This window comes from Embiotoca jacksoni, unplaced genomic scaffold (genome assembly GCF_022577435.1).
Source record: "Embiotoca jacksoni isolate LCO1_2020_lvr unplaced genomic scaffold, fEmbJac1.0.p SCAF_80, whole genome shotgun sequence".
Classification (NCBI taxonomy): Eukaryota; Metazoa; Chordata; class Actinopteri; family Embiotocidae; genus Embiotoca; species Embiotoca jacksoni.
The window spans coordinates 281,696-342,643 of NW_027185437.1; the positions used below are offsets into that span (position 1 = coordinate 281,696).

Consider the following 60,948-nt stretch of genomic DNA (forward strand, 5'->3'; position numbering starts at 1 on the left):
CAATGTGTTCAGTTAAGTCTTTTGGTTTTTGGATCAGTAACTCATAACTGATCCAACTGACATTTTTGTAATTTTGGCTGTAGAAGGAGCTCAAAAAGAGCTTTCATTTAATATTTATATATATTCGGATATATATCAATACGTTCAGTAAGTACAGCTCTAGTTGCATATGAACTCTGAACACCACCCAGACGTACATGGAACAGAAGGAAGATTTAACCCTGATGAATGAGTGTTACAAATTGAATCGCTTGATCATAATTACCAGCCGAGTTATGAATGTTTTTTTGAGCGCTGGTCAGATTAAGAGACAGAAGATCAGATCCAGAGACTCTTTACAGGCAGCGGTACGAAAAGGAACTCCAAAAATCAGTTCTGGCAAACAGGAAGACAACCGGACGCAGGTGGAAACAATCAGGACGTGACAGCAAATCACAGACGCTCAAGGAAGAAAACACAAAAAGAAGTGAAGACACCTGAAACGAGAGGAGAGGTGAGTATCAAAATAAAATAGGAAGTGAAGTGAACTAAGGGATTAAATGAATGGACACAATTAACTTAAAAGACAGGATGAGACGTGACACGTCTGTCTTTATATCATTTTATCTCCTGTTGCTCCCTGGACATCAGACAGCTTTGTTCTTGTTGACATGATATTTATGTCTGAATTGGTCCATTGCTGTTTTGGGGGTTATGATGATGCAGCTGTGTGACGTTGTGGTAAACAGTGATGTTGGTGTGTTTTTGTTGAAATAATAGTATTAAAATAGAGTAAGAATATGATAAGAATAGTAATAAACGGTGGAACTTTGTCGTTGGCGTTCAGCACCTGGTGTGTGTTTCTGACCTTTTTGCTGCACAACATAGTAACAGCTGTTCACCGGCCGCCTGATAAGGCATGAAGGGAGCGCTGTCTCCTTGTGGCCACCTGCGTCACGACCAGATAGTGATATTCACTCCCATCTCTTCCCCTGCAGCTCTAATAAATCCCCCGTCTCTTCTGATTCTCATGGCCATGAGCGAGCTGTTGTTGTCCGTCCTAAAGGGCACACGCTAGACTGAAACATTTTAGACGAGCTCAACAAATCTATGACAAAAGAAAGAAAACAGTAACTTTCCTCTGAAGCATCGTCAGTCTGCAGCTTCAGAAACATCTCGTTTGCGGTGTGTTTCCATCTTTACAACAGTTCCCAGTTCGTCTCATGTACAAATGTACAGTTAGACCGTCATTAAAGGTCAGTACGTCCCAAAGATATCCTTTTCTTTTTGACATATTTGAGCAAAGATTTGACTCTCGTTCACACAGTGTCTGCAGATAAAGATGATATCCTTAAACAACATGAAAAATATATTATTTTCCAACCATTTATTCAACTAACACATCAATAGATGTGTTAGTCCTCTGTAGGAAAAGTTAAAACACCATCGGCTATAATTAGGGCCCGAGCACCGAGCATCGGTACGCGGGCCCTCGTGCGCTGCACGTTGGAGAGATGGCTTCTGGGAGGTGGCGCGCGGGAGTGCGAGGGCCCGTACATCACTGCTTGCAGTTTTAATTGCATTTTGCATTTTGCATTTTGCATCCATCAGTCTGTGACATCAGCTTTCTGATGTTGTTCAGTTTTCTCTTTACAACTAATTCAGTTGCAAAATTTTGGAGCTTTTTTTTCATGTAGTGCCTTTTTCAGATTCTGGTTTCACGTCGTCTGATCCATTGAAATCATATGACTTGTGTTGGTGCTGCCATCGTTGGTCGTAGCGTCAAAGACATGCAGAACAACACGATATCAGGACGACAAGCAGCATGACAGACGCCAGAAAAACATTTTGTAACATGTTTAGTCGACATACATGATGCACTTCAGCATGAATGGAGACTAATACGTAAATCTTCTTCTGACTTTTTGGGCGAGTCAACAAATTGTGCTGTGTCTTTTTTACTTCTGTCATCGTGAGTGTTCTACACTTCAGTGTCACACTAAACTCATCATAAGCCGTCTCATGGACTCTCTGCTTGTCGATTCATTCTGTCACGCATCTTTAGACATTTATTTTTTTACAAATATTGTATCCAAAAACTAGTTATAAGGGTAATCACTAATGAACAGTTCATAGCATGTTCAACAAATAATAATATTCTGTGATATGTATTTAGATCTGCAAATGTTATCCCCTTGTCTCAACACACTGCAGCCTTTATCCAACCACCAACCATGAACGTTATGAATCCTCCAGTTCAGATTCTGTCCGTCACCATCTTTGCTAGTTTGGAGCGGTTTGGAGCAGGAAGTGACCATATTTGGACGAGCTGGGGGAGGAGCCAGCGGTGGATCTGACCGATCTGATTGGAAACCTGACGATACTACGTCCCGCCCACCGATAGCTGTAACCTGACTGCACCACAGGCCTGTCAATCAAACAGACACGCCCCCAAAAACAGGTCTTCTTGAATCTTCTTTTCTAATGAATGAGGGATTATTTTCAGATGGACCTCCAGAAAACTAATAAGAAGGAGTGACTTTAGCTAACAACACCGAGATAACTGATGGACACATTTTATTAGGGTCCGAGCACCAATGGTGCGAAAGCTCTGTTGTTGTTTTTCGTAAAAATTTTCTCGTTCTCGGATGTTCTTCTTCTTACGTAAAGTGATTTTTCTTTTTGGAGGTTTTATCATATTCAAAAACTCATGAAAGTAGAAACACATTTGTCTCCCAGTTAAAAATGTCTTATTCTAGTGGAGTCGTGAGTGGGCGCGGCCAAACGGCTCGAGAGCGCCCCCTACAGCGATGCCCCGGCGGCCACATTTACCTAAATTCACCAAATCCGGTGGACACGTGTATCACACCTGGACGCACAAAAAAGTTACATTGCACCGTTATATCAACTCGACAGGAAGTCCACCATTTTGAATTTAGTCGCTATTTTGGCCGATTCTTACACGTTGTACTTTGTCGAACTCCTCCGAGCGATTTTGTCGGACCGACTTGAATTTAGGTTCTATGGATAGAAAACATGTTTGGGATTAAAAGTTATCAAAATAATTCGTTTTCATTGATGTGTGTGCCCGTGAGAGGCGGCCATTTTGAGCGTCTCGCCATGAAACTACGAGTTGCTTTAAATCTTATGTACATGGACCGACCTTCTCCAAACATCACAGGTATGATAATAGCCCCGCCCTGAAGACCCCTGTGGGGTAATATTCGCTCATAGTCATAGCGCCCCCTGTTGGCCACTGGAAATGACACTTTTCATACTTTCACATTCTACGTCGAGCTGGTTGATCCCATGAACCTAAAGTCGGGTCACAATAACCTAAACATGTAGTTGATGATATATTGAGACATTCGTTCGATTTTGTCAATGGGCGTCGCCGTGACGATGCGGAAAAGTTTGATGTCTCACCGTGACACAGGAAGTTGATGTTTAAGGTCAAAGGATGCTTGAAACCTCACGAAACGTGTCACATACATCCGGCGTGGTGAGACGATGCATCTGATGTGTTTTGCAAGTGGGCGTGACCAAACGGCTCGCCAGCGCCCCCTGCTGGAGACAGGAAACGAGACAAAAATAGCAACTTTAACATACCGGGGATACACGGTCCTTCGCGCGCTGCACGTCGGGGAGACGGCTTCGGGGAGACGGCTTCGGGGAGGCGGCGCGCTGGAGTGCGAGGGCCCGTACATCACTGCTTGCAGTTTTAATTCACTTTGTATTTGATGAGAGAAGTTGAATGGGAATCTATGGAGCCGGAGGCTTTTTGGAGCCGACCTCTAGTGGCACTCGGTGGTATTGCAGCTGAAGACACTTCTGGGTCAGAACCATTTTACAGACCTGAAGCTACGAACTCTTTTATATCCAGTCTGTGACTATATCCCAGTTTTTTAGTCAGTCCCACTGGCATCATCCTACCACAATAACATATCATGATATCGTTATGTGCACAGAGCAGGAGGAAGTTAAACTTTCATTATTAGTAAGTGTTTAAAGCTGCGTCAGTTTATCAAAACCAACACATTCTGAGGCATTTCTCACACAGAAAAACTAAACCGTTATCACCGTACTCATCAGATTCATCTCCCTGTAAAACAGGTGTAACTCAGGTGCTGATGCTGATAAGGCTACAAACCTGGGAGTACTTCCTCATGAAGATTGGAGCTTCTCTCTGCTCTGTCACAGTGTTCAGGCACAACAGGAGCACAAAATCTGAACCTCCTGACCCTGGTAATAGTAAGAGTGGTTGACAGGAGATAACAGAAGATAAGAAGTGTATCTCAGTTTCTGCCTCAAACTTCCAAACAGTGGTTGATGTGGAGATGAGTGGAGGGGTGGGGATGTGGTCCCAGGTTCCCCGGGTGTCCTCTAGGAGTGGGCCCATCAGGCACGATGACTTCTCCCTTCGAGTGGCAGTGAGGAGCCTGAACGAATACACTACAACCCTTTGAGCTCCTCTCTCTCTCAATTTAAATTCCTTTCTCAGTCAGTTTTTCTTTCTTCTTTATATCATCGTTCTTTGTTCTGCATCTTTTTAGCCAGGAAGTTCTGGTTCAAACAGCAAAGCTAAAATACATGCATTTGTCCAACTGAAGTTTCTTCCCTGCTTTCATCACTTTCTTTTGTGTAGTAATTGGAGATGAAAGTCTCACAAACACTGCAGTTTTCCTCTGTGCAGTCCGACCAGCAGCCGGTCCACCTGCCCGTGACTGCAGGAGTCCACCGGGTCGTATCTCTCCGTCAAGGCTGCTGCAGGAGCTCCATGATCTCCCTTCCTGCTGCTCTATCAGCAGCTGCTTTCAAACAACCCGGGTTATCTGCAGCTTTGTAATGTCTGGCCGTGAAATATTCCTCTTCAACACATATTCATGTTCAGCAGTTCATCTTCTGCCATCAAAGAGGACGCAATAATGCAGAGTGGAGATCAACACCTCAACTGGAACATCAGCACATACAGGTGATGATACACACAGTGGAGGTTTTACAGCTTCAATAAGATCTGAACTTTACTATGTAAAGTGTCCCAAGGTCACTGAGGTTCTGGAACAGAGCCTCTCAGCTGTACGTTGTGTAGCTCAATCATGTATTTCGTCAAAGTAATGACAGAGGTGGATGGAGGAAGGCTGTATTTTTGTTTTTTATGCGATACTCTCCTCCCCATTTTTAATAATTACAAGCTGTGGATTGTGTGATTATAAGAAAAACTTAAGGCGTTATGAATCATGGCCTGTAAAGAAGTCAATGAAAATGGAAGAAAAAAACAAAACAGAAAACAGAAAACGTGTTCATGGTGTTTATTTGTTTTCTTCCATCAGACCAACTGGATCATGTTTCTATCTGGTTTCTTCTTTGGAGAGTTTTAACCTGCATTTGTGGACGCAGCGATGTGTGTGTTCACAGACGATAGTTTTCACAAGTGTTCCTGAGCCCATGCAGTGATTTCCACTCCAGAATAGTGTGTTTTTAATGCAGTGCTGCCTGAGGGCCCGAAGATCACCACCATCCAATATTGGTTTCCAGCCTTGTCCCTTGTGTTCAGAGATTTCTCCAGATTCTCTGAATCTTTTAATGATATTATGAACCGTAGACGATGAAATCCACTAATTCTTTGTAGTTTTACGTTGAGGAACATTATTCTTAGATTGTTGAACTATTTTCCAACACAGTCTTTCAGAGTGGTGAACCTCTCCGCATCTTCACTGCTGAGACTCTGTCTCTCTGAAATCATCTTTTTATACCCAATCATGTTACTGATCTGTTGCCACGGTAACCTCATTAGTTGTCAGATGTTCCACCAGCTGTTTTTTATCTTTACACAACTTTTCCATCTTTTGTTGATCCTGTCACAACATTTTAGAGACGTGTTGCTGCCATCAAGTTCAAAATGAGCAGATATTTTTATAAAACAATACAAATTCTCGGTTACACACACACACACAGACACACAGGAACACACACACACACACACACGCACGCACACACACACACACACACACACACACACACATTGCACAGTCAGCATCCAAACACACCGGGTTTGATCTGGTTTCACATGGTGTTCCTCAGTGAGACGACAGTTTACTCAGCGACTCTCTGTCATGTCTGGACTGTTGGACTCAGACTTCTTATCTGCTCTGTTCGTGTCTGATTCAACCAGTGGGAAACTGTCCTCCAACCACCTGCTCATTAAAGCTGCACCGCTGTAAACACGGTGTGTGTGTGGCTGCTGAAGTCGGATCAATGTCAGCCTCGTTTTGGTGCAGTGGACGTTCAGGTCCCTAGAGGGCACTGTTGCTCACAGAATGGAAATGATGTCACGACACCGTTTGACCTTTTATCTCCCGAGTCAGTGATTTCCAACATCTTCTGCCAGACATACGCCCCCCACAGGTCAGTCTGATGAGCTCCAGCACCCCGTCACACCTGTTATCATGTTCTGAATGTGCTCAGCTCAGATTCACTTCAGAACTTATTACTGAAACAGGAGGAGATCCTGGACCTTTCAGCCATGTATTCATCACCAGTAGCTGCCTGTTATTTAACTTTTCTGGACTGGGTTGTCTATCTGTAGCCATTACACATTCTTTGGTGTGCGTGAAAAGAATTATTATTGATATTGTTAATGAGATCAGGATACAGAGCCGTTCTTAGTCACCACCACAGGAGTGATGGCTAATAACCATTCTAACTGGTTTATAAATTATGGAAATTAATTAATGAAATTACTATTTATACAAAGCTTGGTTAGATACTCTGTTTTTGATTTACTAAAAATTTGTGGCTAAACATGTTAAATTCAATAATGAACAATCAGTGTCAATCCATTGCTTTCCATCTTGTATTATTCCTCAGTTGGAACCAAACTTTGACTGAGAGACCAGATCATCTTTGTCTTGTTTGAAACTTTGGGCACCTATGACGAGCTCCATTGTACCCACATATTGTTTGGACTGGTCCCTGCAGAAGTTCATGCACATGTATATGAATGCAGATGTGGTCATCTTTATGTTTATGAACATCATGAAATGTAAATGGTTGTATTACACTGTCCATTTTGTCCCAGAACAGAACAGGTCAAAGTCCTGGAGGCTGCTGATGAGGAAGAGCTGTGTGCCCGGCTCCTTAGAAACAGACAGACTAGATAAGAGATAAGATAAGATAAAATAAGACTTTATTAATGTTGTTGTCACAGCAGCATAGAAATACAGTTAGGAGAAAAAGGTGCACACAATAAGAAAAAAATTACAAAATACGCATACAATCAAAATAATATCGATAAAAATCTTTTTTTTTTGAGAAAACGTAACAATGAATAAATAAACAGACAGAGAGAGATGCACTTCAAGCTAGCACATCTATTTAAATCGACTGATATTTGCAGACATCAAAACTTAGAGCGGAGAAAACACAAGTTTATCTGATTGCTGTTTTAATTATTCACTCCTGTGGTGTTTTTTTTTCTTTTCCTCTTTTAGTGACCAGAAGGAAAGTTTGGAGGACTTTCCTGTTTTGTTTTCTTGGCCTCCCCCTCAAAGAAGAACACAATGAAGAAGAAAAAGGACGTATCACGTTGGTGTGTTAACTGCCTCGGTACACTAATCCAATCAAATCTAATGATGAGTCAAACAAGTTTTATAGCAGGGGTTAAAACATTTAACGTGAGTGTCGGCTGACCTACTCCATGTTAGCTAATTAACTTTAGCTCGCTAAATATCGAGAAACGCAGGATTTATTTTTGTCAGCTGCTGTGGGCTCCATCATATTCTGTCCTGTCTTTTTATCTGTAGTCAAACTTAACTTCAGTACATAAACTTATTACATTATTTTTGTGCTTTACTTGTCAGCGGACCGAAATATGAATCATATAAATTGAAGCTGACTCTTGTCTATTAAACTGGACATGAATCAGTCAGTTGGAGTGTCATGATGCAGCAGCCGATCTCAGAAAATATATAAAAATATAAATAAACGCTCTGGTTAATAACTTCAAATTAATTCTGATTAAATGACAGATAAAGAGAAAACCATTTGCGAGTCCTAATGACTGACAAGTAAATCATTCACTCTCAAAACTCCCGATGGAATTTATTTACTAACACCAGGACATCAGTTTATTTATAAACACCATGACATCAGTTTATTTATTAACACCCCAACATCAGTTTATTTATTAAAACAAAATATCAGTTTAATTATTAACACCTCAACATCAGTTTATTTATTAAAACCATGACATCAGTTTATTTATTAACACCAAAACATCAATTTATTTATTATCACGCAACATTAACACACATCAGTTTATTTATTAACGCAACATCAGTTTATTTATTAACACCCCAACATCAGTTTATTTATTAAAACAAAATATCAGTTTATTTATTAACACCTCAACATCAGTTTATTTATTAAAACAAAATATCGGTTTATTTATTAACACCTCAACATCAGTTTATGTGTTAACACCATGACATCAGTTTATTTATTAACACCAAAACATCAATTTATTTATTATCACGCAACATTAACACATGTCAGTTTATTTATTAACGCAACATCAGTTTATTTATTAACACTACAACATCAGTTTATTTATTAACAGACAACATCAGTTCATTTATTAACACCAAAACATCAGTTAATTTATTAACACCTTAACATCAGTTTAATTATTAACACACATCAGTTGAATTATTAACACACAACACCAGTTTATTTATTAACACAACATCAGTTAATTTATTAACAGACAAAATAAGTTCATTTATTAACACCATGACATCAGTTCATTTATTAAAACAGAATATCAGTTTATTTCATAACACAACATCAGTTTATTTATTAACTCGCATCAGTTTATTTATTAACACAACATCAGTTTATTTATTAGCACACAACATCAGTTTATTTAGTAACACCACAACATCAGTTTATTTATTAACACCACGACATCAGTTTATTTATTAACACCATGACATCAGTTTATTTATTAACACCTCCACATCAGTTTATTTATTAACACCAAAACATCAATTTATTTATTATCACACAACATTAACACACGTCAGTTTATTTGTTAACACAACATAACTTTATTTATTAACACCTCAACATCAGTTTATTTATTAACACACATCAGTTTATTCATTAACAGACAAAATAAGTTCATTTATTAACACCATGACATCAGTTTATTTATTAACACCTCAACATCAATTTATTTATTATCACACAACATTAACACGCGTCAGTTTATTTATTAACGCAGCATCAGTTTATTTATTAACACTACAACATCAGTTTATTTATTAACACAACATAACTTTATTTATTAACACCATGACATCAGTTTATTTATTAACACCAAAACATCAGTTTATTTATTAACAAGATCTGTTTAATTACTAACACCACAACAGCAGTTTATTTATTAACACCACGACAACAGTTTATTTATTAACACCACAACATCAGTTTATTTATTAACAGACAACAACAGTTTATTTATTAACACCATGACATCAGTTTATTTATTAACAAGATCTGTTTAATTACTAACACCACAACAGCAGTTTATTTATTAACACCACGACAACAGTTTATTTATTAACACCACAACATCAGTTTATTTATTAACAGACAACAACAGTTCATTTATTAACACCAAAACATCAGTTTATTTATTAACAACATCTGTTTAATTACTAACACCACAACAGCAGTTTATTTATTAACACCAAAACATCAGTTTATTTATTAACACTCAACATTAACACACATCAGTTCATTTATTAACACCACAACATCAGTTTATTTATTAAAACACGACATCAGTTTATTTATTAACACCACGACATCAGTTTATTTATTAACACCATGACATCAGTTAATTTATTAACACACAACATCAGTTTATTTATCAACACAACATCATTTTATTTATCAACACAACAACATCAGTTTATTTATTAACTCACATCAGTTTATTTATTAACACAACATCAGTTTATTTATTAGCACAAAACATCAGTTTATTTAGTAACACCACAACATCAGTTTATTTATTAACACCACGACATCAGTTTATTTATTAACACCATGACATCAGTTTATTTATTAACACCTCCACATCAGTTTATTTATTAACACCAAAACATGAATTTATTTATTATCACACAACATTAACACACGTCAGTTTATTTGTTAACACAACATAACTTTATTTATTAACACCTCAACATCAGTTTATTTATTAACACACATCAGTTTATTCATTAACAGACAAAATAAGTTCATTTATTAACACCATGACATCAGTTTATTTATTAACACCTCAACATCAATTTATTTATTATCACACAACATTAACACGCGTCAGTTTATTTATTAACGCAGCATCAGTTTATTTATTAACACTACAACATCAGTTTATTTATTAACACAACATAACTTTATTTATTAACACCATGACATCAGTTTATTTATTAACAAGATCTGTTTAATTACTAACACCACAACAGCAGTTTATTTATTAACACCACGACAACAGTTTATTTATTAACACCACAACATCAGTTTATTTATTAACAGACAACAACAGTTCATTTATTAACACCAAAACATCAGTTTATTTATTAACACTCAACATTAACACACATCAGTTCATTTATTAACACCACAACATCAGTTTATTTATTAAAACACGACATCAGTTTATTTATGAACACCACGACATCAGTTTATTTATTAACACCATGACATCAGTTAATTTATTAACACACAACATCAGTTTATTTATCAACACAACATCAGTTTATTTATCAACACAACAACATCAGTTTATTTATTAAAACACGACATCAGTTTATTTATTAACAAGATCTGTTTAATTACTAACACCACAACAGCAGTTTATTTATTAACACCACGACAACAGTTTATTTATTAACACCACAACATCAGTTTATTTATTAACAGACAACAACAGTTCATTTATTAACACCATGACATCAGTTTATTTATTAACACCTCAACATCAATTTATTTATTATCACACAACATTAACACGCGTCAGTTTATTTATTAACGCAGCATCAGTTTATTTATTAACACTACAACATCAGTTTATTTATTAACACAACATAACTTTATTTATTAACACCATGACATCAGTTTATTTATTAACACCAAAACATCAGTTTATTTATTAACAAGATCTGTTTAATTACTAACACCACAACAGCAGTTTATTTATTAACACCACGACAACAGTTTATTTATTAACACCACAACATCAGTTTATTTATTAACAGACAACAACAGTTCATTTATTAACACCAAAACATCAGTTTATTTATTAACAACATCTGTTTAATTACTAACACCACAACAGCAGTTTATTTATTAACACCAAAACATCAGTTTATTTATTAACACTCAACATTAACACACATCAGTTCATTTATTAACACCACAACATCAGTTTATTTATTAAAACACGACATCAGTTTATTTATTAACACCACGACATCAGTTTATTTATTAACACCATGACATCAGTTAATTTATTAACACACAACATCAGTTTATTTATCAACACAACATCATTTTATTTATCAACACAACAACATCAGTTTATTTATTAACTCACATCAGTTTATTTATTAACACAACATCAGTTTATTTATTAGCACACAACATCAGTTTATTTAGTAACACCACAACATCAGTTTATTTATTAACACCACGACATCAGTTTATTTATTAACACCATGACATCAGTTTATTTATTAACACCTCCACATCAGTTTATTTATTAACACCAAAACATCAATTTATTTATTATCACACAACATTAACACACGTCAGTTTATTTGTTAACACAACATAACTTTATTTATTAACACCTCAACATCAGTTTATTTATTAACACACATCAGTTTATTCATTAACAGACAAAATAAGTTCATTTATTAACACCATGACATCAGTTTATTTATTAACACCTCAACATCAATTTATTTATTATCACACAACATTAACACGCGTCAGTTTATTTATTAACGCAGCATCAGTTTATTTATTAACACTACAACATCAGTTTATTTATTAACACAACATAACTTTATTTATTAACACCATGACATCAGTTTATTTATTAACAAGATCTGTTTAATTACTAACACCACAACAGCAGTTTATTTATTAACACCACGACAACAGTTTATTTATTAACACCACAACATCAGTTTATTTATTAACAGACAACAACAGTTCATTTATTAACACCAAAACATCAGTTTATTTATTAACAACATCTGTTTAATTACTAACACCACAACAGCAGTTTATTTATTAACACCAAAACATCAGTTTATTTATTAACACTCAACATTAACACACATCAGTTCATTTATTAACACCACGACATCAGTTTATTTATTAACACCATGACATCAGTTAATTTATTAACACACAACATCAGTTTATTTATCAACACAACATCAGTTTATTTATCAACACAACAACATCAGTTTATTTATTAAAACACGACATCAGTTTATTTATTAACACCACGACATCAGTTTATTTATCAACACCACGACATCAGTTTATTTATTAACACCACGACATCAGTTAATTTATTAACACACATCAGTTTATTTATCAACACAACATCAGTTTATTTATTGATACAATATGAGTTTATTTATTAACAACATCCGTTTAATTGCTAACACCACAACATCAGTTCATTTATTAAAACCACATCAGTTTATGTATTAAAAAACGACATCAGTTTATTTATTAACACCATGACATCAGTTTATTTATTAACACCTCAACATCAGTTTATTTATTAACACACATCAGTTTACTTACGAACACCACACCATCAGTGATGTTTGGAGCACTTTGTACTTCATCAGTGTTGCTAATAAACGAGTTGCATCTGGAGCTTTAGGTGTGAATAATTTACTTCTGTTCACTCCTTAACATGGTTCCAGCTCCTGATTTCATTGTATTGTAGGAGTGTGCTTTTGGACTTCTGGGGTTTCATACAACTGGAGTTACTTGGATTTAGGCAAAGTATATTCTTTAAATAAGCTTCTCTGGTATATTACTATTGTACCTGCTGTCTTAGGTCAACTAGATTGCTAGCTTGTACTGTTTTTTTTCTTACCTTGAATTGTATGAGCTGGGATTTTTTTTTTCACTCAAGTGACTGAGAGTTGAAGAGAACCAGTTAGAGTTAAAGTGCTGGACTTTTATTCCAATTCTATTTAAGACTAAGTTCTATTTCACTTTCTACCTTTGAGGCAAATAGACTTTGTCCATAATCAGTTTTTGGCAATTTAGAAGATTGTGTGAAAGTTTATCTTGTTTTGAACTCTGCTGAGTTTCTTTTTCTGGCCATTTAGCCACCTCGTGCCTGAAGGGCTAATGAGCAGGGGGTGTGGTCAGCACAGCTGTATCCAACCATCGTCAACTCTGGTGTAAAAACCAGGAATTGTTTGAAGCATTAGCTTCAGCGTCTGTGAAGACTCGGAGGATAAAGACAAAGGAGTCTTTTGTTGGAGTCTTCGGGGGACGCTGAGTATAACTACTACTATCTGAATATGTGTGTACTTTCCGTCCCTGTGCGTATATCTACTCATAGATACTACAGGTCTCTCACTCGTTCACACCAACACCGTAACCTTTCCTCTGTTATCTGTCCCACCCGTTCCACTCATACCCAACACCTCGTCACAGGAGGACTCTGGAACTGACAGTCAGCTGAAGACAGACTTCATCTCTGGACTTCCTTGGTCTCACTGAGACCTGGATCACACCGGACAACATCCACTCTGCTGCTCTCTCCTCTGTCTTCTCCTTCAGCCACACCCCCAGACCTCCTGGTGGGGGGAGGAGGGCGGGAGGGGGTTACAGGTCTACTCATCTCCCTAAATGGAGGTTTCCTCTTTACCCACTTCCACTTCCTACCTCACTGTCTCTTGAGTTTCATGCTGTGACAGTTACTCATCCGGTCCAATTAAACATTGTTGTCCTCTACCGTCCTCCAGGTCCTTTGGGAGATTTATTGGACAAATTAGACGTCCTCCTGTCAAACGTCCCAGAAAATGGTCCTCCACTTGTCCTTCTGGGTGACTTTAACATCCAGACTGAGAAGTCATCTGACCATGTGCTCTTCCTGTCTTCCTTTGCTGTCTCCCTCAGTCCTTCCCCTCCTCCTCACAAAGGTTGGAACCACCTGGACTATATTTCACCACAAACTGCTCCACATCTAACCTCACTGTAACTCCACTTCATGTCTCCGACCACTTCTTTATCTCTGACTCTCTCTAACTGACAACCTGACCACATCAACAGACTCTGGACCTGTCCGTCACAACATTCACTCCCTCTCTCCCTCCTCTCTCCCTCCTCCTTTCTCCTCTCCTCTATCTCTGCAACTAAAAGCTCTTTCTACCAAACCATCATCTTCATCTTCATCCCCTTCACTTTCCTCTTTCACCCCCTCCTGTCTCCCAATCAAGTTGTTACCTTGGTAACCTCCCCCCCCTCCCCATCCCATCTCACATTATCCAGTGTATTGCTCCAGACCTTCTTCCTTTTCTCTCCATCTCATCACCACTTCTCTGTCAACGGTCTGTTTCCTGAACTCTCTGAAGGAGAGTGAACCCTCTCCTGAAGAAACCCCCCCTCAACCCATCTGAAGTAAACAACTACAGACCGTCTCTCTTCTTCCCTTTCTTTCTAAAACTCTGGAGCGAGCTATCTTTAACCAACTCTCCTCCTATCTCCACCATAATAACCTTCTTGACCACCAGTCTGGTTTCAACAGACCACTCAACAGAGACGGTCCTCCTTCTGTCTCTGAGCAGCTTCACACTGCTAGAGCAGCCTCTCTGTCCTATGTCCTGATCCTTCTAGACCTTCTGCTGCATTAGACACAGTGAACCACCAGATCCTTCTTTCCTCCTTCAGGACCTCGGTGTCTCAGGCTCTGCTCTCTCCCTGTTCTCATCCTACCTCAACGACCTCACCTACCGGGGAACTTGGAGAGGATCTGTGTCTGAACCTTGTCCTCTCACTACTGGTGTCCCTCAAGGCTCCGTCCCGGGTCCCCTCCTCTTCTCTCTACACCGACTCTCTCGGCTCTGTCCTTCACTCGCATGTCTTTTCCTACCACAGCTATGCTGATGACACCCAACTGATCCTCTCTTTTCCAGATCTGAAACACAGGTAGCAGCATGAATCTCTGCCTGTCTGACTGACATCTCTCAGTGGATGTCCTCACACCACCTGGAAATCAACCTCCACAAGACCGAACTGCTCTTCCTTCCAGGGAAAGACTGTCCCACCCTCGACCTGACTACTACCTTCAACAACTCTGTTATCCCGACCCTGACTGATAAGAACCTCAGAGACACTCGACAGTCAACTCTCTCTTACTGCCAACATCACTGCAACAACACGTTCCTGTAGATACATGCTGCACAACATCAGGAGAATACGTCCTCTTCTCACTCAGAAGGAGGTGCAGGTTCTGGTCCAGGTTCTGGTCCAGGTTCTGGTCATCTCATGTCTAGACTACTGTAGCTCCCTCCTGGCAGGTCTACATGTTAGTACTATCTGACCTCTGCAGCTCATCCAGAATGCAGCAGCTTGACTGGTCTTTAACCTCCTAGATTCACTCACACTCCTCCGCTCCTCCTCTTCCTCCTCCTCCTCCTCCTCCTCCTCCTCCTCCTCTGTCCTGGCTCCTAAATGGTAGAATGAACTCCCCAACGACATCAGGACACCGGAAACTCTGAACATCTTCCACCACAAACTAAAAACACACCTCTTCAGACTTTACCTTGAACAGTAGAACTTTAGTATCTTAAAATAGAACTTACTGATAGAACTTTGTAGTTTGGCTTTCTGGAAGAAATGATATTTTCTTGATTCTTGTTGTTCTGGTTTTGTACCCTCATGTTGAAATGAACTTATTGTAAGTAGCTTTGGATAAAAGCTTCAGATAAATTAAATATAATGTGTTGGCGAGTGTTCTTTTTCCACTTTGATATTTAATTACTGTCCATGTTTATAAGATGCAGGTTTCAGTCTTCTATCATTGAACCTCTTCCTTCATTGGGCAGCGGATCTCATAGTAACAGTGAGGAGTTATTTATAATATTGGTTGCCTTTTCACAGCTGATTTATCATTAACAGCTTCTTCTGTGACTGAAAAATGTATTTCCAGTAGTTATAAAATATTAAGTTTTTCATCTATTTCATCTGCTTATACAGCAAAGGAGGCAGTGATATGAGGAGGAGTGTTAATGGACAGATGGATGAAAATAAAACTGACCTAATAGACTGCTGTTTGTTTCACTGTCCAAACTGGATATTATAATATCAAATATCCCATAAGGTGATGAAAAACAACCTGCAGAAATGAAAAATTATTTAAAAAAAAAAGAACAAGTAACTCTCAATCTGATGTGAGAATTGAAGTTTGACAAGCGTTATGTAAAGGTTTATCTTTGATGTTCTCCATGTTGTGTTTGTGGACCAAAGACATGATGAATCTGTGACGTGTAACAAGGACTTTCTGATTTGTCCTGTCAGATGTCCAGACTGTGTGGCTCTCAGTGACGTCCTGATCCAGTCTGTCCGTTATCACATCTGACAGCAGAGTAACAGACAGGAACACATCAGTCCTCACGGATATCTCACTGGTGATATCATCCTATTTGGATTCCCTCTCTGTGTTTATGACTTAATAACCTATTCTTCTGTGGACATATATATATATATATATACACACTACCTACAGGTAGTGAGGACTGGACAGGTAGTGAACAGGAATTGTGGACTGGACAGGTAGTGGACAGGTAGTGGACAGGTAGTAAACATATAGTAAACAGGTGGTGAACAGGTGGTGAACAGGTGGTGAACAGGTAGTGAACAGGTAGTGAACAGGTGGTGAACAGATAGTGAGGACTGGACAGGTCATGAACAGGTCGTGAACAGGTCGTGAAGACTGGACAGGTAGTGAACAGGAATTGTGGACTGGACAGGTAGTGAACAGGTAGTGGACAGGTAGTAAACATATAGTAAACAGGTGGTGAACAGGTGGTGAACAGGTGGTGAACAGGTAGTGAACAGGTAGTGAACAGGTGGTGAACAGATAGTGAGGACTGGACAGGTCATGAACAGGTCGTGAACAGGTCGTGAGGACTGGACAGGTAGTGAACAGGTAGTGAACAAGTGGTGAACAGGGAGTGAACAGGTCGTGAGGACTGGACAGGTCATGGACAGGTTGTGAACAGGTCGTGAACAGGTGGTGAACAGGTGGTGAACAGGTGGTGAGGACTGGACAGATCATGAACAGGTCGTGAGGACTGGACAGGTAGTGAACAGGTAGTGAACAGATAGTGAAGACTGGACAGGTCATGGACAGGTTGTGAACAGGTCGTGAGGACTGGACGGGTAGTGAACAGGTAGTGAACAGATAGTAAACAGGTGGTGAACAAGTGGTGAACAGGTGGTGAACAGGTAATGAACAGGTGGTGGACAGGTGGTGAACAGGTGGTGAACAGGTAGTGAACATATAGTAAACAGGTGGTGAACAGGTGGTGAACAGGTGGTGAACAAGTAGTGAACAGGTGGTGAACAGGTAGTGAACAGGTGGTGAACAGGTGGTGAACAGATAGTGAGGACTGGAAAGGTCATGAACAGGTCGTGAACAGGTCGTGAGGACTGGACAGGTAGTGAACAGGTAGTGAACAAGTGGTGAACAGGGAGTGAACAGGTCGTGAGGACTGGACAGGTAGTTGAACAGGTAGTGAACAGGTAGTGAACAGGTGGTGAACAGGTGGTGAACAGGTGGTGAACAGGTGGTGAACAGTTGGTGAACAGGTAGTGAGGACTGGACAGGTCATGAACAGGTCGTGAACAGGTGGTGAACAAGTGGTGAACAGGTGGTGAACAGGTAATGAACAGGTGGTGGACAGGTGGTGAACAGGTGGTGAACAGGTAGTAAACATATAGTAAACAGGTGCTGAACAGGTGGTGAACAGGTGGTGAACAGGTAGTGAACAGGTAGTGAACAGGTGGTGAACAGATAGTGAGGACTGGACAGGTCATGAACAGGTCGTGAACAGGTCGTGAGGACTGGACAGGTAGTGAACAGGTAGTGAACAAGTGGTGAACAGGGAGTGAACAGGTCGTGAGGACTGGACAGGTCATGGACAGGTTGTGAACAGGTCGTGAACAGGTGGTGAACAGGTGGTGAACAGGTGGTGAGGACTGGACAGATCATGAACAGGTCGTGAGGACTGGACAGGTAGTGAACAGGTAGTGAACAGATAGTGAAGACTGGACAGGTCATGGACAGGTTGTGAACAGGTCGTGAGGACTGGACAGGTAGTGAACAGGTAGTGAACAGATAGTAAACAGGTGGTGAACAAGTGGTGAACAGGTGGTGAACAGGTAATGAACAGGTGGTGGACAGGTGGTGAACAGGTGGTGAACAGGTAGTGAACATATAGTAAACAGGTGGTGAACAGGTGGTGAACAGGTGGTGAACAAGTAGTGAACAGGTGGTGAACAGGTAGTGAACAGGTGGTGAACAGGTGGTGAACAGATAGTGAGGACTGGAAAGGTCATGAACAGGTCGTGAACAGGTCGTGAGGACTGGACAGGTAGTGAACAGGTAGTGAACAAGTGGTGAACAGGGAGTGAACAGGTCGTGAGGACTGGACAGGTAGTTGAACAGGTAGTGAACAGGTAGTGAACAGGTGGTGAACAGGTGGTGAACAGGTGGTGAACAGGTGGTGAACAGTTGGTGAACAGGTAGTGAGGACTGGACAGGTCATGAACAGGTCGTGAACAGGTGGTGAACAGGTGGTGAACAGGTGGTGAACAGGTGGTGAACAGGTAGTGAGGACTGGACAGGTCATGAACAGGTCGTGAACAGGTGGTGAACAGGTGGTGAACAGGTGGTGAACAGGTGGTGAACAGTTGGTGAACAGGTAGTGAGGACTGGACAGGTCATGAACAGGTCGTGAGGACTGGACAGGTAGTGAACAGGTGGTGAACAGGTGGTGAACAGGTAGTGAACAGATAGTAAACAGGTGGTGAACAGGTGGTGAACAGGTAGTGAACAGATAGTAAACAGGTGGTGAACAGGTCGTGAACAGGTTGTGAGGACTGGACAGGTAGTGAACAGGTAGTGAACAAGTTGTGAACAGGTATTGAACAGGTTGTGAGGACTGGACAGGTGGTGAACAGGTAGTGAACAGATTGTAAACAGGTGGTGAACAGGTGGTGAACATATAGTAAACAGGTGGTGAACAGGTGGTGAACAGGTAGTGAACAGATAGTAAACAGGTGGTGAACAGGTGGTGAACAGGTAGTGAGGACTGGACAGGTCATGAACAGGTCGTGAACAGGTCGTGAGGACTGGACAGGTAGTGAACAGGTGGTGAACAGGTGGTGAACAGGTAGTGAACAGGTAGTGAACAGGTGGTGAACAGGTAGTGAACAGATAGTGAGGACTGGACAGGTAGTGAACAGGTAGTGAACAAGTGGTGAACAGGGAGTGAACAGGTCGTGAGGACTGGACTGGTCGTTGAACAGGTCGTGAACAGGTAGTGAACAAGTCGTGAACAGGTCGTGAGGACTGGACAGGTAATTGAACAGGTCGTGAACAGGTAGTGCGGGCAGCGCTGCTCAGGGCTCTCATGTGTCACCACGCTGAGCCGTATCACTGTCTGTCAGCTCCACACGATGGCTAATGTTTGCAGACCGCAGCCGCTCATGAAGGACCAGAACCACTCAGGTAGGTTCTGCATAACTGTTTCGGCTTTACTGTAGATATGAAATATCAGAGCTGCTGTCACACGGCTTCAAATTACCACAGATTACTGCATTACTATTAGCAGAGCTGCATTGTGTCTGCATCATGTTTAATTCTAGTAGTGTGTGTATCATGTTTTACATTAAATCTTCATGCTGTTGAATATTTCTTCATGTCTTAAAGAGAGTAACTTCAGAGCTGGTTGTAGTTTCATGTAAACTGAATTTGTGTTTTAGTTTTCAGACTCTAGTTATAGAACAAACCTTTCATCAGTTTCTATATGTTCTACTTCTACATCGTCTCTCATCTTTTCTAGTTCAGTGAGCAGGTTGGTAGTTTTTTTTAATTGAATCTGTGTCACTTTAACATTTCTTATCACCCCCGTTTATGTGTTTCTACCAACTGATAGCATCAATAATACATGTGTGCTTCAGCTATCTGTTTCCACTCTACTGTATCTCTGCTCTCTGATTTCAGTCTCCCTCTGACTCTGTCATCACCTTCTGTTTACAGCCAGAGGCGGAGCTCCTCTCTAGCTGCACATCCTCCATCAGGCCTGTTAATGCACTGAGATCCACCTCTGCTGCCCCTCTTCTGTCTCCCACCCCGCCGTTCAACCCTCGGTCCACCATGTCCCTCACTGGGTCACTGTCCAACAACAACCACACTCAGGTGGAGATTCAGCTGGCCTCCAGAGGCAGGGCGACAAACGCTCACTCACAGAGGAGCAGCTCTAGAAGAGGTTAGTTCAACGTGTAAGGTCACAACACAACTACAGTTCTCTGAAAACACAACAACACCTCTGTAACACTTCTTTAATATCTTTATTCCCGCAGACCGGATTAGAAAACATCTATGTTGAACATCATATATTTAAATGCCTGCTTTATTTTTAGAAGAGGTTTTTTTTTTTATGCTCCAGATCACCGGTCTTCAACTTTTTAAAAGTAGCTCTCAGATCTACTTCGACAAAATGAAAGTATCTGAGAGCTCCTCATGTTTAATAACATTTATCCACATAGCTGAGCTCCACCCAAACCAGCTGAATCAGCTTCTTTTGTTTGAACAATAACAAACTGATACTCAACATACACATTTTGTATCAGAGCAGTTTCAATTCAACAGCATGTGCATGTTATTTTCTGTATGCATTTCTTTATGTTTTCTATAAATGAAGCTCACAACTGTCATAATACAATTAGGACAAGTAGAGGAAGTAATAACATTGTTATATTTTCTATCTGTCTACATTTCAACATCACTTCCTTTTGCTCCGTCTGTAGTTCACATGCATGTGTTATCCATTCAGTCTTTTAATTTGAAAAGTTGCTGCATTCAGCCGACCTGTGGTGTAACTTTGATCTCTCACTCACTCAGTGACACACTTTCTTTATAGCTCCGCCCCTCTGTTGCGGTCCAGCTGAAAGTATTGTATTTATGTTAATTACCTCATTTCTGAGCACTGTTTATTTGCAGCTCTGTGTGAGAGTCTCTACTGTGTTGCTGTCCTCTGATCTCTGTGTTTCTCACTTTGGGCGGAGCTCCACCTCTGCTGCACTGACATGGTGCCGAAGACACAGGTGGAGGAAGTGAGGGGAGATCATCCACTCATGAATCCGTGGCATTGTTAGTGTTGGTTTCTCAGACAGGTTAACAAATAAATATATGAAAAATGCTGAAGTGGATCTGAAATATACCTGGACGACCCACCAAAATAAAGTATTTTTGTGGTAAACACTGCATGTTGTTTGACACTTCAGCGAGCTATTCAAAAGCAGATGGTGAGCTACTAGTTGGAGACAAGCAGCAACCATGGACCTGACTGATCTGATTGGAAACCTGACGATACTACGTCCCGCCCACCGATAGCTGTAACCTGACTGCACCACAGGCCTGTCAATCAAACAGACACGCCCCCAAAAACAGGTCTTCTTGAATCTTCTTTTCTAATGAATGAGGGATTATTTTCAGATGGACCTCCAGAAAACTAATAAGAAGGAGTGACTTTAGCTAACAACACCGAGATAACTGATGGACACATTTTATTCACTTTGGATTTGATGAGAGAAGTTGAATGGGAGTCTATGGAGCCGGAGGCTTTTTGGAGCCGACCTCTAGTGACACTGGCTGGTATTGCAGCTGAAGACACTTCTGGATCAGAACCATTTTTCAGACCTGAAGCTACGAATACTTTTATATCCAGTCTGTGATTGCAGCCCTTCAATAACAGAGGTATCCTGTTTAAAACATGATGAGCAGTGTGACACAGTTTCTTCATTCAGCTAAAATTCTTCTCTGTCGGTTCTTTCATGATTTTTTTTACACGTTTCTTTATTGTGATTTCTGTGTCAGATAACGGAGTCAAAGCTGAAGCCTCTTCAGGTCATTCAAACCCCGTCAAAACTACCAGGACTCACAACGAGCTTCACAAGGAGCTGCTGCTAGCTCACAAGAAGTAGGTACAGACCACGATACTCAAATGATTTAAGTATAGACAGACATCATTCCTTTCTTGATAATCTGATTGAATGTATTTTGTCTGAGTGGGTCATTAACATCCACCTGCTGCTGCCGCCGTCCTCTCTCGTTCTACTGAACAGCTCTCATTAAGAATACATGAGAGAGTCTCGTTGTTACTCTCACAGACCTGCAATCAAACACCGTCTCTCCATGCTGCTGCAGTCCTTCAGTCCTTCAGGCCTCTGGAAGCATGCAGCTCTGTAAAGTGATACTGCACTGCATGAAGAGGACTGACCCAGCAGCTTCACTGGCTTGTTGTGATACCTCACATTGTTCTAGTGAAAGCTCTGGCTCTCCGTGTTGTGTCAGTCTGATCACACAGTTTACAACATGCAAACAGGACTTAGTGTTTACCAGAATTTAAACATTATCTAGCATCTCGTGATCTCATCTGAATGTCACTTAATACAAAACACTGGGAATTCCAAGTGTTTTTGTTAGTATCCTCAGCTTAATCGGTTTAGTTTTATAATTTGTCATCACCGTTATCTAGGGTTCATAATATCATTAAAAGATTCAGAGAATCTGGAGAAATCTCTGAACACAAGGGACAAGGCTGGAAACCAATATTGGATGGTGGTGATCTTCGGGCCCTCAGGCAGCACTGCATTAAAAACACACTATTCTGGAGTGGAAATCACTGCATGGGCTCAGGAACACTTGTGAAAGCCATCATCTGTGAACACAGTTCATCGCTGCGTCCACAAATGATGTTAAAACTCTCCAAAGAAGAAACCAGATAGAAACATGATCCAGAAACACCGCCGCCTTCTCTGGACCGAGATCATTGAAGATGGACTGAGGTGAAGTGGAAAACTGTCCTGAGGTCTGATGGATCACAATCTGAGATTCTGTTTGGAAATCATGGACGCTGCATCCTCCAGGTTAAAGAGGAGAGGGACCATCCAGCTTGTTATCAGCTCAGTTCTAAAGCCAGCATCTGTGATAAATGTATCAGTGTATTTTTTTTTTGCTTTGCGTTGTCCTCTGACATCTCCATCATATCGGCTGCTCTTTAAGAGGTCTGGCGCTGAGCAGCAGGTCAGAGCTTCAGCAGGTTCTGGAGAGGAGGAAGAAGGTGCAGAGCGACCGGGACGAGGAAGGACAGGGTCGGAGTCCTCTGCAGGATGTCCTGCTCAGACGGCAGCAAAAACAGTTTCAGGTAATTCATTGAGTTTAAAACTTTTTCTGATGTTCAGCAATGATTTTAATCTCTTTATTCAAATGAGACTTGTTAAATGAACAAAACATGAAAAATATAGCTTCAGTAGCTGTCAGGGTCCACGAGTCACTCTTGCATTTCTGTTTCTGTCAGAGGGAGAAGCAGCAGGACGAGGAGCTCCAAGGAGATGCCCAGCTGATGGAGTTCGTCAGAGTCCGACAGAACCTGAGAAAGATCCACACGGCGATCCAGGACAAGGCTGCACACTCCTGAAGAGATATAAAAAATGATCTGTTTATTCACCATCTGAAGGGAGCATGTATGAAGACTATCAGTATGAATCTTTGTAAAAACTGAGTTTATGGAAACTATTGTTTTATAGTCGTGGTCAGAATTGTAATCTCCTTCTTTGTTTAATTAAAGTATTTGTAAGTATGTTTGCTGTATATTGTTATTGTTAAATTATACAGTGGAAGGTAACATGGTGATTTATGAAGAAAACCTCCGTCACAACCCTGAAAGTCCAGCGTTGAACCGGGAGTTACCTCGTTAAAATACAGTTATTACAACCTGACCCACACATGATGTTCTGACCTATGCCGCAGCTATTAATACACAGGGTGTGATTGGGAAATTTTAAATAGGTGAGGTGGGTGTGGGAGTCAGATGACTGTCATCAGGAGGAGGAGTCTGAGGACACCTGGTGGACGGATGGAGTACGAGAGCAGATGGAGGTGGAAATAACATCAGACTGAAACAGTGAGACAGGTTTACTCTGTAATCTGCAGTTGATTCTCACGTTGACTTTTAGTAAGTAATTATGTCACTGTGTTTTAAATGATTAATGTTTCATCACTACAAACTGTAGCATCGCTGCACCCCACTGTTGGAGCCTGTCATCACTCTGATCCAGTTTTATTTATGACCCACATCAGAAACATGATGTCACATCCTTTTACCTGAGAACAGGTAATATAATGTGAGCAGAACAAGTCTGTACAGAAAGTCCACTTGCTGCTGCTGCTACTTTAATTTTTACATTGTAAAGTTTGATGAAACAAACATTTCCTAATTTATGTGTTCGTTCTAATCTTCAGGTTTACATTTTTTTTGAAAATATAGATTATAATGAAAGCAGTAGACATACAGCTGCAGGAGGACCTGAGGTCAGTTCTGGGAGGAGCTGAGGTCAGTCTGGGAGGAGCTGAGGTCAGTTCTGGGAGGACCTGAGGTCAGTTCTGGGAGGAGCTGAGGTCGTTCTGGGAGGAGCTAAGGTCAGTTCTGGGAGGAGCTAAGGTCAGTTCGACAAGCAGCTGAGGTCAATCTGGAAGGAGCTGAGGTTAGTTCTGGGAGGAGCTGAGGTTGATTCTGGGAGGAGCTGAGGTTAGTTCTGGGAGGAGCTGAAGTCAATCTGGGAGGAGCTGAGGTCAGTTCTGGGAGGAGCTGAGGTTGATTCTGGGAGGAGCTGAGGTTAGTTCTGGGAGGAACTGAGGTCAATCTGGGAGGAGCTGAGGTTGATTCTGGGAGGAGCTGAGGTTAGTTCTGGGAGGAGCTGAAGTCAATCTGGGAGGAGCTGAGGTCAGTTCTGGGAGGAGCTGAGGTTGATTCTGGGAGGAGTTGAGGTTAGTTCTGGGAGGAGCTGAGGTCAATCTGGGAGGAGCTGAGGTTGATTCTGGGAGGAGCTGAGGTTAGTTCTGGGAGGAGCTGAGGTTAGTTCTGGGAGGAGCTGAAGTCAATCTGGGAGGTGCTGAGGTCAGTTCTGGGAGGAGCTGAGGTTGATTCTGGGAGGAGTTGAGGTTAGTTCTGGGAGGAGCTGAGGTCAATCTGGGAGGAGCTGAGGTCAGTTCTGGGAGGAGCTAAGGTTGATTCTGGGAGGAGCTGAGGTTAGTTCTGGGAGGAGCTGAGGTCAGTCTGGGAGGAGCTGAGGTTAGTTCTGGGAGGAGCTGAGGAAAGTTTTTTAAAACCCAGTTGTGTCCTGAACTCCTGAAGGTGTGTCTTGCAGCTGCTGCACATTAGAATGAACGTGCGATCTGTTCATAGTACAGCTCACCACAGAGATTTAACACCGCCCCCCCCCCCCCGCCCCCCACTGATAGAGGATTACTATTTCCAGTCAAGGACACTGATTTAAAATAGCTCTATCTGTCTCTATTGTCAAGTAGACGTCTCTCACTCTGCCCAGTGGACGAGAGTGAAAACTAAGCATTCAGTGTGACTTCAGAGGAAAATATGTTGAGATCCTGTTTTAAATAGAGATTGATTTAAGAAACTCCCTCCGTGACACCAACCAATCAGCTGGCAGGACTCCAACCAATCAGCTGGCAGGACTCTAACACACTGCTCTCCATTCAGACTGATGTTATGGGTAGATAATGCAGATTTATCTGTCAATTTATAATTCATTAAAATTTTTAAACTCTAAATTGTTGACATTAATATGATACATAACCACACGTTTATTCAAAGCTACACACGTGAAGCAGACATGTTGCATCACTTTAATGTAGAAGAAGCACAAGAAGCATCTTGAACTAGTTCATGTTTTTAACCACTTCTGTAACTTTTAGAAACCAGTAATCTTCATGCAGTGATTGGTTGGATGTGTGGAGGTGGGAGGAGCTTACTTTTCATATTACTGTTGACTCAGAAGTTTCAGCTTCTTATGGTTTATGTTCTTTAATGTTCTTGTCATGTTAAACAACAATGAGCCCGTTTTGTAATGTGTGCTTTAGTGATGAGATAGGAGGAATAAGATGTTGAATGTATTGTTAAACTATGAAATATGTCGTCGTTTTTAAGCTACGAAGTGTCTCATTTATACAGAATGATTTCAGTGTTGTAATGTAATGTTTATTTTATGTGAAGCGAATCATCCTGTAATATGTTGACTTAAGTTGTGTAATGTAATTTTATTAACTAAATAATTTATTGTCTTTAATTTACACAAATGTATTCTTTAAAAAAAAAAAAAAACTGTTATGTTATGTCTACACTGTAGACTTTTATCTAATACAGAAACAAGGAGGATTAATGAAGTTTATAATTTAATGTTCTTTAATGTTTGAGGTACATTCGTCTTGACAATTAATTCTGGTTTCATTTAATTTGGATAAAATATGAATCACTTGGAAACTCTGTAGGGTAAAAAACTTAGAAGAAAAGAGTTATATGTAAAAGTAACATCTGGACAAACTGGTGGAGACAGATGTTCTCCACCTCTGGATCTATTAAAGGATTTCCTCCACCTATAGTTAAGGTTCTGTTAACAGATGTTCTCCACCTCTGTTTCTGTTGACATGTTCTCCACCTCTGGAACTGTTAACAGATGTTCTCCACCTCTGTTTCTGTTAACAGCTGTTCTCCACCTCTGTTTCTGTTAACAGCTGTTCTCCACCTCTGGATCTGTTGACATGTTCTCCACCTCTGGAACTGTTAACAGATGTTCTCCACCTCTAGTTATTTTGACAGATTTTCTCCACCTCTGGTTCAGGTTCTGTTAGCAGATGTTCTCCACCTTTGGATCTGTTAACAGATGTTCTCCAGCTGTGGTTCAGGTTCTGTTACCAGATGTTCTCCACCTCTGGATCTGTTAACAGATGTTCTCCACCTCTGGTTCAGGTTCTGTGAAAAGATTTTCTCCACATCTGGATCTGTTAACAGATGTTCTCCCCCTCTGATTCTGTTAACAGATGTTCTCCACCTCTGGTTAAGATTCTGTCAACAGATGTTCTCCACCCCTGGATCTGGTTCTGTTAACAGATGTTCTCCACCTCTGGATCTGTTAATAGATGTTCTCCCCCTCTGGTTAAGGTTCTGTCAACAGATGTTCTCAACCTCTGGATCTGGTTCTGTTAACAGATGTTCTCCACCTCTGGATCTGGTTCTGTTAACAGATGTTCTCCACCTCTGGTTCAGGTTCTGTTAGCAGATGTTCTCCACCTCTGGATCTGTTAACAGATGTTCTCCCCCTCTGGTTCTGTTAACAGATGTTCTCCACCTCTAGTTCTGGTTCTGTCAACAGATGTTCTCCACCTCTGGATCTGTTAATAGATGTTCTCCCCCTCTGGTTAAGGTTCTGTCAACAGATGTTCTCAACCTCTGGATCTGGTTCTGTTAACAGATGTTCTCCACCTCTGGATCTGGTTCTGTTAACAGATGTTCTCCACCTCTGGTTCAGGTTCTGTGAAAAGATTTTCTCCACATCTAGATCTGTTAACAGATGTTCTCCCCCTCTGGTTCTGTTAACAGATGTTCTCCACCTCTAGTTCTGGTTCTGTCAACAGATGTTGTCCACCTCTGGATCTGGTTCTGTCAACAGATGTTCTCCACCTCTGGATCTGTTAACAGATTTTCTCCACATCTGGATCTGTTAACAGATGTTCTCCCCCTTTAGTTCTGTTCACAGATATTCTCCACCTCTGGTTAAGGTTCTGTCAACAGATGTTCTCCACCTCTAGATCTGGTTCAGTTAACAGATGTTCTCCACCTCTGGATCTGTTTACATATGTTCTCCACCTCTGGTTATGGTTCTGTCAACAGATATTCCAGACCTCTGGATCTGGTTCTGTTAACAGATGTTCTCCACCTCTGGTTATTTTAACAGATGTTTTCCACCTATGGATCCGTTAACAGATATTCTCTACCTCTGGTTCAGGTTCTGTTAGCAGATGTTCTCCACCTCTGGATCTGTTAACAGATGTTCTCCAACTCTGGTTCTGTTAACAGATGTTCTCCACCTCTGGTTCTGTTAACAGATGTTCTCCACCTGTGGATCTGTCAACAGATGTTCTCCACCTCTGGTTCAGGTTCTTTGAAAAGATTTTCTCCATATGTGGTTCTGTTGACAGATGTTCTCCACCTTTGGTTCTGTTAACAGAAGTTCCCCACCTCTGGTTCTGTTGACATGTTCTCAACCTCTGGTTCAGGTTATGTTAACAGATGTTCTCCACCTCTGGATCTGGTTCTGTCAACAGATGTTCTCCACCTCTGGTTATGTTAAACGATGTTCTACACTTCTGGATCTTTCAATAGATGTTCTCCACCTCTGGTTCAGGTTATGTGAAAAAAAAATTCTCCATATGTGGATCTGTTAACAGATGTTCTCCACCTGTTGTTCTGATAACAGATTTTCTCCACTTCTGGTTCTGTTAACAGAAGTTCTCCACCTCTGGTTCTGTTGACATGTTCTCAACCTCTGGTTCAGGTTATGTTAACAGATGTTCTACACCTCTGTATCTGGTTCTGTCAACAGATGTTCTCCACTTCTGGTTATGTTAAACGATTTTCTCTACCTCTGGATCTGTTAACAGATGTTCTCCACCTGTGGTTCTGTTGACAGATGTTCTCCACCTCTGGATCTGTTAACATAATTTCTCCACCTCTGGTTCTGTTCACAGATGTTCTCCACCTGTGGATCTGTTAACAGATGTTATCCACCTCTTTTCAGGTTACTTCAAATGATGTTCTCGACCTCCTGTTCAGGGTTACTTCAACACATATTCTCCACCTGTGGTTCTGTTAACAGATGTTCTCTACCTCTGGATCTGGTTCTGTTAACAGATGTTTTCCACCTCTTGTTCTGTTGACATGTTCTCCACCTCTGGTTCAGGTTATGTTAACAGATGTTTTCCACCTCTGGTTCTGTTGACAGATGTTCTCCACCTCTGGATCTGTTAACGGATGTTCTCCACCTCTGGTTCTGTTGACAGATGTTCTCCACCTCTGGATCTGTTAACAGATGTTCTCCACCTCTGGTTCTGTTGACAGATGCTCTCCACCTCTGGATCTATTAACAGATGTTCTCCACCTCTGGATCTATTAACAGATGTTCTCCATCTCCGGTTCTGGTTCTGTTCATGTTGGTTTCTCTCTGTAATATTAGGTAGTTTCAGTATATGAAGATGACTTATTAAATGTTCTTTAAATAGAACTAAACAGTAAATTGTTGGTTTCTTCTGTGTTCTTCTATTTATAGAATCCTGTCCCTCCACCTCTCCGTCACTCCTCCCTCCATCACGTTTGGCAGGACGGGTCAGGAGCTTTTTTAGTGCCTGAGGCAGTTCTTCCTGCAGGAGCTCGTCCTGTGTTTGAGTGCAGCGGCGTGTCAGAGGCAGCAGCCCACCACCACCACCACCATCACCAGAATCACCAGAATCATTAGCACCACCAGCACCACCATCATCAGAACCACCACCAGCACCCCCACCACCACCAGAACCACCATCACCAGAACCACCACCACCACCACCCCCACCAGCAGCAGCAGCCATGGATGACGTGTATAAAGCAGCGGTGAGTAGCGATAAGATGTTTTATTTCTTGGAGGTGTCGGTTTCATCAGAACATTTAGAGACAGCTGTTAACAGGAAGTTTAAAGTCAAGTGCAGCAGCTTCATGGAAAACACAGAATAAACTGCGTCTGAGGTTTTATTTCAACTTCATGGCCTTTTGAGATGTTTTTTACTGCTGTTTTATTGTTTAATATGATGTCAGGACCGAAACCGCATTAATATATGCAGATGGAATACAGAACTAAAACCAGTAAAATAGACTGAAATATATTCTTTTTTCCGGCGCTCTCAGATCATATAAATCTAAAATACTTCCCAGTTCATATCAGAAGGTGTTGTACCGACAGATCCAAGTTAGATTAGAGCGTTTCAGCTGGAAATTAATGACCTGAAACAGGGTTTGAGTTTCTGCTCTGGTTCGGGCCTTCGTTCCCTCTGAGGACACGAGGTCACGTCCTTGGACTTCACAGTCTGCGTTTAAAATCCTCCACATGGTGCTTTCAGGATGGTCCCGGTTCTTTTAGAATAATTACATTTAAATTAAACTTCCTTTAGAAAAAAAATGGACGAATGAATAATTATTTCTTCAGTTACATTTTAATACATTTGTGTGGAGACAACTTTGAAGCTGCATTAATAAAATAAAATAAAATTGAATTGGTAAAATATCCAAATAATGAGAACACTTAAATATATTCTTCTGCGGTCCTGACAGCTGTTTGAATCTGATTCCTGACTTTTTATCTACTTCTTCATGAGAATATAATGTTTTATTTGACAGAACAAACAGTTGAATTCAGCTGAAAGTTTTATCAGCAGACAGAAAAGAGAAGCTGCAGCGATGAGGTCATGAGTCTGTCTGACAATAGAACAAAGAACAGCTGGACAGTTCAGAAGAGAAGGGACAGCTGCCCCCCCCCCCACACACACACACACACACACATCAAACAAGAATAGTAGGTGAGGAAAGTCGTGTCACGTTTCAGTCCGACTGCACAGAGAGCAGCAACAGACTGAAGCTCTGCTCTACAGTCTGGATATAAAAGTGTTTGTAGCTTCAGGTCTGTAAAATGGTTCTGATCCAGAAGTGTCTTCAGCTGCAATACCAGCGAGTGCCACTAGAGGTCGGCTCCAAAAAGCCTCCGGCTCCATAGACTCCCATTCAACTTCTCTCATCAAATCCAAAGTGAATAAAATGTGTCCATCAGTTATCTCGGTGTTGTTAGCTAAAGTCACTCCTTCTTATTAGTTTTCTGGAGGTCCATCTGAAAATAATCCCTCATTCATTAGAAAAGAAGATTCAAGAAGACCTGTTTTTGGGGGCGTGTCTGTTTGATTGACAGGCCTGTGGTGCAGTCAGGTTACAGCTATCGGTGGGCGGGACGTAGTATCGTCAGGTTTCCAATCAGATCACTGATGGTTGAGTCTGATTTTCTTCCCTTCAGGTGGAGAACCTAACGGAGGAACAGAAAAATGGTGAGAAAACTACTGCTGTCCTCATTTATTCTCATCATACCTTCATCTATGTGTATCATTATGTAAATGATAATTCTCTTTAACAAGTACGACTGCTTGTGTTATTTAAGTTTGATTTTTAAATTGTCCTCCTTTTAAAGATCGCTGACAGATTTATCACCAACTGTACATATAGAAAATACCTTTCATGCACCAGGCTGAATATTTTAAATCCTGCATTAGACTGCTGGAAGACGTCCAACAACCTTCTCCAGGAACTAAACCTGGTTTCAGCTGAGAGCCACAGAAGGTCTGAACTGGGCCTCACTGAGGCGGCAGGACGTTTCCTGTCCTGGTTATGGAGGTTAAAATATCTGGTGTGTACGGAGCAGATGAACAGTGGCGCAGTAATTGATTATAGTAAGAACAGGAAACACACACCAGACCATTATTTAAAGAACTAATGTGCAGGTTGAAGGTTCGGTGCAGCAACAGTCCACCAGAATCTTAAAGGATAGGAAGGTCAGCGAGTTTCTTCACATTTATTAAAACTCAAACTGATGAAAGTGGTTTTCATGAAGCGGAAGATCGAAACATTCCGCCGCTGGAGTCATGAAGCACCAGTTAATGTCACCTCAGATAATAACCAACATTAATACTGCCAGGGGTTCAATAGCAGACACATCTGGAGGAGACGGGATCCAGTCCATGAAGACCATCAGAGCTGGAGACCAAGAAGAAGAAAACAACCGTGATCGGACCAGAGAGAAGCTGGACGCACACAAGGCGCATCGAGATCCGATCTGCTCAGACCACATCCAGAGGTGGTCTGAGTGTCTACATCTGTTCAGCAGCGCGTCCTCGATGCGTCCTGGACCTCATTGAACGATCTCCGACTCACCAGACATCCTCGTCCAGAGTGGACGAACGTTTTCACTCCAACAGCTTCATCATAAAAACAAGAACCCAGAGACGAGCTATCAGGAAATCTGCTGCCTTTCCATTTGGGGAGAGAACTCTGTTTAACAGATGCTGGACAACTTCTGCAGAACCAGAGCCAGAGCCAGAGCCAGAACCAGAACCAGAGCCAGAGCCAGAACCAGAACCAGAGCCAGAGCCAGAGCCAGAGCCAGAGCCAGAACCAGAACCAGAGCTAGAACCAGAGCCACCTATGAACACATCTGATGGAGGCTGATGGCTGCGAGGCAGAAAAATAAAAAGCAACCTGAAGAACACATTCAGAAAGGGGCGGTTCTCCCTGTGCAGCCTGGAGGAGGAGGAGGAGCTGTGAGAGTTAGGGGGCGGGGCTTCACTGCTGACACTTGGAGAATTTAAAGCAACACCTCCTGCAGAGACCCAGCAGCCCGTCACATGACCCGACCTCCACCCAGCTCAGATCGTTTAGAGATGAGTTGGACTGTATAGAGTGTGAAAATGCCTTTTTTTTTTTTTTTTTAAAGAAAAAGGTGGAAGTTTGAAGAATTAAAATATGAAATAATTTTGGCTGTGTTAGCATTTTATTTTCTTCCTGCTTAATTCCTTATTTTATTTCACAGTTTGGATGTTTCAGTGGAGAAAACAGTAAAATCTTTGACTGTAATGTTGATGCAGAATAAAATCATGATGACGGATGGGTTCAAGTGGGGCAGTTTTTTATTAAAGTACATATTATCCTATAATTTCAATGATAAGGATACTACAGATCTCTTTAACAAACATGACCAGTTCATTCATGTTGTCCAAGATCCAAAACTGCTTTGTGATGGTTTTGAACTTGTACACCATTTCAAATTATTCTCCATATTTGGTACGTTTTCAACTTTGATTTCCATGTTTGAGAGAAACTTTGACCTCCATCTGAGTAACAGCTGCTGTGTACTTCATGTGTCCTTCATGTGTCTTTCATGTGTCCTTCATGTGTCCTTCATGTGTCTTTCATGTGTCCTCCATTTGTCCTTCATGTGTCTTTCATGTGTCCTTCATTTGTCCTTCATGTGTCCTTCATGTGTCCTTCAGAGTTCAAGGCTGCGTTCGACATCTTCATCCAGGATGCCGAGGACGGCTGCATCAGCACCAAGGAGCTGGGGAAGGTGATGAGGATGCTGGGACAGAACCCGACCCCCGAGGAGCTGCAGGAGATGATCGATGAGGTGGACGAGGACGGTACGGCAGCACAGACACTCCCCCCCCATCCCATCCCCGTCAGGGGCATGTTTGATTGTGGGGAGGATTAAAGTCTCACTGCAGGTTAAACTCGGTGCTGTGTCGACAGGCAGCGGGACGGTGGACTTCGATGAGTTCTTGGTGATGATGGTTCGCTGCATGAAGGAGGAGAGCAAAGGAAAATCAGAGGAGGAGCTGGCTGAGCTGTTCCGCATGTTTGACAAGTAGGTTCACACACACACCTTTCTAAAAGACTCAGTAGTTGTTCTGCAGGAGCGAAACACTGATTCCTCTCTCTCGTGTTAAAGGAATGGAGACGGCTACATCGACCTAGATGAGCTGAAGGCCATGCTGGAGTCCACCGGAGAGTGCATCACCGAGGACGACATCGAGGAGCTGATGAAGGACGGAGACAAAAACAACGACGGAAAAATTGATTATGATGGTATGGCAGCCCGTTAGTGACACAACAGCAGACAGGATGAACACTATGTTTCCTACAAACTGTGTTAATTCCACAAACTGGATATAAAAGAGTTCGTAGCTTCAGGTCTGTAAAATGGTTCTGATCCAGAAGTGTCTTCAGCTGCAATACCAGCGAGTGCCACTAGAGGTTGGCTCCAAAAAGCCTCCGGCTCCATAGACTCCCATTCAACTTCTCTCATCAAATCCAAAGTGAATAAAATGTGTCCATCAGTTATCTCGGTGTTGTTAGCTAAAGTCACTCCTTCTTATTAGTTTTCTGGAGGTCCATCTGAAAATAATCCCTCATTCATTAGAAAAGAAGATTCAAGAAGACCTGTTTTTGGGGGCGTGTCTGTTTGATTGACAGGCCTGTGGTGCAGTCAGGTTACAGCTATCGGTGGGCGGGACGTAGTATCGTCAGGTTTCCAATCAGATCGGTCAGATCCACCGCTGGCTCCTCCCCCAGCTCGTCCAAATATGGTCACTTCCTGCTCCAAACCGCTCCGAACTAGCAAAGATGGTGACGGACAGAATCTGAACTGGAGGATTCATAACGTTCACAAACCAACGATGACATCACTGATGGATGATGACATCACTGATGGTTGATGACTTCACTGATGGTTGATGACATCACTGATGGATGATTCACAATCTTTATCAGAAAACATCTCAAACTCATGAGGACAGTTTTAAATCTAATTCTGTTAAACGCTGAAATTTTACATGACAAAAACTCTCCTATTCAACAGACTGTTGTTCAATTTCAAACCAACAACATTAAACTAACAACATTAAGACAACAGCATTAAACTAACAACATTAAGACAACAGCATTAAACTAACAACATTAAGACAACAGCATTAAACTAACAACATTAAGACAACAGCATTAAACTAACAACATTAAGACAACAACATTAAGACAACAGCATTAAACTAACAACATTAAGACAACAACATTAAACTAACAACATTAAGACAACAGCATTAAACTAACATTAAGACAACAACATTAAACTAACAACATTAAGACAACAGCATTAAACTAACAACATTAAGACAACATTAACCTAACAACATTAAGACAACAACATTAAACTAACAACATTAAGACAACAACATTAACCTAACAACATTAAGACAACAACATTAAACTAACAACATTAAGACAACAACATTAAACTAACAACATTAAGACAACAGCATTAAACTAACAACATTAAGACAACAGCATTAAACTAACAACATTAAGACAACAACATTAAACTAACAACATTAAGACAACAACATTAAACTAACAACATTAAGACAACAACATTAAACTAACAACATTAAGACAACAACATTAAACTAACAACATTAAGACAACAACATTAAACTAACAACATTAAGACAACAACATTAAACTAACAACATTAAGACAACAACATTAAACCCACATTCCCTGTGTAATCGGTTTAAACTGAATTAAAACAGTTTATGTTCCAGATCTACTCATCCTTTAAATTACTGCTGGACTCAATCTACAAACAGAATAGTTGGACAACATTTTTTAAAACACAAATATGTGTAATTTCATGGAAGCTCAAATACATTTTAAGACAATAATGAACTGCAGGATTCTCCAAATGTGATAACATGCAACTTGGAATTCTTTCAGTAAACCATTAAATGTCCAGAAATCCCCAATAAATGTTATTTCTGTCTGCAACCAGTCCCACCTTAGACAGGAGACATGATGTCCTGGTGTGTATGTTCTGGGTCATACGTGTACTGTATGTTCACTGTATGTACTTCATACAGCAGCCTCACAGCTTTTATATCTCCACAGAGTTCCTGGAGTTCATGAAAGGTGTGGAATAAACGACTCTACTGGAAGCCTCACATCCTCATGACATCCTCATCATGACATCCTCGTGACATCATCATGACAACATTGTGACATCGTCGTCGTGGAAGGCCATTCCTGAGGACACGCCGAGACCTTTTTGTCCACTTTCCATATTGTAGTGCAGGACATAGTCAGTTATCTTAAAATGTCCCACAAGGCCGTCGAAGGTTTCTTCAAAGAAAATTCTTTATTATTAGTGACGATGAATCAAAGTGTCAAATGGAACAATTATTTTCAATAAAATTATTTCCATAATTCTGGATTTTGTTGGAAATGTTTTATGTAATGACCCACCCATCAGCAGGTGGAGCAGTAACTTTAATGCCGATGTCACATGACCTCTGACCTGTGCATGTGATGTTTTTAAATGTTGACTGTAGTGAGTCATTAGCAGCTGTCTGTCGCAGAGTGTCTAAGTGCATCATCATGTGCATGCAAGGACACAGTGCAGATGTCTGCAGACATCTGTTGGTTAAAGACAAACAAAAAATAGAAAATATTTTGCATTTTCCCACCCAGATATAATTACAATCAACAGATTTGTTTTTTATTTAATAGATTTGCAGTCATGTTTTATGTATTATGAACACCAGCAGTATTTGACATCAAAATTCACAACTGCAGGCATTCTGAGGGCTTTTAATGTAAACCACCACCAGGGGGAGACATAACTTTTTAGAATTGATCTTAAATCCGCCTCCAGGTGAGGCGAGCTCAGATATATCATCTCAGTACTCCTTCATATTTTGCTTTTATTTCACCTCTCTGCCTCACAGTGCTGCTCAGATAATTCATATCATACAGGAACTTCTACTGCAGCTTCATGAATCTGTACATTCTTACAAAATAAACTTCATACAGCACTTTCTAAACAAAGTGGTTGAGGTGGTATTTCCAGGATTAAAACATTACAGGCCTGAGGAAGATAAATCCAGGGTTTGGGGATTTTAAAGATGTGACAGGGTCAACAAAGGACTGGAAAAGTTGTGTAATACTTTAAATAAAACTAAATAAATAATAAATAAAAAACTCTCTCACACACACACACACACACACACACACACACGCGCGCACACACACACACACACACACACACACACACACACACACACACACACACACACACACACACACACACACACACATACCAAACGGCCAACTAAAGAGCAGGTGAGAGCCCGGAGACTCAAGTCGAGTTCATCCACCAACATAATTCAGTGAGTGGATCAGAACAGATGCTTGTTTTCACATTTAGAATCTGGGATTAGAATCTTTGTTAAAAATCTACTTTGATTTAAAGACTCCAAATCAGTTTCTCACTACTCTCATATTCTGAAAACGCACATGAAATAAAACTCCCTCAATATAGTTTTGTGTCATTTGATTACGTCAGACTACATTTCTACGTTCGTACAAGTATGTTTATTATACTTATACATATAGGAACATTATCCACACGTTCTACAGGAGCAGAAGAAGGTACCTGCAGGCAGGGGTGGAGCTATGGGGGTGGGGGGTGGGCGAGTACTCCTGGAACATATCACATCTTATCAGGAAAGTGAAGCTTCTGCTCTTCAAGTTGGTCGAATGACCTTCAGCAAGTTGAGTATAGAAGATCAAACGTGCTATTTTTGCAAGCGCTGCAGACATTTTCCGGGGATCCGTACAGAATATTCCTCTGTTAGCGGTGGATTTAAGATTGAAAGCAGCTCAGACCAGCTTGTCGACATGAAAACAGGAAGTCACATGCTCCTGCACTTAGTACACAGCTGTGGGACTGTGCTGAAGCAGAAGCATGGGGATGCTGGTCACACTGCTGTGGTTGTGTGTGAAGCTGTTTCCGTTCTGGTTCTGGTTCTGGTTCTGTATGTTGGGTATTGGATCGTAACCCCAGAGGAACGGCTTCATTAGTGCTGTTGAGAGATGTGTTGGACGGCTGTGAAACAGACGCTGAACAATGAAGTCAATCAACTACAAACCATTTTAAACCAAGAAAATCCACCGTTTGAGAGGACTTACCTATCAGGTAGTTGTTGGATGTATTAGCCAATCAGATGTCTTTTTGTTCTCACTCCAGTCCAAACCTGACTGTAACACAACACACCCACCTGAAGGCAAACCAGCCCGGCCACCGCATTCCTCCTTCTCACCAGCAGCAGCAGGCAGCGATGGATCAGCAGCAGGTACGATCTGAACTTCATATCTGAGTTCTTTCAGCAGATAGTTTTGTTCTGAGGTAGCTTACAGGAAGTTAATTTACCCGCCACATGAACAGGAGCTCGATGTCATCCAGACTGTTGGTGCAGGTTGTTCACAGTCAAACATCACAGCTGATCCGTGTAGCTGTTAATAAACCAGAGACGGCCTCTCGGCTGGATGTGAAGCAGCCCGACCGGTTTTTTTTACCGTTGAGGTGGAGACGTGTCACAGACTCACTCTGATCATTGTTGTTTACTGTTTTGTAATGAATGCAGGTTGAAGATATCGTGTCGACGGCCAAATTTGGAGACTTGATAGAGTTCTCGTACCCCATCGGATACTCCCACTGGGGCGTCTACGATGACGACGGATGTGTGATCCATTTTGCTGTTTCAGGTGAGGAGAGCATTTTTCTGCTTCCATGACATTCAAAGCTTTATTTTCTGGCAGCGTTATGAAACTGAAGACTTCGACTGAAGAAAATGTTTTGTGTATTTCTCAAATCAAATGATCAGAAGTAAAACTACACCTCTGTTTTTCGTTTCAACACTAACTCAACTATATCAACAAATATTCTTACTACATACTTAATATACACTTATTATTACACTTATCATCTTAAACAAATAGTTTAAAAACTACCCCTAACATTTTTTTCTCCATTTTGTTCTGTAAAAAAAGCTTTAATAGTGGCAAACATACATGTCCAGATCAATATATCTGTGATAAGACAATAAAATCATCCAGCCGATATAGTCGGGTTGTAATTTACCCGGTTGACTGGAGAAATATCACCTCCTCAAAGATAAATAACAACCTAGTTTCCAAAAAAGTACTGACGTTGTGTAAAATGTAAATAAAAACAGAATGTAATGATTGTAAATAATATAAACTCATATTTAATATAAAATAGACCAAAGACAACATATCAATTGTTGAAACTGAGAAACTTTATTGTTTTATTAAATATTTTCTCATTTTGAATCTGATGCAGCAACACGTTGTCCAGGATCATGTTCACCACTGAGCTGCATCAACTCTTCTTTTAACAACACTCTGGAAACCTTGGGGAACTGAGGAGACCAGTTTCTGGAGTTTAGAAAGTGAAATGTGGTCCCATTCTGGCCTGATAGAGGATTTCAGCTGCTCAACAGTTCAGGGTCTCCTTTGTTGTATTGTTCATGTCCTGATGCTCCAGATGTTTTCAATGATTGACAGGTCTGGACTGCAGGAGGCCAGTTTATCAGCGGACTCTTCTACTAGAGAACCATGCTGTTGGAATACGTGCAGAATGTGGTTGGACGTTGTTCTGCTGAAATAAACAAGACCTTCCCTGAAAGAGACGTTGTCTGGATGGCAGCATATGTTGCTCCAAAACCTGAATATATCATTCAGCATTAATGCTTCCTTCCAGATGTTCAAGCTACCCATGCCATGTGCACTAATGCATCCTGTACCATCACAGATGCTGGCTTTAGAACTGAGCTGGTAACAAGCTGGATGGTCCCTCTCCTCTTTAACCTGGAGGATGCAGCGTCCATGATTTCCAAACAGAATCTCAGATTGTGATCCATCAGACCTCAGGACAGTTTTCCACTTCACCTCAGTCCATCTTCAATGATCTCGGTCCAGAGAAGGCGGCGGTGTTTCTGGATCATGTTTCTATCTGGTTTCTTCTTTGGAGAGTTTTAACATCATTTGTGGACGCAGCGATGAACTGTGTTCACAGACGATGGTTTTCACAAGTGTTCCTGAGCCCATGCAGTGATTTCCACTCCAGAATAGTGTGTTTTTAATGCAGTGCTGCCTGAGGGCCCGAAGATCACCACCATCCAATATTGGTTTCCAGCCTTGTCCCTTGTGTTCAGAGATTTCTCCAGATTCTCTGAATCTTTTAATGATATTATGAACCGTAGACGATGAAATCCACTAATTCTTTGTAGTTTTATGTTGAGGAACATTATTCTTAGATTGTTGAACTATTTTCCAACACAGTCTTTCAGAGTGGTGAACCTCTCCCCATCTTCACTGCTGAGAGACTCTGCCTCTCTGAAATCATCTTTATATACCCAATCATGTTCCTGATCTGTTGTCATGGTAACATCATTAGCTGACGTGTTTTAACACGTTGTTTTTTTTTACCATTAGCCTACACAACTTTTCCATCTTTTATTAATCCTGTCACAACTAATTTGAAACATGTTGCTGACATCAAATTCAAAACGAGAATATACCTTTTTGAAAACAAAATAACTTCTCAGTTTCAATATTTGATATGTTCTCTTTGGTCGATTTTCAAATAAATATGAGTTTGTGATTTACAAATCATATAATTATCATATATGATCATTTATATTTACTTTTTCAGAAACAGGGTTGTAAAAGCATCGCTGCTTCGTGGACATTTGGATAAATATTTGTTCAATGAGATTAATAACAGATTGTTTCACATTCTGAAAATAAATGGTCTTATTTTTTAGATGAGGGGCAGATAATGAACAGAGTACGGACTTCTCTCCAGTCGGTGTTGCCCGTGTGTGGCGACCTTCTCCTCGGGGAGACCAGGATCCGCAGGGTGCCTCTCGGTGAGGTGAACGTCCCCGAGGGAGCTCACGTCTTGATCAGCAACAACCGGCACCGACTCACCGCGTCGCCGCCGGAGGTGATGAAGCTGCGGCGCGACGCGCTGCTGGACCGGGACTTCTCCTACCACCTGTTCAGTCTCAACTGCGAGCACTTCGCCACGTTCGTACGCTACGGAAAAGCTGTCTGCAACCAGGTACAATCGAAGCTCTGCAAATAATGAACATCTTGCTTTATTTCTAACGACAGTTTTAATCCGGTGATATGATGTGAGACGTGGTCATGAAATAATATCAGCGCTATTTAGGCTAAACCGGAAATTAGAGAGGGTTATATTGGATGGAGAAATTTGGCGAATTGCCAAATTAAATCTGTTTTTGCTATCATATTATTAATAATAATAATAATCATAATAATCATAGTGATGCAGTGTGCGCCCACTCAGAGACTGTGACTCTTTTTCTAGATCCCCATGAAACCCAAGAATGTGGAGTGTGAGGAAGCCACCTCTGTGTTCCACGACGTGGTCGGCCGTGTGGAAATGGACCGGGACCTGTTCACTCGGACTTCTTCCAGTTCCTGAAAGCTACCGAGCTCGTTCTTTGTCTTACTGGGTTTTCACGTTGCATGTTGTGTTTATTGGCTTCATTTTAGCAGAGCAGGTGAACCTTGTCGATGGTTTCTTTTGGTCCATTTTGGGTTTAGAGTTATTTCCTACTTAATTGTGTTGCAGCTCACAAAGTTAAAACATTTTGCTATGTTTAAAACCAGCTCCATCCTCAGATCTGTGGGAACAGGTGAATAAAGCAGCAGGTAAACTGTGTGAATGGGTTATTAAATCTGGTGTGCAGGCTGACCACACAGTGATGACGCTAGCTCAGGTAACAACCCTGCAGACGGACGACCCCACCGCCACCTGAGACCACCTGAGACCACCTGGATCATCTGTTTACTTTTTACTGTCAGTGCAACTGAACATTTTACACACTCCACGTTTACATCCACGTTGATCCCCGCTTGACAAACATGAAATCAACTTTTATGACCTTGATGTAAACCTTCATGTATATCATACTCCTGTCCAGGTGTTTGTCTGTGCTGTTTATAAGTGGCAAGTCTTTATTCAAGCCGTATTACAACCACAGACTGTTTCTAAAAGAGTTCGTAGCTTCAGGTCTGTAAAATGGTTCCAATGCAGAAGTGCGTTAAGCTGCAATACCAGCGAGAGCCACTAGAGGTCGGCTCCAAAAAGCTCAATGCAATGAATAATACAAAGTTTAATATGAAGAATAAAAGCATTTATTTTCATAGAAGAGCTACGTGTTACTTTGCTGATTAAATTACACCACAATCCTCTTTTTTTTTACTCTATTGAATTTTTTTTTATTTACATACAGTGCAGACAAGTACTCACTATAATGTAGAGAAAAACGTGGAATTAAATGAGCAAGTAAAATAAAATATAACAAGTAAAAAACATAAAGATAAAAGATGTTGATACATGACGTCCATTGATGTAAAATTAACAAAGAAAAAAGAGACAAAATGAAAACTAACTTATATTCCTCTTCAAGAAGTTCAGCATACAGTTGGACAGTTATCTTACTGTTTTAGTTTTCATAAATTTGAGTTTAAATGCACTAAAAAATTCGGTAAGTTTGGGGAGATTTTTGCCATTCTACAACTATGAGTGAAACATTTGCCATTGAGGATCAGGAAGTTTGCAATGAATTCAATGTTATAACTTTCGTGTTAAAAATATGTAATGACATTATATAGGCAAATTTAATATTAAGGTTCATTCCACAAATTATGTAATCTTCCATTCTTAGACCAAAAAATAACAATGTGTACAATGGTCAAATAAATGTCTGAAAGATTTCTGGTTCATTGTTACAAAAATTACGTTTGTTTTCGATGTCAAACAATTTGGAAAAGTATAGATTGGTTGGACGTATATTGTTTTGATGTGGATTTCTCTGATCTTATTGTAATACAACATGTATAAGGCAACGTGCCCTTTGCCAATGGTGATCATTTTCCTTTTTTCATAGAATATATTACGTGCATGTTTATTATTCCTGAAATCAATAGAGACTAACATCCTCTGTTTTTTATTGAATTTATGTCATAATACAATTGTAATAACAACAAATACAACAGAAAGGAACATAATAAGAACAATAAAATGCAACTCTAGGGTGGATATATCCATACAAAAATATAAAAATGCATAAAGTATATTTACATAAAAATCTTCAATCTCCTGCAGGCTGATTTTGTTTTGTTTTTTGTTGAAGAGGGTTGAAATGAGTGAATGTATTCAAATCCTCAATTTTTATTTGTATTTTTTAAGTTGCATGTTTTATTCAGCAGAAGAAAAATAGAAAAAAAATCTTTTGCCAACGCTGAATCTGCTTTACTCTGTGGTTTCATGTATTACATGCATACATCATGCCAGGATCTTCAGTATGGGTTTAATACATATAGGCTCACACACATGACTGTGAAGGGCTCAGCTGTAATACCACACTCCCCTCTCTCCTCTCTCTCCCTGCTGCCTCACTTCATTTTTAATTGTTTTAATTTTTGTTTCTTGAACAACAGTGTACAGCAAGCAAAACATTAAATTAGAACAAGTTTACAAGCAATGTAAACAAGTACTTTTCATTACATATAAAGGGTAAATAACATGACAGTAGAGTAATGAATAACAAAATTATAACGAAAGTAAATAAATAAAATAAAAAATATATAAACATAGAAGGACCCAAATATATAATTTATCTTGAAACAAAGATACTAAAGGACAAGAAAAAAATAAATAAAAATCGATTTCCCCGAAAATAGCACCTCACCCCCTCCAAGGATTTCTTCACAGAGCTGGATGGTTTTGATCCTTTTCTCATCGGATTCAAACCTTCATGATGTTTGTCATTTCTCTTGGATGACGTCGAAGCGCGCTCACGGAGTTCCACCGACTCGGACTGATGCGCGCTCCCGGGGACACGTTCAGACCGGAGGGTCCGTGCCTCGGCGCTACACCGGAACTGAACTGCACCGTGAACCGGAAGATCTTTCATTTTAGCTGAAGAACGAAAACTGTTTGCTTATTTTCCCCACGGTGTCTGTCTCAGGACCTAACCCGGACAACGGACGCTTGTTTGCGGCCTGAACGGAGCGGCGCCGCGCACCGAGAGGAACCGGCGTTTTGAACATTCATCTTGTCATCGATCAGAAGAAGCAACCGGAGATAAACGGGGTTCGGTCCGGAGGGAAGCGCTGCTGGACCTGGGGAGCTAGCTCGGTGGTAACTGCCAGCCGAACTTTGATGGTGGTGGACCCGTCCGGAACATCCAGAACATCAGGAACACACACGGTATGGGAAGTTAGGGTTTGTAGTGACGTCATCTGTTTCCCGCCGGTTGGATGTGTTGTTCTCGTGCTGTCGAGACTCAGGGTGACAACAACGAGCACGTCAGCACGCGACCCGGACAGGTGAGGTGTACCGCAGGTGAACAGCAGCGGGACGTCCGCCGGGCGGGCGCCTCGAGCCTCCCCGGGACCACCGGCCGGTCCTCCCCCGGCAGCCTCGCGTCAGTTGTGTGACGGTGTCGGTTGTTGTGTGTCTGTGTGAGGGTGTCAGTTGTCACGTCAGTGTGTCATATGTTGTGTGTGTCAGTTGTGTGAGTCAGGTATTTTGTGTATGTGAGGGTGTCAGTTGTTGTGTGTGTGTTTGAGTGTCAGTTGTTGTGTGTCTGTGTGAGGGTGTCAGTTGTTGTGTGTCTGTGTGAGGGTGTCAGTTGTTGTGTGTCTGTGTGAGGGTGTCAGTTGTTGTGTGTGTGTGTGAGGGTGTCAGTTGTTGTGTGTGTGTTTGAGTGTCAGTTGTTGTGTGTCTGTGTGAGCGTCTCATTTGTCGTGTGTGTCAGTTGTCGTGCGAGTGTGTCAGGTATTGCGTGAGTGTGTTCGGTGTTGTGTGTCTTTTCTGAGTGTGTCAGTTGTCATGTCATTGTGTGAGAGTGTCAGCTGTTTTGTGAATTTGTCAGTTGTGTGTCTGTGAGTGTGTCAGTTGTCGCGTGAGTCAGTTGTTGTGTGTCTGTTTGAGTGTGACAGGTGTTGTGTGTCTGTGAGTGTGTCAGTTGTCGCGAGTGTGTCAGTTGCCGTGTGTCTGTTTGAGTGTGGCAGGTATTTTGTGTCTGTGTGAGTGTGTCAGTTATCGTTTGAGTGTCAGTTGTCGTGTGCCAGTTGTCGTGTGTGTCAGTTGTTGTGTTTAGTGTTTCAGTTATCGTGTGTGTGTCAGTTGCCGTGAGAGTGTGTCAGTTGTTGTGTGTCAGTTACTGTGTGTGTCAGTTGCCGTGTGAGTGTGTCAGTTGCCATGTGAGTGTGTCAGTTGTTGTGTTGTGAGTGTGTCAGTTGCCGTGTGTGTCAGTTCCCGTGTCAGTTGTCGTGTTAGTGTGTCAGGTGTTGTGTGAGCGTGTCAGTTATTGTGTGTCAGTTGTCGTGAGCATGTCAGGTGTCTCGTAAGCGTGTCAGTTGTCGCGTGAGCGTGTCGGTTGTCCCGAGTGTGTCAGTTGCCGTGTGAGCATATCAGGTGTTGTGTGAGCACGTCAGTTTTCACGAGCGTGTCAGTTGTCGCGTGAGCGTTAAAGTTGTCGCGTGAGTGTGTCAGTTGTTGTGTGTCAGTTATCGTGTCAGTTGCCGCGTAAGCATTAGGTGTCGCGTGAGCCTGTCAGTTGTCGCGTGAGCATGTCAGTTTTTGTGTGAGCATGTCAGCTGTCCCAAATTAGTTGTCGCGTGAGCGTGTCAGTTGTTGCGTGTGACAGTTGCTCTGTGAGCACGTCTGGTGTCTTGTGAGCGTGTGAATTGTCATGTGAGTGTGTCAGTTTTCACGAGCGTGTCAGTTGTCCCGAATCAGTCGTCACGTGAGCGTGTCAGTTGTCCCGAATCAGTCGTCACGTGAGCGTGTCAGTTGCTGTTTTAGCGTGTCAGTTGTCGCGTGAGTGTGTCAGTTGTCGTGTGAGCGTGTGAATTGTCATGTGAGTGTGTCAGTTTTCACGAGCGTGTCAGTTGTCCCGAATCAGTCATCACGTGAGCGTGTCAGTTGTCCCGAATCAGTCGTCACGTGAGCGTGTCAGTTGCCGTTTTAGCGTGTCAGTTGTCGCGTGAGTGTGTCAGTTGTCGTGTGAGTGTGTCAGGTGTTGTGTGAGCGTGTCAGTTTTCGTGTGAGCTTGTCAGTTGTCACGAGTCAGTTGCCGTGTCAGCATGTCAGGTGTCGCGTAAGCGTGTCAGTTGCTGCGTGAGCATTTCACTTGTCGCGTGTCAGTTGTCGCGTCAGCATGTCAGTTGCCGCATAAGCGTGTCAGTTGCCGCGTGAGCGTGTCAGTTGCCGCGTGAGCGTGTCAGGTGTCGCGAGTCAGTTGTCCCGTGAGTGTGAAGGTTGCCGCGTGAATGAGTGTGTCAGTTGCCGTGTGAGCGTGTCAGGTGTCGCGAGTCAGTTGTCCCGTGAGTGTGAAGGTTGCCGCGTGAATGAGTGTGTCAGTTGCCGTGTGAGCGTGTCAGGTGTTGTCTGAGCGTGTCAGTTGTCGCGAGTGTGTCAGTTTCCATGTGAGCATGTCAGGTGTTGTCTGAGTGTGTCAGTTGTTGCATGTCAGTTGTCGCTTGAGTGTGTCAGTTGTCGTGTGAGTGTGTCAATTGTTGTGTGAGCGTGTCAGTTTTCACATGAGCGTGTCAGTTGTCCTGAATCAGTTGTCGTGTGAGTGCATAAGGTGTTTTGTGAGTGTGTCAGTTGTCGCGTGACAGTTGCAGTCTAAGCGTGTCAGGTGTCTTGTTAGTGTTTCAGGTTTCTTGTGAGCGTGTCAGTTGTCGCGTGATCACATCGGGTGTCGCGTGAGCGTTTCAGGTGTTGTGTTAGCGTGTCAGTTGTCGCGTGAGTGAGTATGTCAGTTGTCACGTGAGCGTGTCAGTTTCCATGTGAGCGTGTCAGGTGTTGTGTGTGTCAGGTGTCATGTGAGTGTGTCAGGTTTTCGTGAGTGTGTCAGTTGTCGTGTGAGTGTGTCAGTTGTCGTGTGAGCGTGACAGTTGCCGTGTGAATGTATCAGTTGTTGCGTCAGTGTGTCAGTTGTTGCGTGAGTGTGAAAGTTGCCGTCTAAGCTTGTCAGGTGTCTTGTGAGCATGTCAGATGTCGCTTGAGCGTGTCAGTTTCCATGTGAGCGTTTCAGGTGTTGTGTGAGCATGTCAGTTGTCGCGTGGGCGTGTCAGTTGTCGCGTGAGTGAGTGTGTCAGTTGCCGTGAGAGCATTACAGGTGTTGAGTGAGCGTTTCAGGTGTCGAATGAGCGAGCATGTCAGTTGTCGCTTGAGCCCATCAGATGTTGTGTGAGCGTGTCAGTTGTTGCGTGAGCGTGTCAGTTGTCGCGTGAGTGTGTCAGGTGTCGTGTGAGCATGTCAGTTGTCGCGTGAATGAGCGTGTCAGTTGCCGTGTGAGTGTGTCAGGTTTTCGTGAGTGTTCAGCTATCGTATGAGCTTGTCAGTTGTCGCGTGATTGAGTGTGTCAGTTGTCGTGTGAGTGTGTCAGTTGTCGTGTGGGCATGTCAGTTGCCGTGAGAGCGTTACAGGTGTTGTGTGAGCGTGTTAGTTGTCGCTTGAGCGTGTCAGTTGCCGTGAGAGCGTTACAGGTGTTGTGTGAGCATTTCAGATGTCACGTGAGTGAGCGTGTCAGTTGTCGCTTGATCCCGTCAGATGTTGTGTGAGCATGTCAGTTGCCGCGTGAGCGTGTCAGTTGCCGCGTGAGCGTGTCAGGTGTCGCGAGTCAGTTGTCCCGTGAGTGTGACAGTTGTCGTCGAAGCGTGTCAGGTGTCTTGTTAGTGTTTCAGGTGTCTTGTGAGCGTGTCAGTTGTCGCGTGAGCGTGTCAGTTGCCGTGAGAGCGTTTCAGGTGTTGTGTGAGCGTGTCAGTTGTCGCGTGATTGAGTGTGTCAGTTGTCGTGTGAGCGTGTCAGTTGCCGTGTGAATGTGTCAGTTGTTGCGTCAGCGTGTCAGTTGTTGCGTGAGTATGAAAGTTGCCGTTTAAGCTTGTCAGGTGTCTTGTTAGTGTTTTAGGTGTCTTGTGAGCGTGTCAGTTGCCGTGAGAGCGTTACGGGTGTTGTGTGAGCGTGTCAGTTGTCACGTGAGCGTTTCAGTTGTCGCACGTCAGTTGTCGCGTGATCGTGTCAGTTGCCTCGTGAGCGTGTCAGTTGCCGCGTGAGCGTGTCAGGTGTCGCATGAGCTCTTCAGTTGCCGTCGAAGCATGTCAGGTGTCTTGTTAGTGTTTCAGGTGTCTTGTGAGCGTGTCAGATGTCGTTTGAGCGCTTCAGGTGTTGTGTGAGTGCGTCAGTTGTTGCGTGTCAGTTGCCACGTGATACTGTCAGGTGTTGTGTGAGCGCATCAGTTGTCACGTGTCAGTTGTCGCGTGAGTGTGTCAATTGCCGCGTGAACGTGTCATTTGTCGTGTGATTGTTTTAGTTGTCGCGTGAACGTGTCAGTTGTCCCGTGAGTGTGACAGTTGCCGTCGAAGCGTGTCAGGTGTCTTGTTAGTGTTTAAGGTGTTTTGTGAGCGTGTCAGTTGTCGCGTGATTGAGTGTGTCAGTTGTCGTGTGAGTGTGTCAGTTGTCGCGTGAGTGTGACAGTTCCCGCATGAGCGTGTCAGTTGTCATGTGAGCGTGTCAGGTGTCGCGTGAGCTCTTCAGTTGTCGCGTAAGCATGTCACATGTTGCGTGAGCTTGTCTGGTGTTTTGCGAGCGTGTCAGTTGCCACGTGAGCGTGTCAGTTGAGGCGTGAGCGTGTCAGGTGTCGCGAGTCAGTTGTCCCGTGAGTGTGACAGTTGCCGTCGAAACGTGTCAGGTGTCTTGTTAGTGTTTCAGGTGTCTTGTGAGCGTGTCAGTTGTCGCGTGATTGAGTGTGTCAGTTGTCGTGTAAGTGTCAGTTGTGTGAGCGTGTCAGTTGTTGCGTGTCAGTTGCCGCATGATACTGTCAGGTGTTGTGCGAGCGCATCAGTTGTCACGTGTCAGTTGCAGCGTGAGCGTCAGGTGTCGCGAGTCAGTTGTCCCGTGAGTGTGACAGTTGCCGTCGAAGCATGTCAGGTGTCTTGTTAGTGTTTCAGGTGTCTTGTGAGCGTGTCAGTTGTCGCGTGATTGAGTGTGTCAGTTGTCGTGTGAGTGTGTCAGTTGTCGTGTGAGTGTGTCAGTTGTCGTGTGAGTGTGTCAGTTGCCGTGTGAGCGTGTCAGTTGTCGCGTGATTGAGTGTGTCAGTTGTCGTGTGAGTGTGTCAGTTGTCGTGTGAGTGTGTCAGTTGCCGTGTGAATGTGTCAGTTGTTGCGTCAGCGTGTCAGTTGTTGCGTGAGTGTGAAAGTTGCCGTCTAAGCTTGTCAGGTGTCTTGTTAGTGTTTTAGGTGTCTTGTGAGCGTGTCAGTTGTTTCCTGAATGTGTCATTTGCCGTGAGAGCATGTCTGGTGTTTTGCGAGCGTGTCAGTTATATATGACCTTTATTTAACCAGGTAAAATCAATTGAGAACCAATTCTCATTTACAATGATGACCTGCAAGTTGTTGCGTGAGTGTGAAAGTTGCAGCGTGAGCATGTCAGGTGTCGCGAGTCAGTTGTCCCGTGAGTGTGACAGTTGCCGTCGAAGCGTGTCAGGTGTCTTGTGAGCTTGTCAGTTGTCGCATGAGCGTGTCAGCTGCCGTGAGAGCGTTTCAGGTGTTGTGTGAGCATGTCAGTTGTCGCATGATTGAGTGTGTCAGTTGCCGTGAGAGCGTGTCAGTTGTCGCATAAGTGTGACAGTTGCCGCGTAAGCGTGTCAGTTGTCGCGTGAATGTGACAGTTGCCGTCTAAGCTTGTCAGGTGTCTTGTTCGTGTTTCAGGTGTCTTGTGAGCGTGTCAGATGTCGCTTGAGCTCTTCAGTTGTTGCGTGAGTGTGTCAGTTGCCGTGAGAGCGTTACAGGTGTTGTGTGAGCATGTCACGTGTCACGTTAGCGTTTCTGGTGTTTTGTGAGCGTGTCAGTTGTCGTGAGTGTGTCAGTTGTCGTGAGCATGTCAGTTGTCGCGTGAGCGTGTCAGTTGTCGCGTGAGCGTGTCAGTTGCCGCGTAAGCGTGTCAGTTGCCGCGTAAGCGTGTCAGTTGTCGCGTGAGTGTGACAGTTGTCGCGTGAGCGTGTCAGTTGCCGCGTAAGTGTGTCAGTTGCCGCGTAAGCGTGTCAGTTGTCGCGTGAGTGTGACAGTTGCCGTCTAAGCTTTTCAGGTGTCTTGTTAGTGTTTCAGGTGTCTTGTGAGCGTGTCAGATGTCGCTTGAGCCCATCAGGTGTTGTGTGAGTGCGTCAGTTGTTGCGTGTCAGTTGCCGCGTGAGACTGTCAGGTGTTGTGTGAGCGCATTAGTTGTCACGTGTCAGTTGTCGCGTGAGCGTGACAATTGCCGTCTAAGCTTTTCAGGTGTCTTGTTAGTGTTTCAGGTGTCTTGTGAACGTGTCAGATGTCGCTTAAGCGTGTCAGTTGTTGCGTGAGTGCGTCAGTTGTCGCCTGAATGTGTCATTTGCCGTGAGAGCGTGTCAATTGTTGCATTAGCGTGTAAGTTGTCGTGTGAGTTTGTCAGAAGTTGTGTGAGCATGTCAGTTGTCCTGTGAGCGTGTTAGTTGCTGTCTGTCATGTGATGATGTCGTCGGTCGTGTGTGGTGATGAAGTCGGTCGTTTGATGATGAAGTCGGTCTCGCGATGATGTCGTCGGTCGTTTGATGATGAAGTCGGTCGTTTGATGATGTCGTCAGTCGTTTGATGATGAAGTCGGTCGTTTGATGATGTCGTCAGTCGTTTGATGATGAAGTCGGTCTCGCGATGATGTCGTCGGTCATTTCATGATGAAATCGGTCGTTTGATGATGTCGTCGGTCGTTTGATGATGAAGTCGGTCGTTTGATGATGAAGTCGGTCGTTTGATGATGAAGTCGGTGTCGCGATGATGTCGTCGGTCGTTTGATGATGAAATCGGTCGTTTGATGATGAAGTCGGTCTCGCGATGATGTCGTCGGTCATTTGATGATGAAGTCGGTCGTTTGATGATGAAGTCGGTCGTTTGATGATGAAGTCGGTCTCGCGATGATGTCGTCGGTCATTTGATGATGAAGTTGGTCGTTTGATGATGTCGTCGGTCGTTTGATGATGAAGTCGGTCTCGCGATGATGTCGTCGGTCGTTTGATGATGAAATCGGTCGTTTGATGATGAAGTCGGTCTCGCGATGATGTCGTCGATCATTTGATGATGAAGTCGTTCGTTTGATGATGTCGTCGGTCGTTTGATGATGAAGTCGGTCTCGCGATGATGTCGTCGGTCGTTTGATGATGAAGTCGGTCTCGCGATGATGTCGTCGGTCGTTTGATGATGAAGTCGGTCGTTTGATGATGTCGTCGGCCGTTTGATGATGAAGTCGGTGTCGCGATGATGTCGTCGGTCGTTTGATGATGAAGTCGGTCTCGCGATGATGAAGTCGGTCTCGCGATGATGTCGTCGTTCGTTTGATGATGTCGTCGGTCATTTGATGATGAAGTTGGTCGTTTGATGATGTCGTCGGCCGTTTGATGATGAAGTCGGTGTCGCGATGATGTCGTCGGTCGTTTGATGATGAAGTCGGTCTCGCGATGATGAAGTCGGTCTCGCGATGATGTCGTCGTTCGTTTGATGATGTCGTCGGTCATTTGATGATGAAGTCGGTGTCGCGATGATGTCGTCGGTCGTTTGATGATGAAATCGGTCGTTTGATGATGAAGTCGGTCTCGCGATGATGTCGTCGTTCGTTTGATGATGTCGTCGGTCATTTGATGATGAAGTCGGTGTCGCGATGATGTCGTCGGTCGTTTGATGATGAAATCGGTCGTTTGATGATGAAGTCGGTCTCGCGATGATGTCATCGGTCTCGCGATGATGTCGTCGTTCGTTTGATGATGAAATCGGTCGTTTGATGATGAAGTCGGTCTCGCGATGATGTCGTCGTTCGTTTGATGATGTCGTCGGTCGTTTGATGATGAAGTCGGTCTCGCGATGATGTCGTCGTTCGTTTGATGATGTCGTCGGTCGTTTGATGATGAAGTCGGTCTCGCGATGATGTCATCGGTCTCGCGATGATGTCGTCGTTCGTTTGATGATGAAATCGGTCGTTTGATGATGAAGTCGGTCTCGCGATGATGTCGTCGTTCGTTTGATGATGTCGTCGGTCGTTTGATGATGAAGTCGGTCTCGCGATGATGAAGTCGGTCTCGCGATGATGTCGTCGTTCGTTTGATGATGTCGTCGGTCATTTGATGATGAAGTCGGTGTCGCGATGATGTCGTCGGTCGTTTGATGATGAAATCGGTCGTTTGATGATGAAGTCGGTCTCGCGATGATGTCGTCGTTCGTTTGATGATGTCGTCGGTCATTTGATGATGAAGTCGGTGTCGCGATGATGTCGTCGGTCGTTTGATGATGAAATCGGTCGTTTGATGATGAAGTCGGTCTCGCGATGATGTCATCGGTCTCGCGATGATGTCGTCGTTCGTTTGATGATGAAATCGGTCGTTTGATGATGAAGTCGGTCTCGCGATGATGTCGTCGTTCGTTTGATGATGTCGTCGGTCGTTTGATGATGAAGTCGGTGTCGCGATGATGTCGTCGTTCGTTTGATGATGAAGTCGGTCGTTTGATGATGTTGTCGGTCGTTTGATGATGAAGTCGGTGTCGCGATGATGTCGTCGGTCGTTTGATGATGAAATCGGTCGTTTGATGATGAAGTCGGTCTCGCGATGATGTCGTCGGTCGTTTGATGATGAAGTCGGTCGTTTGATGATGTCGTCGGCCGTTTGATGATGAAGTCGGTGTCGCGATGATGTCGTCGGTCGTTTGATGATGAAGTCGGTCTCGCGATGATGAAGTCGGTCTCGCGATGATGTCGTCGTTCGTTTGATGATGTCGTCGGTCATTTGATGATGAAGTTGGTCGTTTGATGATGTCGTCGGCCGTTTGATGATGTCGTCTGTCGTTTGATGATGTCGTCGGTCGCGTGATGATGAGTCTTGTGATGTTCTCTGACATGAAGATGATCATTCCATTCATAAACGAGGTGTCTTTGTGCAGGTGATCTGCTGGACCGGAGGCCGACAGCAGGGGGTCCCTCGTCCCCATCGGCCCCTGAGATGACATCACAACAACCCCAGCTGCCCAGCGCTGTCATCCCTCCACCGCTCGCCCACAACTCGTCTGCTCAGCCGGCCAGGCCTCACATCCAAGCCAACCCGCTGGACTCCAGTCAGAGTAGCGCCAACGGGCCTCTCGATCACAGAGCAGCGACGGGCCGACCGGGCTGCTCCGGCGTGGCGCCCGCCGGCGGTGAGGCGGCCGACAGGAACGTTTCCGCTTCCTCCACCGACTCCGGCCCGTCCAGGAGAGATGGCGGCTTCGAGCCGTGGCCGGAGGAAGCCGTGGACAACTCCCACGGCCTCTACTCCCTCCACCGCATGTTTGACATCGTCGGAGCGCAGCTGACGCACCGGGACGTCCGGGTGCTGTCCTTCCTGTTCGTGGACGTCATCGACGAGTACGAGCGTGGCGGCATCAGGAGCGGGAGAGACTTCCTGCTGGCTCTGGAGCGCCAGGGACGCTGCGACGAGACCAACTTCAGACACGTCCTACAGCTGCTGCGCATCATCACCCGCCACGACCTGCTGCCTTACGTCACCCTCAGGAAACGGCAGGCTGGTGAGTGCAGCCGTGACATCACTTCCTGCACACTCAGGAAGTGAACCTTTGGTTTTAGCATCCTGACATCCTTTACACCAACTACAAATCTGCACAAACACATTCAAATATAAAATGTTTGCGATGAATGTTCATGCTGATTCTCCAGGGTGCATTCAGCCACTGAATCACCAGCAAACTGGACCACACATAGAAAGGCCTCTTTCCACCCACATATAGAAATATATTGTGTATTATATATATATATATGTATATATATATATATATATATATATATATGTATAAATGTATTATTTTTAACTTAGTTTTTATTTCAGTTTCAACAAATTATACATTCAAATTCACCTTTTTTCCAGCTTTTTTTCTATTTGTATAGCTCAATATAAATATATTTATAGACAACTCAACAAAATTAAATTAAAGAAAACAGAAAACAAGATTTCTCCCCAGTTTAAATATTGATACTTGTAATATAACAAAGCAGCTAAAAGCTGGTCTTCATTCAACAACTAAAGGAGGAAGAGCATCCAGCTGCAGCATCGTCATCGTCTCTGTATGATGTCATCGATTAGAATAACATCAGAAACCCTGTTCTGCTCTCAGTGTGTCCAGATCCTGTTGATAAGTACCTGGAGGAGACGTCAGTACGTTACATTTCACCCAGAGGATCCATGCAGAACAAAGACTCCGCCCCCCACAGAAGAACAGGTGTGTGTGTGTGTGTGTGTGTGTGTGTGTGTGTGTGTGTGTGTGTGTGTGTGTGTGTGTGTGTGTGTGTGTGTGTGTGCAGGCTGATGTTCAGGTTCCTTACAACATGACACAACAGACTGGTTCCCTGTAACACTGGTGTCACTGTTCAGGTCCACAGCCCGTCATCTGCTGCTCCCCGTCAGGACCACATGTTGGACCTCCCAGAACAAAGCCGGCTGCTCCGGTCCCGAACCGCAAACGCAAGAGGAGTCACTCCTCTGCCGACTGCAGGGAGAAGCAAACATGTGGTAAAAAGAAACACAACAACAGTTCTGTTCGTAGCTTCCAGGTCTGTAAAATGGTTCTGATCCAGAAGTGTCTTCAGCTGCAATACCAGCGAGTGCCACTAGAGGTCGGCTCCAAAAAGCCTCCGGCTCCATAGACTCCCATTCAACTTCTCTCATCAAATCCAAAGTGAATAAAATGTGTCCATCAGTTATCTCGGTGTTGTTAGCTAAAGTCACTCCTTCTTATTAGTTTTCTGGAGGTCCATCTGAAAATAATCCCTCATTCATTAGAAAAGAAGATTCAAGAAGACCTGTTTTTGGGGGCGTGTCTGTTTGATTGACAGGCCTGTGGTGCAGTCAGGTTACAGCTATCGGTGGGCGGGACGTAGTATCGTCAGGTTTCCGATCAGATCGGTGAGATCCACCGCTGGCTCCTCCCCCAGCTCGTCCAAATATGGTTCTGAGGACCTGTGATCTTTCCTCCTTCCTCCTCCACCTGATTGTATTTTCTCCTCCCAGATATCCGGCTCCGGGTCCGGGCCGAGTACTGCCAGCACGAGTCTGCTCTCCAGGGCAACGTGTTCTCCAACAAGCAGGAGGCGGTGGAGCGGCAGTTCGAGCGCTTCAACCAGGCCAACACCATCCTGAAGTCCCGGGACCTGGGCTCCATCATCTGTGACATCAAGTTCTCTGAGCTCACCTACCTGGACGCCTTCTGGAGGGACTACATCAACGGCTCACTGCTGGAGGCCCTAAAGGGGGTCTTCATCACAGATTCCCTCAAACAGGCGGTGGGCCACGAGGCCATCAAACTGCTGGTGAACGTGGACGAGGAGGACTACCAGGCGGGGCGCCGCAAGCTGCTCTGTAACCTGGTGACGAACGGAGGGAGCCCGGCGGCGGGGAAGGACCCCGGATCTTAGACACTGTCTCCAGGTGGCCCCTCCCTCCACCCCACCCCCACCCCCCTCCACGGGGCTCCGATCACACGTGTCTTTTGAGGTGCCAGATGTGTGAACTCCAGAACAGAGAAAGCAGAGGTCATAGGTTATCTCCGTGGCAACCCTGAGCGTAGCATGCGAGGACATGTGGTACTGTGCTATAGGCCGTGGACGATGACTTCATCACGTGTGCATCGAACTCGACCCGCTTCTTCTTCTGTGGTATGTTAGCTCATTCAGACACTGTTATCTTCAATCCAGGAAACAGGACAGGCTCCTCCCACTGGTCTGACGGGTCACCTGTCCAGGTGTTCAGTAGACTCGGATCATAGTTGACTAACAGTCTGTTTCTTTCAGCTCCTCATCGGCGAGGTCATTTTTCTGTCCACATCCTTGTGTCTTTAATTTCTTTTAACTCGCGACGTTCTGTGGTCGGAGTGTTACTATGACGACTAAATCATCCGCTGCCAGCGTGTAGAGCAGCAGTGTGATGATGGGATGTCCAGCGTGTAGAGCAGCAGTGTGATGATGGGATGTCTGAAAGGTTTCCCATGAGCCTCCTCCAGTGGTCCTGTAGATTAGTTGGGATGTGATGAAAGGATGTGATTTGGAACGAGTACACTTCCTTTCAATGCCTCTTCTTCTTTTGTGGGCGGAGCTTAAGCACAACCACGTCTCTGCAGCTCAGTCGATGTGATGCACATCCCCCTGCAAAGGATTGTGGGTCAGAACAGCCAGAGTAGCACGCTGACCTGCAGATTACAGATGTAGTAGAACATCCTGGTACTTTTGTCATACTATATTTAACACACTGTGTACTGGGACGTGCTACGTACGAAATATGATGGTCCTATGAATACGAGAACGCAGGGACTGTTTCCTGTTCGTTCCATCCTTTAAACCTGCAGTGCAGAACTTTGGCTCCCCCTGCTGCCCGGTGAGAGTAATTACAACAACACTATGACTTCAAGGCTTAAATAAAACCCTAAAAATGACCTGTTTTAATGTCAGAATTTGATCATTCGGTTTGATATTAGTTGGAAAGAGCTGGATGATCCAATCATTTTATCCCCCTTACATTTATCTGCTCACTGATTCCCACCGAGCATGCTCCTCACCGAGCTCCTCAGCAGAGGTTTCCCAGCCTCCTGGTACTTCCTGCGTTTCTGCACTGTGGCTTTAAGGATTTTAAACAGCAGCTCTGCTCAGACCAACATGATGTAATAATGAGGTGTATTTTACTGTGCTGATCCTCCACACAGCTAACTGGTATGTTCTGATGTCGCCTGAATGCTCACTAACTACACTGGCTTTCTGTTTGGTGAGTCAACAGGTTCTGCTGCTCCTGTAACGACCACACGGTGCCAGTGTTTGAAACACCTTTTTATTTCTGCTAACTCCCCGTAAACCCCCGACCTCTCCACGGTGTCGGCATCAATAACAAACTGATGCTGCCGGTTGGAAACCGCCTCCCCGTCGCTGTCGTCCTCTTCTGGCTTCACAAACTCGACGAGTGGAGCAGCATCATAAAAACACCAGGAGTCTTCGTCCCGACCGTTTCCTCCAGAGGAAGTTTGTTTAATAAAAAGTCAGACTCATCGTCCTGTCGTCATGCCGACCTCCTTCGTGCACCGCTGATCTCAGAGGCTGCAGTGTAGCAGCAGATCAGAGGTTGGATGTCGGTCAGATTAAACCTGCAGAGTCAGCAGAAATGTCTATTTAATCCGTTTTAATGCACTTCCTCCTGTTCCATCTTCATACTTTGACTTTCAAACGCCTGTAATCAGTTTGATCTGTGATTTTAAATGTGACTGTCAGTTTCATCGTAGGCTGAAATTCAGCGTTTTAATTTGAAGCACTGTTAAAGTGTTTGTTCCTCCTGCTCAGAACCATCCCATCAGAACCGGGTCACTGGGAGGACGGTTTCATGTGAAGGTTGCCAGTTGGTATCTATCATATAGGTCGCCGTGTGTGTTCTGTTGACTGTATGTTCTGTTAGCTTTGCATGGACCCCGTAATGTTCTGCAGAACCGTCTCCTCTCACTGATACCAGTTTGTAACTTCTGGATGTCCCATTTTCTTACTTGGATTTTTTGCATTTCTTTCAGAAACAGACGAGTAGGACTGTTAATAAAGGAACTGGATGGTTTTCTGTTCATGTTCTCATGTCACATGACACACTGTTTATTTCCAGATGAGACAGTAGAAAGGAACATTGACAGGAAATGACCTCATCATGTGAACACGTCACCCTCCAAAATATCTGCAGCTTTCATTATTTTACCCAGAATTCAGTGTGTTTTTGTGTCCCCTGTTTAACACTCAATAAACACACTGATTCTTCTGTCCAGCAGCAGCAGTGGAGAAGAAACACTTTGTGTTCAGGAACAGCTGCAGCTTCCTCACATGCTTTTAATTTGAAAATCCTTTACTTTGGTGGCCCCGCCTCTTCCTCTAAGGAGCCAAGATGGGGACCTTGGTGGAAAAGTGTCCAAGTAAAACATCTGGAACACATGTACAACATCTGGAACATAAGAACAACATCTGGAACACAAGTACAACATCTGGAACGTAAGAACAACATCTGGAACACAAGTACAACATCTGGAATGTAAGTACAACATCTGGAACGTAAGAACAACATCTGGAACGTAAGAACAACATCTGGAACGTAAGAACAACATCTGGAACACAAGTACCACATCTGGAACACAAGTACAACATCTGGAACGTAAGAACAACATCTGGAACACAAGTACAACATCTGCAACGTAAGAACAACATCTGGAACATAAGAACAACATCTGGAACACATGTAGAACATCTGAAACAAGTGAAACATCTGGAACGCAAGTACAACATCTGGAACACAGGTACAACATCTGGAACACAAGTACATTACATTACATTTCATTTATCTGACTCTTTTATCCAAAGCTACTTACAATAAGTTCATTTCAACCATGAGGGTACAAAACCAGAACAACAAGAATCAAGAAAATATAATTTCTTCCAGAAAGCCAAACTACAAAGTTCTATCAGTAAGTTCTATTTTAAGATACTAAAGTTCTGCTGTTCAAGGTGAAGGAGGAGGAGGAGTGTTTTTAGTTTGTGGTGGAAGATGTTCAGAGTTTCTGTCCTGATGTCGGTGGAGCTCATTGTACCATTTAGGAGCAGGGACAGAAAACAGTCGTGATTTTGTAGAGTGTTTAACTCAGTGAAGAGCAACAAGTAGAACATCTGGAAAACAAGAACAACATCAGGAATACATGTAGAATATCTAACACAAAAGTACGACATCTGGAACACTAGTACAAAATTTGGAACACAAGTATAACATCTGGAGCGCAAGAACAATATTCCAACTGTCAGCTGAATCTTTTCCACAGCTGCTTCATTGTATTCTGTTGACAAGGAACAATCATCAGCTGTCCACCAACCGGGGCTTCAGGGACATAAAACAAACGCACCCTTTATGCTGCAGCAGCCTTAGTGGGGAAGAAGGAGAATCCGATGAGTGAAAGAAACGGTGAAGCAGTTATTGTTCATATTGTGTAATAAATAATAAAAGTAAATGTCACAGTTTCTCCTCAGATGTTCATGTGTTCACTGCACGTTTCCACGGTGATGAAGGGAAGAGGAGACACAAACAGTAGTCGAGGGATGTGTCTTGTCACCCCACCAGCTCCGTTTGTTTGTGCTCCGTCAGTGTGGGCGGGGCTATCCATCTCACCTGGCTGACGACACACACCTGCTCTTCATCTGCCCTCGTTAACTGCAGCTTTTGTCCTCGGCTCTGCTTCCAGCTCATCAGTTTGTTCGTCTCTGTTCTTCTTGTTTCTATGAATCTCTTGTCTTCTGATTGAGGTCACCTGACCACAGCAGACGGCCACTTCCTGCTCAGCTTCCTCCGACCATCCTTCACCTGTTAAACAAAACTTCATCCTCACCCCTGAGTTTTCTTTTATCTCTCTGGTCATGAAAATATTAAGAATACAAACTGAGAAGATCTTGTTTTTTAAGGGAAACTAAATCCAACCAGATTAAAACCTGATCTTTTATTACAATTCTTTCAGACAGAGATTGAGGAGGAAATCTCAGGAGGATAAATACAATAATCTGCCTGGTTGTGTTTGAGTGTGATTTGTCCGATTGCTGTGGCAGCCGTCCATCTACAGCTTCATCAAATGTTCTGCCAACTTCTTGCTGTTCTGATATGGTGGTGTTTTAACGGACCCAGACACAGTAGGATAGCTGTTCTTACGACCAAAGAGTCCTTTATTCTCTCCAAACAACTGACACACAGTAGGCAGAGAAAAACAACGTACAAGTCCATATGAGGCCGGAGGCCAATGTTCAGCGAGGAGACCAGTCTCGTCTCCTGAGCTGGAAGCTGGCTCCGCCGCGGATGGCGGCCGGCAGACAGGTAGACGGGCAGTATGCAGAGTGGGCGTGGCTTCGCTGGAGGGAATCCCGAGGTCCTCCACAAGAGCAGCAGACAGGCTGGATCGCTGTGTGGATCTCTGTGGTCCAACACTTGAACAGCAGCGCAGGATCGACTTTGTGACACCCGAGGCTCGACACAGGATTACCAAGACTTCGACAGCTGATCTCCGAGGAACGAACTGGAAGACTTCGCACAGGTGAGACCCGAGGCTCGATACTGGACGGCAGGTAAGCTGAGACAAACAGGGAGTCAGAACCGGAACTTCACTGAGTGAAACGAACAGACTTACGGGACAGAATACCAGGTAGGTGGACGGACGGACTGACACTGAGCAGGCAGGAGACCGGGGTATTTGTAACGGCAGGAGGTGATCACGGGATGCAGCACAGCTGAGCTGACGGAGAGAGGCGCAGCAGGGGGCGGAACTCGGAGGAGGGTACTGCTGAGGAACACAAAACAAAACAACACAAAGCACGTGGCAAAACAATAACAAACAGACGGGAATGACAGCACACATGAGGAGAGGTGATCGGGGAAAAACAGGGAGACACGAGGATCAGGCAGGAATCCTCACACCTGCAGGCTGTTGAATCAAGAATAAAAAGCATACAATCGACCTGCTGTGGACATCCCAACATGTCTTCAGACGTTCAGCTTCAACTCTGATTCTGTCCGCAAAACACCAAACCAAACGTGAGACCAGCTGCTGAAGGACTGGAGCTGACGTCATGCTGCTGGAGGACAATTCAGAATTCAATAAACATGCTAAAGCTTATTTTTACATGCAAAACATTAAATTATTCATTATTTATTCATAAATTACAAAATACCTTTATCAAGATACAGAAAAACATTTTTTAAATGTGACACATGACACTATTATTGTTTATAGTTTGTAAATAGGAAATAACATGTCTTCCTGGATGATATTAATATCTGGTTTTCAGTCTGGTTCATCTTTTCATTAACAGACGCAAAATAAAAAGCCAAGCACATTAGTTAAGTGTTACGTCATGATTGTGTCCCACTTTGTCTTTTTATAGCATTTCAAGCCCTCCACCACTGAAAACACGTCAGTGATCAGACCTCCGGGGGTTTGACGTTCAGCAGGTTGTGTCACCGTGAATTCAGCCCCCAGAGTCAGACTGTCAACGTAGAGTTCTACTGGGACCTTCTGAGGACTCAAAGGGAAGACATTCGCTGTGAACCACCTGAACTGTGGCGCCATGGCAACAGGCTTCTCCAACAGGACAACA

The 60,948-nt window shown here is 43.1% G+C and overlaps 4 protein-coding genes across 4 annotated transcripts; all 4 read left to right on the forward strand.

The window, feature by feature from the left end:
• The first annotated feature begins 19,779 nt into the window (after nt 1-19,779).
• LOC138192086 (uncharacterized) lies at nt 19,780-23,804 on the forward strand. Its single transcript, XM_069139267.1, has 5 exons — nt 19,780-19,831; nt 20,367-20,591; nt 22,202-22,304; nt 23,390-23,531; nt 23,685-23,804. Exons 1-5 carry the CDS (start codon nt 19,780-19,782, stop codon nt 23,802-23,804), a joined length of 642 nt encoding a protein of 213 aa, XP_068995368.1.
• A 5,760-nt stretch (nt 23,805-29,564) lies between these two features.
• Nucleotides 29,565-36,058, forward strand: LOC138192102 (troponin C, slow skeletal and cardiac muscles-like). The gene is made up of 6 exons (XM_069139300.1): nt 29,565-29,822; nt 31,267-31,297; nt 33,293-33,439; nt 33,549-33,663; nt 33,748-33,884; nt 35,739-36,058. The coding sequence occupies exons 1-6, from the start codon at nt 29,799-29,801 to the stop codon at nt 35,768-35,770; spliced, it is 486 nt and encodes a 161-aa protein (XP_068995401.1). The 5' UTR covers nt 29,565-29,798; the 3' UTR covers nt 35,771-36,058.
• A 1,587-nt stretch (nt 36,059-37,645) lies between these two features.
• On the forward strand, nt 37,646-42,847 carry LOC138192082 (phospholipase A and acyltransferase 2). Its single transcript, XM_069139264.1, has 4 exons — nt 37,646-37,981; nt 38,273-38,393; nt 40,478-40,776; nt 41,047-42,847. Exons 1-4 carry the CDS (start codon nt 37,853-37,855, stop codon nt 41,161-41,163), a joined length of 666 nt encoding a protein of 221 aa, XP_068995365.1. The 5' UTR covers nt 37,646-37,852; the 3' UTR covers nt 41,164-42,847.
• A 778-nt stretch (nt 42,848-43,625) lies between these two features.
• Nucleotides 43,626-57,394, forward strand: dedd (death effector domain containing). Its single transcript, XM_069139263.1, has 5 exons — nt 43,626-43,959; nt 52,707-53,327; nt 53,931-54,035; nt 54,188-54,325; nt 54,824-57,394. Exons 2-5 carry the CDS (start codon nt 52,766-52,768, stop codon nt 55,225-55,227), a joined length of 1,209 nt encoding a protein of 402 aa, XP_068995364.1. The 5' UTR covers nt 43,626-43,959; nt 52,707-52,765; the 3' UTR covers nt 55,228-57,394.
• Nucleotides 57,395-60,948: the final 3,554 nt, after the last annotated feature.

Coding starts and splice junctions, on each gene's coding strand:
- LOC138192086 (XM_069139267.1), top strand. CDS start 19,780: ATGGCTAATGTTTGCAGACCGCAGCCGCTCATGAAGGACCAGAACCAC. Junction 20,592..22,201: donor GAGGAGCAGCTCTAGAAGAG/GTTAGTTCAACG, acceptor TTTCTGTGTCAG/ATAACGGAGTCAAAGCTGAA. Junction 23,532..23,684: donor GGCAGCAAAAACAGTTTCAG/GTAATTCATTGA, acceptor TGTTTCTGTCAG/AGGGAGAAGCAGCAGGACGA.
- LOC138192102 (XM_069139300.1), top strand. CDS start 29,799: ATGGATGACGTGTATAAAGCAGCG. Junction 31,298..33,292: donor AACGGAGGAACAGAAAAATG/GTGAGAAAACTA, acceptor TGTGTCCTTCAG/AGTTCAAGGCTGCGTTCGAC. Junction 33,664..33,747: donor CTGTTCCGCATGTTTGACAA/GTAGGTTCACAC, acceptor CTCGTGTTAAAG/GAATGGAGACGGCTACATCG.
- LOC138192082 (XM_069139264.1), top strand. CDS start 37,853: ATGTCTTTTTGTTCTCACTCCAGTCCAAACCTGACTGTAACACAACAC. Junction 37,982..38,272: donor CAGCGATGGATCAGCAGCAG/GTACGATCTGAA, acceptor TAATGAATGCAG/GTTGAAGATATCGTGTCGAC. Junction 40,777..41,046: donor GAAAAGCTGTCTGCAACCAG/GTACAATCGAAG, acceptor CTCTTTTTCTAG/ATCCCCATGAAACCCAAGAA.
- dedd (XM_069139263.1), top strand. CDS start 52,766: ATGACATCACAACAACCCCAGCTGCCCAGCGCTGTCATCCCTCCACCG. Junction 53,328..53,930: donor CCTCAGGAAACGGCAGGCTG/GTGAGTGCAGCC, acceptor TTCTGCTCTCAG/TGTGTCCAGATCCTGTTGAT. Junction 54,036..54,187: donor CGCCCCCCACAGAAGAACAG/GTGTGTGTGTGT, acceptor GTCACTGTTCAG/GTCCACAGCCCGTCATCTGC.